Source organism: Capsicum annuum, chromosome 12 (assembly GCF_002878395.1).
Source record: "Capsicum annuum cultivar UCD-10X-F1 chromosome 12, UCD10Xv1.1, whole genome shotgun sequence".
NCBI lineage: Eukaryota > Viridiplantae > Streptophyta > Magnoliopsida > Solanales > Solanaceae > Capsicum > Capsicum annuum.
The window spans coordinates 573,865-634,135 of record NC_061122.1 but is presented as its reverse complement, the minus strand read 5'-3'; the positions used below and the strand labels follow the sequence as shown (position 1 = coordinate 634,135).

At 32.9% G+C, this 60,271-nt stretch overlaps 5 protein-coding genes and 4 long non-coding RNA genes across 11 annotated transcripts in view; 3 read left to right on the top strand and 6 right to left on the bottom strand.

The window, feature by feature from the left end:
- Positions 1-1,221, bottom strand: part of LOC107851590 (pentatricopeptide repeat-containing protein At3g51320) — a 5,758-nt gene extending 4,537 nt beyond the window's left edge. For both annotated transcript variants that reach the window (XM_016696662.2, XM_016696659.2), the window contains exon 1: positions 1-1,221. This exon is cut by the window's left edge and continues 764 nt beyond it. In XM_016696662.2, coding sequence (XP_016552148.1) covers positions 1-773 — 773 coding nt within the window. In that variant the 5' untranslated portion in view covers positions 774-1,221.
- Positions 1,222-2,364: 1,143 nt separating this feature from the next.
- Positions 2,365-5,997, top strand: LOC107851850 (glucan endo-1,3-beta-glucosidase 4). The gene is made up of 3 exons (XM_016696949.2): positions 2,365-2,705; positions 3,924-4,172; positions 5,776-5,997. Exons 1-3 carry the CDS (start codon positions 2,639-2,641, stop codon positions 5,808-5,810), a joined length of 351 nt encoding a protein of 116 aa, XP_016552435.1. The 5' UTR covers positions 2,365-2,638; the 3' UTR covers positions 5,811-5,997.
- A 7,369-nt stretch (positions 5,998-13,366) lies between these two features.
- Positions 13,367-19,268, top strand: LOC107851609. Its single transcript, XM_016696690.2, has 5 exons — positions 13,367-14,076; positions 15,703-15,921; positions 18,190-18,279; positions 18,421-18,525; positions 18,735-19,268. Exons 1-5 carry the CDS (start codon positions 13,540-13,542, stop codon positions 18,951-18,953), a joined length of 1,170 nt encoding a protein of 389 aa, XP_016552176.1. The 5' UTR covers positions 13,367-13,539; the 3' UTR covers positions 18,954-19,268.
- A 567-nt stretch (positions 19,269-19,835) lies between these two features.
- Positions 19,836-21,787, bottom strand: LOC107850068. Its single transcript, XR_001668437.2, has 3 exons — positions 21,668-21,787; positions 20,232-20,376; positions 19,836-20,026 (listed from the first exon to the last, which is right to left on the bottom strand). It is a non-coding gene; the product is annotated as an uncharacterized LOC107850068 (long non-coding RNA).
- Positions 21,788-22,149: 362 nt separating this feature from the next.
- LOC107849740 (CASP-like protein 2B1) lies at positions 22,150-25,504 on the bottom strand. Its single transcript, XM_016694302.2, has 3 exons — positions 25,182-25,504; positions 24,383-24,515; positions 22,150-22,638 (listed from the first exon to the last, which is right to left on the bottom strand). The coding sequence occupies exons 1-3, from the start codon at positions 25,403-25,405 to the stop codon at positions 22,390-22,392; spliced, it is 606 nt and encodes a 201-aa protein (XP_016549788.1). The 5' UTR covers positions 25,406-25,504; the 3' UTR covers positions 22,150-22,389.
- A 5,945-nt stretch (positions 25,505-31,449) lies between these two features.
- Positions 31,450-31,872, top strand: LOC107849548 (mannan endo-1,4-beta-mannosidase 6-like). The gene is made up of 2 exons (XM_016694103.1): positions 31,450-31,645; positions 31,739-31,872. Exons 1-2 carry the CDS (start codon positions 31,450-31,452, stop codon positions 31,870-31,872), a joined length of 330 nt encoding a protein of 109 aa, XP_016549589.1.
- Positions 31,873-38,820: 6,948 nt separating this feature from the next.
- On the bottom strand, positions 38,821-44,216 carry LOC107849867. Its single transcript, XR_001668309.2, has 7 exons — positions 43,648-44,216; positions 43,414-43,570; positions 42,600-42,739; positions 41,766-41,859; positions 41,412-41,651; positions 39,714-39,886; positions 38,821-39,072 (listed from the first exon to the last, which is right to left on the bottom strand). It is a non-coding gene; the product is annotated as an uncharacterized LOC107849867 (long non-coding RNA).
- A 108-nt stretch (positions 44,217-44,324) lies between these two features.
- On the bottom strand, positions 44,325-48,837 carry LOC124889252. Of its 2 annotated transcripts, none has more exons than XR_007048006.1 (4): positions 48,656-48,837; positions 46,351-48,002; positions 45,375-45,883; positions 44,325-44,486 (listed from the first exon to the last, which is right to left on the bottom strand). It is a non-coding gene; the product is annotated as an uncharacterized LOC124889252 (long non-coding RNA). The 2 variants fall into 2 exon arrangements; XR_007048005.1 differs by having other exon boundaries at positions 44,325-44,478.
- A 9,883-nt stretch (positions 48,838-58,720) lies between these two features.
- Positions 58,721-59,414, bottom strand: LOC124889251. The gene is made up of 3 exons (XR_007048004.1): positions 59,355-59,414; positions 59,148-59,270; positions 58,721-59,065 (listed from the first exon to the last, which is right to left on the bottom strand). It is a non-coding gene; the product is annotated as an uncharacterized LOC124889251 (long non-coding RNA).
- Positions 59,415-60,271: the final 857 nt, after the last annotated feature.

The following is a 60,271-nucleotide window of genomic DNA, read 5'->3' as shown; positions in this document are numbered from 1 at the left end:
TTTCCTTCCTTCATCCGCGCTGACCTAGCACAAGCAGTAACCGCAATGACTATAGTCGTATTGTTCCCATTCAATCCCCTCTGTGCCATTTCTCTGAACAACTTTAGGCACTTCCCAGGATTATTCGAATTCAAATACCCCGTCATCATGACATTCCACCCAACCAAATTCCTACACGGCATTGCATCAAACAACTGCCGCGCAACGACTAACTCACCCACGTTTACATATCCATTCACAATGCTGTTCCACGACACAACATCTCTTTCGTCCATTCCCTCAAATACCTTCCTAGCAAGACCAATCAAACCACAACTACTATAAAAATGCACCAACGCATTCTGCACTTCCAAAACACCACCAACCCCATTTTTCACAACTTGTCCATGACACTTCTGACCCAAATACACACGACCCCTTTTAGCACAAGCACTCATGAGCGGCGAAAACGTAAAACTATTAGGCAAGAACCCATCTTTAAGCCTTTCATAATAAAAAACTACAGCATTATCTGGTACATTACTACAAGCATAAGCTTTTATAACAGTATTAACTGAAAAAGTATCAGGAAAATGAATGCACCTAAATACCAATGAAGTATATTGAATATCACAATGCTGACTACATAGCTTCAAAAATCTACAAGAAAATGAGGGATTTTGTACTTGTAAAAGACCAGTGATAACCAAATGTGCCTGTATTTGATAAAGATCCGTCAAGCTTCGACAAGAATCAAGAAATTCCAAAGCTTTAATGGAGATTCTTGATGCCATTCATATACTCCCTCCAGCTCCGTTTCAATTTGTCTAGCCTATTTTGATTCAACACGGAGTTCAAGATATACCAACATACCTTTTAATATTATGGTCTTAAACATGTCACATCGAACACTCTGTAGTTAAACCCCGAGGTCTCAGGTTCAAATAAGAGCCTTAGTGGACAGAGTTACCTGTATCCCGTGAAATTAGTCGAGGTGCAAATTAATGAAACATGATGAATATTAATGGACAAATTAGTTGTTTGTTTCTTTGTTAATAATAACAGTTTATTACTGTGATATTTGGATCAAAATGAATGGATTTTTTTGGATAAAAATGAAATGATTTGAATAATTGGGAAGTTTAAGAAAATACCCTTTACTCCAAAAAGTGAGAAAGTTGAAAGCTTTGGCAAATTTGCAGGAAGAGGGAAGGAGGATTTAGCCAAGAAAGGAGGAAGAAGAAGAAAAACGGCAGGGGGTTTGTTGTTGGGCCGTGAGTTTGGGCTTGCTATACTCAATTTTGATGGGCCTAGTTTAATGGATCCACAATATTATTGGGCCTGCTATACACAATTATTGAAAAAATAACATATATATACACCTTAACTTACCATATTTACAAAATTCTTACCCTTACAAAGTAATTACAAAAATTTCAACTAATTATGTATCTTCGTTGGATGTATCGGAGAGCTAGTTATGTATCTCTGTAGACCCAAATCGGAAAAGATGTATCGGGAGATAATTATGTATCTTTACAGAGGAAACATATATCTTCGTTGGATGAATTATATGTCGGGAGCCAATTATGTATTTCGATAGACCCAAAATTGAGATTTTCAGTAATTATGCAAAATATCGAGATTTTCTGTAATCAAGCTCCAAATTGTCGGAATTTATATTGTTTGCCCTAACTAAAAAAGACAGTCCGGTGCACTAAAACTCCTGCAATACGTAAAGCTGGGTAAGGGCTGGACCACAAAAATAATCTACTGCACGCAGTCTTACCTTCTAAAATCTTAATTTTGAGAGCATGTTTTGTTTACAAACACTTTATTAGTATGAATATACTCAAATAGTAAAGATCACTATTAGTAAAATGTTACTTATTCAAGGCTATAACTACCACAATCTACAAGACTATAACTATTTTTATTGTCAATCAGCAGTCAGTTGTCACAATCACCTATTATCAACTTACAATATATTATCACCAACTATTGTTATTTAAATAATTACTATCAGCCACCTTTATATAGAGTTAATCACTACTATATATCGCTATCATTACTATCTTTCACCATCATTCACTACAATTATGTTTCGTCATCACTAATTACTACTGTCAAACACATCATCAACATTAGTCCCATCAGCAGAGGCGGAGCCAACCTAGTATTACTGCATGGTTGAAATGATATTTATGTATATATTGTAGATGTTGAACTCTCTTCGATGAATTTTTCTCGAGATTTTGAATTTCCTCACCAAAAATCCTTGCTCCGACTCTGGTCCCATGTCACCATCATAGAAACACCATATCTTTTAGTCCCATCTTGATGTCTTCAAGGAGAATCAACTCATTACAATAGACAAGTGGATGACATAGAGTGAGAGGGGAATTTCCACTTTTTTGGCTTTATCTTTTCTTCTCTAGTGGGTGATCTTGATGCTCTAAAGATCATATTCCTTAATAGTCCATTGACAACTATGACCCTATATAAATCATATAACATGTCACACTTGATGTAATATACATGAGGGCAAACTAGACAATTTTCAATATGGATTGCATACATTTCAAGTCACTACAAAGCTTCAAATTTAATAAATTGTAATGAGCATGTCCAGTTCCAGAGATTTACATAACAGATATCAATGTCATTTGGGTTGATAAAAATTCTAGTTGCTCTCATCTTCTTCTCAATTGTTCCCTTCAAATCTGGTAAGAATTTGGTTCTTCTTATATATGGTAGTAATGGCTACACTATGAATTAGTTTGTTGTTTATTGTGTTTCGATTATCACATTATTATGTTTGTTGTTCTTGTTTCTCTCGTGTAGACTCTGCACTGTTTAGTTGTTATACATTCTCCACTATTTTTTTAGCTAAGGGGTCTTTCTGAAACAACCTCCATAAGCTAGTAGTAAAATTTGCGTACATTCTATTTCCCCTTCCCCGGGCCTCAATCGAGATTTCATTGAATATGTTTGTTGTTATTGTTGTAATGCTTAACTATGGAATTTTTCTATCACTTGTTAATTAATGATTAGATCTAGGCACATGTGTCTGTTATGTTGGCCAAGAATATTACGTGTCTCAAGTATCTAAAATCTACTAGTCCAATTTGTCCTTCCAGCTCTACATAGGATCTATTCAAGGAGAGAACACCTTAGCCTCTAACTCGAGACGTCTTTTTTAAGGATCCGTTATGTGTCTCTAGTATCTGAAATCTACTGGTCCAATTTGTTCATCAACTCCACATAGGATTTATTTAAGGTGAGAATAGCTTAGCCTCTAACTCGAGATGTTTAATTAAATATTAAAAGTAGTACTCTTCTTTGTCCATCAGCTCTACAAAGGATCTATTTAAGGTGAGAATAGCTTAGCCTCTAACTAGAGACGTTTGATTAAATGTTAAAAGTAGTACTCTTTTTTGTCCATCAGCTTTGCATAGGATGTTAGAGTTGTGACCCGAATTTTGTTGATCTGGCCTTGAAAGTTTCGCTGTGCGACCCATTTTGTGATTTTTAATGGGGTCTGTGGAGGTAGCGTAGGGATCGGGCCGATAGGCCTGATGACCTGTATATTTTTGGGCCTAAAATTTATCTGTACGCATGTATTATATAAATGCGATGTAGTGGGTTGTTTTGGGTGTTCCGAAAAATACACATCATTGAGACTATTGTCTCCACCTTGCACTCCTCTCCATTATAGTGAATTCCTCCGCCTCTGCCCATGATTTTTCTCGCAAGGGTTTCCACGTAAATCTGTGTGTTCATCTTGTTTTTCTTTTGCTTGTGATTCGCTTATTCTTTCCGATCATAACAAAGGATCTATTTAAGGGGAGAATAGCTTAGCCTCTAACTCGAGACGTCTGATTAAATGTTAAAAGTAGTACTCTTTGCTAATGGAATTTTGGTACATGCATGTATGTATGTAGAGGGACAATATCATGATTGGTGCATAGCTGATGAACAAACACCAGATGATGAGTTGGTGTTAGCCACCAAATGGGCATGTGAAAATGGAGCTGATTGCACAAAAATACAAGAGAACCAACCATGTTACCACCCAAATACTGTGACACAACATGCCTCTTATGCATTCAATAGCTATTACCAAAACATGAAGCTTAAAGGAGCTACTTGTTACTTCAATTCTGCTGCTGTTTTAACTGCACGTGATCCAAGTAAGTTTCTGTCGCTTTTTGCTTCTCGAGATTCAAGTTGATTAGCTGAACTTTGGTCGATGTTTTAAAATATGTTTCCATTGTATTAACATGTGAAGAGTTGCAAGTTTTTCGAAAGATGTAGGATATAAAAATAGTGTATTCCGTCAGTCTTATTTATTTGTCGTTTTTCGATTATGAGATTCAACTTAATTATCTGAACTTTGGTCAAAGTTTTAAAATATGTTTTCCATCCTATTAACATGTGAAGAGTTGCAAGTTTTTTTGAAAGATATAGGATATAAAAATAGTGTATTCCGTCGGTCCTACTTATTTGTCGTTTTTTGATTATGAGATTCAACTTAATTTTTTGAACTTTGGTCAACGTTTTAAAATATGTTTTCCATCGTATTAACATGTGAAGAGTTGCAATTTTTTTAAAGATATAGGACATAAAAGTAGTGTATTTTGTCGGTCCTACTTATCTATCGTTTTTCAATTATGAGATTCAACTTAATTATCTGAAATTTAGTCAACGTTCGTCGTGTTAACATGTGAAGAGTTGCAAGTTTTTCGAAAGATATTGAACATAAAAATAGTGTATTCTGTCGGTCCTACTTATTTGTCGTTTTTCGATTATAAGATTCAAGTTAGTTATCTGAACTTTGGTCAACGTTTTAAAATATGTTTTCGTCGTGTTAACGTGTGAAGAGTTGCAAGTTTTTTGAAAGATACAGGACATAAAAATAGTGTCTTCTGTCGGTCCTACTTATGTGTTATTTTTCGATTATGAGATTCAACTTAATTTTCTGAACTTTGGTCAACGTTTTAAAATATGTTTTCCATCGTATTAACATGTGAAGAGTTGCAAGTTTTTTGAAAGATATAGGAGATAAAATTAGTGTCTTCTGTCGGTCATACTTATCTGTCGTTTTTCGATTATGAGATTCAACTTAATTATCTGAAATTTGGTCAACATTTTAAAATATGTTTCCATCGTATTAACATAAGAAGAGTTGCAAGTGTTTTGAAAGATATAGGACATAAAATTAGTGTATTTCATCGGTCCTACTTATTTGTCATTTTTTGATTATGAGATTCAACTTCTCGAGATTCAACTTAATTATCTGAACTTTGGTCAACGTTTTAAAATTTGTTTTCATCGTGTTAACATGTGAAGAGTTGCAAGTTTTTTGAAAGATAGGATACAAAAACAGTGTAATTTGTCGGTCCTACTTATCTGTAGTTTTTCGATTATGAGATTCAACTTCTCGAGATTCAAATTATTTTCTGAACTTTGATCAACGTTTTAAAATACGATTCTATCGTATTAACATGAGAAGAGTTGCAAGTTTTTTAAAAGCTATAGGACATAAAAATAGCGTATTCCGTCGGTCCGACTTATCTGGCGTTTTTCGATTATGAGATTCAAGCTATATGAAATCTGATCAATATTTTAAAATACTTAATATATTTTTTTCACCATACTGACATGAGAATAATGATAACTTCAGTATTATTATTATTTTTGCATAGTTTTTGAATATTTGAATTTTGATTTTGAAATATTAAGTTGATTTAATCCAATTTGTTAACATAATTTTACTAATTATTATATTGGCAGGCCATGATGCATGCAAGTTTGAGGTTATACCTTGATCAATCTTCTTTCCCATGATTGGAAGAGTTAATTTAAATTGTCTTTTTTTTCCCCTTCTTTTGTCTATTTATATGTTTTAATTATTAATATTTTTTCACTTACATAAATGTAACAAAAATTTACTGCATGGAATGGTGTAAAAGGATTTGGTTTGAGCATCCAATGACAATAATTCCCTTTATCTAACTTTGTTAAGAAAAAAGATTAATGGGGAAATAATAAAATGATTTTTATATTGTGAAAAAACTTATAATCTTCTCTATCTTTTGACCATAGATTGGATCAAATTTTGATAATTTATCTTTATATATATATACTAGTTTAGGTGTACGCGCCTTGCGCGTGTACCTCACTTTAATGAGTTCAAACATTACATTAAATAGGATATTTGTTTAAATAATAAAGATGAATATAGTAATTAAATTTAATATCTTTTGAGTATGTAAGGATGTATAATTTATTTATTAAACTTAATCTTTACCAAAAATATTTTTAAAATTCGATCAACATTCATCTATCATCTTAAGACATCAAAATAATACAAATAAATCAAATTTTTACACACATAAAGTTTCTCAAAGTTGTCTGACACTCATCTACCTCTTGTAAACAATAACAAAATAATACGATAATAGAGATATCAAAATGATACAATTAAACCTAACCTTTTCATAAAAAAAATTCTCAAAGCTGACTAACATTTATCTATCACCTGTAAACTGCAACAAAATCATATGATAAAAGTTATATCAAGAAAAATACAGTTAAACTTAAATTTTACACTCAAAAATTTCTCAAACCCAATCGAGATTCATCAACGAATTATAAACTGACACAAAATAATAAATTAATAGAGATATTACGATAATACGATTAAACCTAACTTTTACCTAAAAAAAAAAATCAAATTCGACACACATTCATCTAGCATCTGTAAATTAAAATAAATTAATAAAATAATAGAGATATCAAAACAATACAATTAAACCTAACCTTTACACAAAAAATCTTCAAAGCCAACTGACATTCATCTACGACCAGTAAACTATAAAAAAAAATTATAATGGTGATCACAAAATTTCGATTTTGATCCAACTAATTCTTGTCTGGGCGAAAATTTTGACAAACAATAAAGATATATATATACACACACACCTATTGAATTCTATTATGCTGACAAAAACAGTGAAGAAGTTGAGGGTTAGAAAATCAAACATCCATCAATCTAGACATTCAATTGAATCAAATTCGATAAGCATCAATGATATTCTTCCAATAGGCAAACCGGCCTGTTCTCTAGTTTAACGTACATCTCAATATTTATAGAAGTATTTTTCTTAATAGAGTCCTATTTTAGGATTATTTTTCTAATTAAATAGTAGAAAGAAAAATATTAATTAATTCTTTTACCATATATTTTAGGAAGTCTAGTTAATATAATAAAAATAATTAAATAATAAATTAAGAAAATAGTGAAAAGACAGTAGAAAAAAGTTAAATTTGAAAAAAAATTAATTGTAGGAAAATATAGGGTGATTGTGGGTTGAAATAAACCATGTAGGAACCAAATAGGATTAACTAAAAAAAAGGTGTTTTAATCAAGTATAGTAGGAAAAAGAATCGTATGTTTTACAATTAGTTAGGGGAAAAAGTATAAAAAATGGGGGAAAAGCTAAATTTGGAAAAAAGCTAATTATAGGGAAATTTAGGGTGTAGGAAAAAAATTGTATGTTTTACAATTAGTTAGGAAAAAAAAACGTATAAAAAATGGAGGAAAAACTAAATTTGGAAAAAAGTTAATTATAGGGAAATTTAGGGCGTTTTTTGGATGAAAGAAATCAGGGACAAACCAAATTAAATTTGGGAAGAATTTAATTGTAGGAAAAATTCAGTATATTTATATTGAAGAATTTAATTGTAGGGAAAAGAGTAAAAGACGGTTTTGTCTAAAGCGAACTCTTTTAATGAAAGATAAAAAGTTCAATTCACTTTTTTAAAGATTTCATACTTTTAATATATATATATATATATATATATATATATATATATATATTTGGTAATAAAATTTGATCAAATTTTAAAAATATGATTTAATCCGTTTTTGAGAAAAATTTCATTTCCACTCACAAACCTTCAATTAGTACTCGTAAATTAGCACCTTTTACTTTATTATGATCGTGCAAGTTGCTCTTTCACAATTTCCATGACCTATTCTTAGAAAACATAATTGCTAATAAAAAATATTACCACATTTAATATTCTCAATCTCATCATTTCAATATTCTATTTTATAATATTGTCTAGAACGGCTAACGCACGTAATGAACAAGATAAATATTTTGAATATTTAACAAGGAAATCAAGTACATCAAAGTTGAAACAAATTGAATGAAATAACAAAGGAGCATACAAGATAAATATTTTGAATATTTAACAAGGAAATCAAGTACGTTAAGAGTCCAACCTAAAAGACTAGTCTAATAGGTGGGAGAACCATTTGCCTTATAATCCCCTTAGCATTTCTCTATTTTTCCGATGTGGGACAATTGGTTCATAACAATCGTCTCCGCTTGAGAACCAACGACCTCGTTGGTCACGGCTGAGGTCAGTTGGTCACGGCTGGCACCTCTCTTGGGTCCAGGCCACCACTCCAAGTCGTGGCTCCACACATGAATCGATCCTCGTTGGTCACGGCTGTGCCTAGTTGGTCACGGCTGGCACCCATCTTGGGTCCAGGCCACCACTACTGGCACACAGGCCATCACTACGAGTCACGGCCCAATGTGCGGCTCCCCACACGTGGATCGATCCTCGCTGGTCACGACTATGCCCAGTTGGTCACGGCTGACACCTCTCTTGGGTCCAGACCACCTCTCCTAGCGCGCAGGCCACCACTCCAAGTCACGGCCCAACTCGTGGGACTCTCAACGAGAGCACCAATGTTATAAACCAAACGGAAAAGTCTAACCCAAAAAACTAGTCTTTTGGGTTAGGTTCTCCTGTTTGATTTATAACATATAAAGTATATGGGATTTGTTTTTGTTCTTATAAAAAAGGTAGGAAAAAATAAAGAAAAGAGGACCAATATTCATATTTACAAGTATTTATTTCATTTTGAATAATGTAAAATATTAGTCACCTGGCAAATTTTGTTGAATTTTCCATTTTATCTGACATAAAAATTGATGTCCAAAAAATATGGAATTTATTGGTGAATATGGGTTTTCATTATTATCATATGGTCTATCAAGTGGACACGCTTCCAATTTCCATTTTCCCATTCATAAAAGATGTCTAATTTACCAAATAATATAATCACTAATATATCTCAATCAACGTTTTTGCTGTCTTTCTTACCTTTGAGCTATCCTCGCTGAAATAGAAGGGCAATTAAATGTAAGGCAAAATAGCTCGGTGGATTGTTGTACTTGATCTGTTTTGTAAAGTGGATACTTCTATTTAGCTATTTGTCATCTGAACCACTCAACTCAATAAAACTAAATATTTTAAACACTTTGACCATTGACCAGATCTATATGGTATTAAAATGGTTGAGTAGGATATGATGCGTGACTACACGCGTGTATGAGAGAGTGAAACAATATATATATATATATATATATATATATATATATATATATATATATTAAATAATATTAATTTTTTTTTAAAAGGCAATCAGTTTTTTTCCTACAGCTTTTTAAATTTAAAAATTAAAAAACAATAAGTTTTTTAAAAATTAAAAAAAAGGCCCCTTCCGCCAACCCCCGTCCAGCTAGGGCTGAGCATATAATACCAAAAATCGAATAAAAATTTTTGATAATTGATTTTCGATAATTCGGTATTTAATATGATATTTGGGAGTAAAATTTTAATATTTTGATATTCGGGATTGAGTTTGGTACAAGATATTAATATTATTTGGTATTCGATATTTACCGAATATCGAATATATATATATAATAATAATAATAAAGGGCAATAAGCAGGCATGTCTTTGACGTGACTACTTGTGCCACTTTGATTTAATTTTATTATATTATCCTTAATTAATTAGTATAAGTCATTTAATTATTAAAAAATAATAATATTTAATAAAAAATATAAAATAAAAATAAAATAATAAATTAATTCTTGATGTTTTGTGTACCTTTTTAAACTGCTTCAATTGTAATTTTACTATATCGCCTAAGTTAATTATTACTATAAGTCATCTACGCATTTAATGATTAATAAAAAAGATAAATTGGACATAAAATGATAAATCAACTCTTGATGTTTTAAATTAATTTATTTGAGACATGTTTAAATTTTTCACAAGTATTTTTTATAATAATTTTGTTATCACTTATAATTAGTTATTATAAGTTTTTTAAGACATGTTTGCTTCGTTGTTTCAATTGTGATTTTATTATATCAACCCTAATTAATTTTTATGATTATTTAAGCATTAAAAAATAAATAACATTTCATAAAAAAAGATAAAATACACAAAATGATATGTCAACATAAAATATCTGGTTGACTATACAAATTATATTAGTGCCGTATAAATTATGATGGAACAGAGGAAAACATAAAGTAATATATATTATATAAAAAAGAGAAGACACGTAAATTGGGACGGAGAGAGTATTAATATCTTATTTAAAAATTATGTTAAAAGCATTATAAATCACATAATTAACAACTTAAAAATATAAAAGATATAAAATATTCGATTGACTCTCGAAATTATATCAGTATCACTTGATTTACAATAGAATGAAAAAAATTTATAAATCACAGTAATTAATAATTTAAATTATTTTAATGATTGATTATCTAAAGTATATTTGTGTCACATAAATTGAGACACAAAAACAACATATATCGGGCTCGTGCTAGCATATATATATATATATATATATATATGTATATGTATATATGTCTAACACAACTCAATAGATAATAGTGCTAGTCATCTCAGAGAATCTCTTGGACCTTAATAATATATTCGTAAAAAGCAACAAAAATAACCGAATATGATATTAAATATACTCTTTGGAATTTAAACATACATTTGCACATCTCCAACTGTAATATGATATTACCAAATACCGTACTGAACCAACGTTTAATTTATCGATTACCAAACTACCGAACTGATATTTATAAGTATGGTATGTGGTATCTATATTCAAATACCGATTGCCAAATTACCAAATCCAAATTTGAAAATATCGAACCGAATACCGAACGTCAACCCCTACGTCCAGTACCCCAAAAAACTCTTTTACAGTTTATAAATAATCGTTCCATAATTTTACATAAATTATTTGGATTTTTTAATGTTTTGCTTTATCTTTGTGAAGTGGGGAATATCCGCATGAGAAGGAGTAATAGTTTTTTTTAAATCGTTTTAACGTCTGCATTAATTAATAAATTTATGAATTTTAATACAAATTAATTATTCTTATTATTATTAATAATAATAATAACAATAATAATAATCTATATCTATACAATATATTACTAAAACTATTAATAATTTACAAATAACATTTAATTTTTTGGAAATATGATATTAAAATGGATATTATTGTATAGATAATTAAATTTCCAAATAATTGTGTAGTTAAAAGTCCATATTCTGGACGAATTTTGCTACAAAGGAATAGTTGTGAAAAAATTATTTAAATATTTAATTTAAATAATTTGATAACTTTGCACAACAAGGTATTCTTTTCTTACTAAAATTTAATTTTTAAGTTTAAATAATGTACTTTATTTTCAAAATAAAGAAGGAGTAGTTGGTGTTTAAAAAAAAAAAAAAGGAGCGGCAGTTGAAATAGTAAGTTTAATTAAAAATTAATTTTACAAATTAAAAAATAAATATTTAATATTTAAAATCTGTAACTTCCCCAAAAAAACAAAAGAGTCATAAATGTGATTTGCAAAGAAAGAGGACTAATCGTGCGGGGAGTTAGTTTTCTAGATTTAATATAAATTTTAGGAGTAATTGTGGAAAGTTAGTTTAAATATTATAAAATATCTCTCACAATAAATTTAACCTTAATAATATTTCAATCGAAATTATAACATTTTTGGTTAAATTTAAAAAAATTACTATTAATTGAAATTGAATATGAATTTAATGAATTTTGTAAATATTTATAGGATCACTAATTAGAAAAAAATGAAAGGTAAAAAATAGTTATCCAATTGCATTTAAACTTTAACCTTTAAATCTAATTGACTTCTCAATTCTCAATTCAAAATTTAAATAATTCTGAATTAGAATTTATACTTTCCTACATTACATGAATTTAAATCAATCAAACTCACATTTCAAGCATTTTGTAAAATATCACAGGATCACTAATTTTTAAAAACACTAAAAAATAATTGTTCCATTGCATTTAAACTTTAATCCTTTAAAACTAATTGGTTCTCAATTCTCAATTCAAAACTTTAATAATATACTTTTCTACATATACATGGATTTAAATCAAATAAATTTAAGTTTCAACCATTTTGGCGACCATGCATTTTGACTTTGATTAATGATAATACCCAAAGATTTAACAAAAACATTTTGGCCAGCCCAAGTGTCTATGAGGTTTGGTATACAAATTACAATTTAATTTTTTTTAATCAACAATTTATTACATAACTTTAAAATCTTTTTATCAAATTATCAATTGATATATAAGTTTAGAGAAATCCTAGGATTTTGATAATAAAGAAAACAAACTTAAAAAAATGTGGGGAGAATAAGTTCTGGATAAATCTTAGAAGTTGTAACGGCTTTGAATTCAAAAGGTAATTTTGAACTTGAAAACTCCTACAACTATGATAAAATGGGGAAGTTGTAACCATCTCCAAAATTATAAGTAATTAATTCAAAATTAAAGCATTTACCATATTTTTTTTTAATAAAGTCATTGTAATATAAAATTTCTGCATTTCAATTGAAATATTATTAAGAATAAATTTAAAAAATATATTCAATAATTTCTTAATTATTTTAACTACAAAATTTCTTAACAAATATGTCACTAATTAATATGAGAGATATTTTATAATAATATTTAAACTAACATCCCACAATTACTCCTAAATTTTATACTAAATCTAGGAAACTAGCTGTTTCTTTGCAAATCACATTTATGACTCTCGTGCAATTTAGTATATATACATAGACAACTCCTTGACCCTCAATTTTAATTTTATCATTGCTCTTTCACAATTTCCATGACCTGCATGTTCTAATAAAAAATAATTGCTAATTAATGAAAATATTACCCCCATTAAATATTCTCAATCTCATGATTTCAATATTGTATTTTATAATATTGTCTAGAACGGTTAACACACTTAATGAAACAAATTGAATGAAATAATAAAGGACCATATGCACTATATTCAGACACATTTACATGCACTTCAGACGTGAATTTTCAACCTTAGTTACGTATAAATAAGTAATTACGTAATCTCCTAATCATATACCAACAATTTTACATTAAAGTCAAGGCTAATTTAATGTAATAATTCGAAGAAAATCTCCTTAGTGTAAACGCTCCCAAAAATTTGAATTCATCCAGCGCCAAAATACTCTTCTTCAACACCCCTCCTTTCTCTCTCTTACACACAGACAGACACAGTAACGTACAACAAACCTCAGAAAATGCTCTGTCTGTCCTAAAATTCAAACATTTATCTCTCCAAACAACAGCAACAACAATGTCTTCAATCAAACCATCATCTCGTTATGCTAAAACATCTTTAGATTCTTCAAGATCTTCCACTAAATCTGATCCTTCTTCATCTACAGACACTTCTTTAATCAAAATCAAGAAAGGTTCAAATGGGGTTGGTCAAACTACTCATCAATCCAATTTCACCTCAATGGTCAAGAAATTTGTTGAACACAAATCTTCTTCTTCTTCTAAGTTCTTGAAGAAGGAGAAAAAGGGTGATTTGAAATTGGTTATTCCTGTGGATTTTATAGCTGAAGATTTGAAGAAAACGGCGGCGAAAAGGGGTGGTGGTTTGAGTGGCTTGCATAAGAAGTTGTTTAAAGGTTCCACCTTTTCTGCTGGTGGTGGTGTGAAGAAGAAAGAGGAAGGAAGCGGAAACAAGGCGTTAACGGAGGTTAAAGGGAATACGAGGACATTAGGGATGGTGCTAAGAAGTGAGAGGGACCTGTTGAGTATGAATAAGGAGCAGGAAGATCAGATTGTTGAGCTTAAGTTGATGCTTGAGGAGAAAAATCGAGAGGTATTCGATTAGTATATTGTATAGTTTTAGTGTTGCTTTTTGAATCTTGATGTTGGAGGCTAACTTTGATTTAAATAGTTTGAAGAATAGATTTGGATTTGTTTAAAAGCTGCGCCTTTTTGAATTTTTGGGCAAGATGCATATTTTTTGGCTTTTTTTTAGTTTTGATATGTGGATTTTTAAGAACATTGGAGGAGTAAATTGGCATTATAACTGCATTTTTAGGAAATGTTTGTTTTTCTTGAAAGTGATAATCGATGTCTTCGGTATTGGAAGTTCACAATCTTAGAAATGCTGCAATTGTCTCGTTCAAGATGGCATTTTTGTTGTTGTAAAATGTGGGATGATATGACTTTTGATAGCGCACATTGGTTGTTTATCAATTAGTTGGGTCTATTCGTGGGTTCTAGTTGAATGTACGCATATGTTACTTGAGTTGATGCTTGACGAAAAAAAGAAAGTGGTGCTGTATTTGTATATGACATAGTTCAATGTTGCATTCTGTCGCAATTCTTTAAATTTTATCTCTTTTTCTTTACTCTAGAGGGAAGCTTTCCGTGCATCTTAATAAATGGAAACTAACTTTGATTGAAATGTTTAACCACAGCGTGTTCTTGAATTTGTTCAAATGTTGTGTCCTTGTGAATTATTTGGTACATTTTATGTCAAGGTGATGTCTATGGTTTCGGTTAGATAGTTCTTAGTACTATCTTGTGGCGGTAGTATTATCTGGTGGCTAGCGGTATTAGTTTATTTTTGCACACCGTACTAGTTTATGTGCACTTATCTTTTGTGTTTGTTATATTGTTATTGGTCCTAAGTTGGGGGTCTATCAGAAACAACCTCTCTACTTCACCTGAGGTAGTGGTATGGTCTGCGTACACTCTACCCTCCCCAGACCCCACTATGTGAGAATATACTGGGTATGTTGTTGTTGTTGTTGTTATGTCAAGGTGCAAAAGTTTTGTCTATTTTCAGTTGAAGAGTTTATCTTTTGATATGTGGACTTTCAAGACTAGTGGAGGTGTAAATTTGCACAAAACTTCCAGTTCAAGTCTTCAAGACGGCATATTCGTTGCCGTAAAATGTTTCTGGTGTAGGTGGTTGATAGTCTAAACGAATGATGTAATTATCTTGGGTCAATATGGCTCGTTTGCGTTATTATTGGTTGTTTATTGATGAGCCGGAATTATGCTTGATTTCTAATCGAATGTGTTTGTATGTTTTGGTTTGGTTGATATGAGTCTTTATTGGAGCTTAACATTTTAATGGTGGTTATTTCTTTTATTATTTAGTAGTGTGTTATCCCTTCTTGTCGTATGCTTTTCTGTTCTTTTGTTTGTTATACTATTATAAGTCCTGAGCCGGGGGTCTATCGGAAACAGCCTATCGACTTCATCTGAGGTAGTGGTATAGACTGCGTACACGTTACCCTTCACACTGGTTATGTTGTTGTTGTTGTTGGAGTTGGCTTTGAAGTTTGAACAGAAAAACAAACAATCCAAAGATGTCATCGTTTCTTCCTCCCTGCGATTTTCAACATGAATCGAGTTAATCTTTTGAGTTTACATGACGGAATTGAAGTTTTGAGGTAACATGTTGCCCTTTTGCTTCGTGTTCCGATAGGTTGAGAAGCTTAAGGATTTATGCTTAAAGCAAAGGGAAGAGATAAAGTCGCTGAAAAATTCCATACTATTCCCTGATGTTATGAATTCTCAAGTTCAGGATCTTTTGGAAAAGCAGGGTTCAGAACTCCGACAGGCAAAGCAGCTTATACCGAATCTTCAAAGGCAGGTCACTTCTCTTACAGGGCAACTACAATGCCTAGCTGAAGATCTCGCTGAGGTAACAACAAGTCATTATTGCCTGCCATCAGTGTCATATGAATCATTTGGACTGTTTGTTGCGATCTGTCTATTGTCTAAACCATTATATTCCGATGTATCGTGTATTTTGAAAAACTGCATGATTACCTATGAGGTAGAGGCACTTTGTGGGATTATGCTGGGTATGTCATTGTTGCACCATTACTTACGATAAACAAAAACTAGTTAAACTCAGTCATGTTTTCTGTCGGTATCACCAACCTATTAATCTTCAAAATGAAATGTAATTGCACCAAACTAGAGTTTGTGGATGTACTTCGAACTTTCAAAATATCGACTACCTAAGAGAAAGAGAGACTCCTTGTTCGAATGCTCCAGCCTCCATGAACTCTTAAATATGTCCGATAAGGATATTACAGAAAAGAACATGATTTTCTAACTCACTGATGAACTACAAAGGCTCCGTGGCATGAAAAATATAGTATCGTTCTTGGTTGCTGCTCGCTCCATCATGATGAAAATATGGAAGAACACTATATGGATCTAGTTTTTTTTGGTAACAATCTGTGAAATTACCATTTCAAAAACAAGTCAATTACAGACAAAGAGCCTCTAGTGTTTGCTCTCCTTCCAACTGAAGTGATCAAACATAGACCTTAGCAAAAAAAAAATAAAAAAAATCACTCTAGTTACAAAGTTTTCCTATCAAAATCTGACATCTACCAGCTCTCTTTGTGTGTTTTAGCATGGACAATCGCTCACACAGCTCTCTCCGTATCTGAACTAATTTTTGATCCACTTGTACATTCTGTTGCCTAAATACTTTGCTGTTTCTGGCTTGCCAAGTATAATATATCAAAGCCCCCCAAGTTGCAGCCACTATTTCCTTCTTAAATTTGCTCCATTTTCTTCTGTTAATCCATTTGAGGGTAGATGCCACATCTCCACAGTGAATATTTATCCCCAACCAATTACTCAGCTTGTTCCTTAATTCAGTAGTCCACTCACATTTAGCAAACAAATGTTGTTGCGTTTCCTCCTGATCATTAGTGCATAAACAACACTTGGGGTCGTCTATAGGAATATTCAGCTTGGTAAGCCTGGCTTTTGTTAGTAGCCTACCTTGGTGTGCTAACCAGATAATCACCCTTTGTTTAGGAATCGTGATTGAGCTCCAAATCAAGTAAGCTTCAGCCAGTTTATTCATCCTGCCCAGTAGAGCATTATAGCTCTTAGTAACTGAGTAGGCACCTGTAGCTGTGAGTACATATTTCCCTCCTTGGTACCAGTTTACCATTTGTTCCTTCAGAGCATGTAGCTTTTTCCAGTACCAGCTGCAATCACCTGATGGGACATGGTTCCAAATATTTTCCTCCTCCTTCATATAAACACCACTCACCCATTTTACCCATAGTATATCTTCTTTCCTAGCAAGTTGCCACAACAACTTACCTACTGAGGCTATATTCATCCTTTGATGTTTAGCCCACCAAACTTCTTTGGTACACACACTTTCTTCCAGGTTACTAGAGCTATTTTTCTCTTTCCTTCAGTAGCTCCCCAGAGAAAATCTTTACATAACCTGTCTACCTCTTTCAAAATGCTTTGTGGCAATATGAATACAGCACCCCAGTAGTTGTATATAGAAAATAGTACTGCCATGATTATTTGCAATCTTCCTGCATAGGATAGGTGCTTTGCATATGCTACATGAATCCTGCTAGTAATTTTTTCCACCAAATGCTGACAATCCATCTTATTCCATTTTCTGGAAGTGAGTGGAAGCCCCAAATATTTGATAGGAAATTCTCCTAGATTAAAACCTGTGGTGTCCAGTATCTGTTGCTTGACCTGATCCTCCACCCCGGCTATAAAAATGCTGGACTTATCCTAGTTTGCTACCAGCCCTGTGACACTGCTGAAATGAGTCAACACTTCCATAACTCTCTTCTGCATTAGCAAAACGAATCTTGCGTCATATATCGCCTATGGGAATAAACTGTTTAAGAGGATTTTTGCTCGACCAGTTAGTAAGGTGAAACAAAGGTAAGGAATCCCATTTGCCTGCTCTTTTGGTTTCTCATGCCATGAAGTGATATGGTTTGTTTTGTACTCGACCTTCTGATAGGTGTAAAACGCTCTTTTGTTTCTTTTGATTATGCTACTCAGTTGCTACCGCGATTTTGAAATGTATGTTGGTTTGTTCCCAATGTGCTTTGGATGTACTAATGTGAATATCATTACATTAGATTGTCGGAGAAAGTGGCTGATACTGCAATTTTCACAGGTCAAAGCAGACAAATATGCTATAAGAGGAAGCTACGACTCTTTTGGTAGCGATCCAGGATATGATCAAGAAGAAGCACCTAATTCACTGGTAAATATATCTAAATAGTGTGCGAAAATTTTCATATGCAACACACCGATATAAGCTTAGATAGTATCCTTTTATGCAATGAAATGTGCACGTTAAGCATTCGCTCCAGGTGGAGTACTTAGGTTTCTTTGTTTCTAATAGGAATTCAGCTCTACGGATCACACCATTCCCGGCAGTCCAGATGACATGTTTCTCAAGGATGTAAATCCCTGCTTAACACCTTATTATGCCAAAACAAAGTCCAAGGTGAGTGTTCATGACCCGTGAAGTACCTGCAAAACTATTTTCTTAAGATACTTGGCGCTCTTTGAAGCGCAGGGATTTGTTTGTGAAATTCGACCATTATCAACGAAAGCCCTTAGCAAGGCATTCTTGACTCTTAGTGATTTTGCATAGTGTTACGCTCTTATAAATAAGGTGACTTGTGTTTCATTGTCTAACATGTTGTCTTTTAGGAATTTGACGACTTCAATTCTCCTGACGCTAAAGATTTGGTCAAAAACAACATTCAAATATATCATGAGGCCAGCTACAATTCTTGTTCTAGAAAGTTGTCGAAAAGTTCAGATTCTCGCCAATGTTCCAACGCAGGCAGCAAACCAACTCGTGCAGCTCGTAGGTCTGATGAAAGCAAATGCACATACGGAAAGCAGGTTCACAAGAAGTTCTACTGAGTTGTCGTCAATCTTGACAGTGCTTAGTCTTGAGGTCCACAGAGCCTTAAATCCAATAGCTTGGCCGTCGACTACATTCTTGGTGAACACATAGTGTCAATCCTCGTTCCCTTCTCTCCTTTTCGATGTATTTCCGAAGATCAATATATGATGTAGTCAGCATACATTTTCTTGGTATCTTATAAGATCTGCTGGTCTATTTCCAATAGTCCATCGAATTCGAGTAGTCATGGTTATGTTTTTTAACCTCTTGTATGAACTACATGATTTGATAATAAGATGATGAGATCATGTAATGCACTTTTCAAGTATGTATTTCTGTGACACCCTAGCTTAGGATAAGTGTCCACATCGATAAAACACGTGTTAGTGTTTTAAAGTTGTACAGGTCTAGGCGCAGAGCGGAAGGTTTAACAAATGATAAATTCATTAAATTTGTGGAGCCTCACAGTCAAAGGGATCATAAGTGCACATATCGGTTAATTCAGCTCCATCCATGCATCGTGCATCAGTTTCAGATTAAGATATTTAGTCATGATTCAGCTCGTAAGTGTTCAGTACATCATCTCAGGCTTTCCTTGGTATTTCAGCCAAGTCAGTATCATTCGAGGACGAATGATCCCAAGGGGGAGGAATTGGAATACCCTGTGTTTCAAGATCGTTGTGCAACGTATGACTCCTTTACTTAAGTCGTATACACAACATATGAGTCGTATCCAGGACAGTATGAAACATTTGACGTTCTATTTTAGGTACGACTCGACCCTTAGAGTCGTAAGATTACTAGACGAGTCATATGTTTAATGCGCTTTATCAAAAATCACAAGGATTAAAATCAGAATGCGCGATATAGGAAACATAAAGAAAGAGATTAAGATAAGGAAAAGAAATTAACATAACAAGTTAGTACAACAAAGCAAGAGAGAATGTTGTAACAAAATTATTTATAGTTTGTTTGAAAATATAGATTTTTATAAGATTTCTTAATGTAGCATTCTTGAGAAGAAGAAACTAAAAGCTTCAATCTTCATTGTTCCCACCATTAATAGCCATCTTCACCACCTGGAAAATAACTACAAATCCAAAAAGAGAAAAAAAATAATATTATCAATCGAGAGTCTTCTATACATTTTGAAACATTCTATTTATTCCCGAACGCACAAGAAAAGGTAGAACCTTTGGGAGGTATGTTCGTTCTACTTAACTATAGCAGTTTTAGATCTGTCGCTCGCTCTATTGTTAGTAGAAAATTAACTAGAAAATTAGAGGATAACTTACATGATCCAATGACCAAAACAGCAAAGAGTGCAAGAACAATGTGTGCTGGTTCCATTTTGTTCTTCCCTGTTATGTTCAATCCTCTTCTTGTTATGTTCTTCTCAAACTTAGCCACTTTCCTCTCTGCAACTCTTTTTGATGTTGTCTGGCAAATTTTGAAAGAAAAAGAAAAACAAATCATCATCGTTTTTTCATAATCGACTGTAGTGCCTGAGTCAGCTTGCTTGGACACAACTCGACTTAATGAACAAATCACCATCATTTTTCCATAATCGATTGTAGTGTCTGAGCCAGCTTGCTTGACACAACTCGACTTAATGAAGCTAGCTAGCTTGGACACAACTCGACTTATCAATCATAGAACAAATCACTGTTGTTTTTCTATAATCAATTGTAGTGTCTGAGCTAGCTAGCTTGGACACAACTCGACTTATCAAGTGTCTGAGCCAGCTAGCTTGGACACAACTTGACTTATCAAACATAGAACAAATCACTGTTGTTTTTCCATAATCGATTGTAGTGTCTAAGCCAGCTAACTTGGACACAACTCAACATATCAATCATTGAACCAATCACCATCATATTTTCATAACTGATCGTAGTGTCTGAGCCAGCTAGCTTGGACACAACTCGACTTATCAATCATCGAACAAATCACCATCATATTTTCATAGTCGATTGTAGTGTCTGAGCCAGCTAGCTTGGACACAACTCGACTTATCAACCATAGAACAAATCACTATCATTTTGTAATAATCGATTGTGGTGTTTGAGCCAGCTAACTTGGACACAACTTGACTTATCAATCCTAGAACAAATCACTATCATTTTTTAATAATAGTGAATGCTAGGCCCCATTGTGTGCGCCTCAAATAACCTCCTTAATTATTTTGTCGGGTAACGCCTCAATTATTTTGTCGGATATCTAATAATTTTTCATCGTATAATTACCGGATATTCCTACCTTTTTGTAAATTTTACAACTTACTGGTATGACAATCTTCTCTTATAACCCGCCCGAAAATCGAGAAAAGCCCCTTTATGATTCATTCATTAGAAAAAAAAAATTACTATACTTTTATCTAAAACTCCCCTACACACAAATTTTAGTACTTCCAAAATCCAAATTAACAAGAATGATCGTGCTACATTGACAACCAATGGTCGAATCATGATGAATTCGAATGATATAAAAGATTCATATAACTGAACTCAACTAACATCAAATCATGATAAATCTGAATGATATATAAGATTCATATAACTAAACTGAACTAAAGATCAAATCATGACAAATCCGAATGATATATACATTCATATAACTGAACTCAACTAAATCGGAATTGACAAGTAAAAAGAAAAGAAAAATCACAAACAAATGGGAGAATAAAATCCAACATAAATCCCAAGAAAAAGAGAAGAATTTTTTTTTTTACCATTTTCTTTTGTTCTTGCTTTGCTCTAATGTCTTGTCAAAGGTTGTAAGAAAGTGAGAAAACCTATGACTTTTTCGATGTGCGTTATATTTGGTAAAATCCAAAATAGGGAAAACATTCAATGTTTTTTTATCTCTAATTTAATTTGGTTAAGCATTAATTGCTTCCATACTTACTAGCCATTAGCCAAATTTAGCATATATCATGCTTTAGTACAAAATACAAAGTATAGATTAAGTTGTTTTCACGTAAATACTACCCAATTGTCTATTTGAATAAACATTTCGATAAAATTGAAACGATATGAATATTCACGGACGGATCTAGGGGACTGTGCGACAGGCTCGACTCATAAGTCATTGAGGGGGATCGATCCCAGATCATCCATGTGGAAAACCATTCTCCAAACCAACTGTCCCACCCAAAGGACACAAGCAAAGTAAATTAACATACATCATTTAAACAAATGATAAAGCTAAATATGAATCAAGCAAACATGAAATGATTATAATCTCAACAACTTTGGTCTTTGATTTATTTTACAACATCCCATATAAAAACAAAGATCTAAATAGACAAAAAGACCAAAAGGGAAATCCACCAAAGTTACAATCTATGTTGCTCGAACTTTTCAAAAACATCAGTGGGCGCGTACTTTTGGAGAATCCGATACGGATGCGGCATCGAAATGAAGAGTCGCACTTAGGTTACATTACATTATATTACATTGCATTGCCCTTTCCTTTACTATTTCCATACAAACGAAAGAGACTGAAAGCTGAAATGGCAGAGAGAACTATCATGCTAAGACTCACTATTAAAGAACTTGCAATTCCTTCTCCAACTTGGTTACAAAACTTCCCATACATATTGCATATCTTCATCCATTGCAACTCTGGTTGCCCTAACTTGGCAAACACCGCCGATTGCGCGGCTGCCGCCACGGCGGTCAGTGTCAAGTAGGCCATCAACTGCAAATTTAAGGGGAAAAAAAAGAGGATACATTAGTTGTCAATGACGGAATCAGGATTTAAATGTAAATAGACTAAAAGAGAAAATGAAGCGATAGGAAGGGCACACGCGGTGGGTGCATCTCTACTACTGACGAACCATTTCAACAATATGGGCGATGTCGCGTGCCGTAAGTCATGTAGTTGTATCATTTGTACTATCCGTTAAAAGTTACATCGTTGGACCATATGTTCTATTCGTTCGAGTTTTGGTTCTCTTTTGATGAGATTTTAGTAATTTCTCTCATATAAATCTATGTTTGAATTTGAACCAGAAGATTACTATATGAAATATTGACAAGTTGAATTTGGACCAGAACAATTTTTTATTTTTTCTTTATTTAAATGATATTTTGCTAGGATTTCATCTTCATTTATTTGAGTTGACTTACTTCTGAATTTTTATGATTTACGAACTGTCTATGAATTTAATGTTTCCACTACAAACAAAATATTGATTTTGCAGCCTTGTTCTACAAGAAGACATTATTGCTACCAACTACTCTCATTCTCAAGAACTATTAACTACTAGACTTCAAAATTCATCTTAATTAAATGAGAGCTACCAAACCAACAAGGGTTGTGGTGAGCTAAGTTGCTCGGACTCTTCAAAAAGCATCTTAATTACATAAGAGCTACCAACAAGGTGTTGTGGTGAGCTAAGTTGCTCGGACTCTTCAAGAATATTACCTCACGTGTGTCGGATCCTCCAAAAATGCACTACTTTTGAAGGATCCTACAAGCACCCGATGACATTTTTGGAGAGTACGAACAAGCATCTTAATTACATAAGAGCTACCAACAAGGGTTGTGGCGAGCTAAAGTTGCTCGGACTTTCCAAGTATATTGCCTCACCCGTATCAGATCCTCCAAAAATGCACTATTTGAAGGATCCTACAAACATCCGATGACATTTTTGAAGGGTATGAGAAAGCATCTTAATTAAATAAGAGCTACCAACAAGGGGTTGTGGTGAGCTAAGTTGCTCGGACTCTTCAAGAATGTTGCCTCACGTGTGTCGGATACTTCAAAAATGCACTATTTGAAGGATCCTACAAGCACCCGATGACATTTTTGAAGATTACGAACAAGCATCTTAATTACATAAGAGCTACCAACAAGGGGTTGTGGCGAGCTAAGTTGCTCGGACTCTCCAAGAATGTTGCCTCATCCGTATCGGATCCTCTAAAAATGCACTATTGGAAGGATCCTACAAATACCCGATGACATTTTTGAAGGGTATGAACAAGCATCTTAATTAAATAAGAGCTACCAACAAGGTGTTGTGGTGAGCTAAGTTGCTCGGACTCTTCAAGAATGTTACCTCACGTGTGTCGGATCCTTCAAAAATGCACTACTTTTGGAGGATCCTACAAGCACCCGATGACATTTTTGGAGAGTACAAACAAGCATCTTAATTAAATAAGAGCTACCAACAAGGGTTGTGGTGAGCTAAAGTTGCTCGGACTCTCCAAAAATATGGCCTCACCCGTATCAGATCCTCCAAAAATGGGTACGAGCAAGTCTCAGGTTCAAAACCTGGGCATGAAGTCATCTTTATTAGAGAGCGTGCCACCCCTAACATAGGACATCTAGGCACAAATCTGATTTAATTTGATCAGACCACAATACGAGTATCGAGGACTAGGTGAAAAACTAAAAAAAGAACATAATAGGTGAGCTAGCATTTGATTTAATTGTTTACCTGATCACCAGAAAATAGAGCCCAAGCCAATGGTTTATTGAAGAGAACACTTCCTTTAATCATACTCAAAATGCATCTTACAACTTGTACCAGTGAGTAGGCAGCAGCTAACCCATTGGCTATCACTAAAAACCTGCAAAAATATACACATAATTCACTTTTTTTAAAACCTTTAAAGACTTGAAATTTTGGTCATAAACACCACCAAAGGTCTCGAGTTCAAGACTTGAATAAAATCACATTAACTAAAGATCTCGAGTTTAAGACTTGAATATTAAAGTCCCTTTTATAAGTGGAGAACACTTTATTTTGAGTGGAACTTCACATCAGACCTAAATCCAAACTTAAATAGAATTGCCTTTAGCAGAGAATGCTTTATTTCATGTAGAACTTTTAGACCAACTGAAGGTGTCGAGTTCAAGAATATAGAGCCACCTTTAATAGAAAACTCTTTATTCCAGACACACCAAAGGTTACGGGCTCCTATGTCCTTAACCAGAAGGTCTCGAGTTTAAGATTTGAATAATAAAGTCCAAACTTAGAATCACCTTTAATAGCAACGTTTTATTTCACGTAGAACTTTTAGACCAACTGAAGATCTCGAGTTCAAGAATATAGAGCCACCTTTAATAGAAAACTTTATTCCAGACACACCAAAGGCCTTGGATTCGAGACTTGAGAGTACCCTCTTCTAAAGAGGACGCGCTTTATTTTAAGTGAAACTTTTCGACATGAATTCAAATTAATCAGAACAAAATAAACACACCATGCAAACAAGAGGAGAAATTATATTACTTACACAAGAGCTTTCATATCAGTGAATTTAGCAATTTTCTCCATAGAGAAAATAACTTTAACTTGTTTATCAGTACCAATTAAAATAGCACCAAGAATTGCTAAACCACAAATAACACATCTTAATACAAGCTCTATAACTCTTACTCTTCTATCAATAACTTTCAAATTATTCCCATGATAAACTGGAACATTTCCAGGACTAACTCCAATTCCCAAATAACTCATTTTTTTTTTAGTAAAAAAAAAACAAAAAAAAAACTAAAGCAATTGCAACACAAACTCAAAAGCTTTAGCTTAGAGAAAACACAAGAAAAAGGCAATTGCAGTTTCCCAAGAAAAGTTGAACCACTTATATAGAAGAGATTCTCAGTATAGTCTGTTTCATATATTTAATGCAACATTTCATTTTTTATTATTAAAATAATATATTGTGACATTGTTTTTCATTATTTTAATTATGAGATATGTAGTGATGGAGCTTAGCTGCATTTTTATTGGACTGTGAGAATGCCAAGTGAATTACTACCTTCAGTTAGTGGTTTTGATGATTTGATCATTACTTTCACCTAAAGAGCCATAGAAATAAATTTAACTCTTTATATTAGTAAATCTTTTGTTAAACAATATTTTTACACCATCTAAAATATGTTATTTAATTAATTGAAGATAAAATGTCCTTAAACAAATATCACTAAAATTAAGATCAACTGAGGGACCAAAACATCCAATCTTTACACCATCACTATATATATATATATATATATATATAACTTAAATCGAAATTCAGTACTCCTCAGTTTTAAAACACTTCATAATTTTTTTAATTCAAACAATATAAATTTTGATCACTATTTTAAGGTGTATTTTATTTATCATATTAATATGAGAAAAATTGCAATTTATGGTATTTTACGTATAATTTTTTAATATTTAAATTTTAATTTTACAATATTAAATTAATCTAATTTAATTTAGCTACAAAAATTAGTCCATCCGTCCATCTTCGTTGGCTATATTACTAAAATTACTGTACAACAATACTTATTCAATTTGAAAAATTAATGAATAATTTACCTATTTATGTCTATTTTACTCTTGTATTAAATCTATTCATTGTCTAATGTATTTCCAAAAGCATTAATAAATTTATTATATTCAAAAGGTGATATAGTGAAATCATACTCCCTCCGTTTCATTTTATGTGTGTCATTTCCTTTTTTCTCCGTCCCGAAGAGTATATCATCTTTTCTTATTTGGTAACTATTTAAAGACACAATTCCACTTATACTTTCACCCACTTAATTAAAGATAGTAATAGTACATTTTTAATAAGGACAGTATGATAAACATCATTAAATCTTTTTTTATTTTTTAAATTATGTATCCGATCAAACCATAACACATGTAAATGGGATGAAAGAAGTATTATATTTATTGTTTTTTAAAGATATCTATCAAGTAGGGGTGTACATGATACGGTACGGTATTTTAAACTTCGGTATGGTAACTTCAATTTTCAGTATCTAAAAGAACAATATCATTACCATACTAAATTAGTTCGGTGTGGTTCGGTATTTTTAAATTCAATTTCGGTATTTTACGATATGGTAATTCGGTAACCATACTTTAGTTAATTTTTAATTACATATATTCATATAAAAAAACTATAACTTTAAATTTTAAAAACGTTTCAATCATGTTAGGCTAACAACTATCTTTGTTAATAAATTACGCAAAAATAACATTTCAATCACAATTGAATAGTTCAAGATGCAAACTCCGAAAAACACTACCTAAACTTAAGCATAGTACTCTTAAATAATAAGTTTCTCAAAAAATTTATTTCTGAATAAAAGTTGCTTTTGTGTTCAATTGACTAATGAATGATATATAAATATATTTAATAATTTTAAATATAATATATATATATATATATATATATATATATGAGTTTTATATATTATTAAAAAACTTCGATACGGTATACGGTATTTCGGTATTTATTGCATAAATATCAAATACCAAAATAATTTAAAATTCCTACTAAATACCATAATATCTATACCATGATATAAAAAATTTTAATTTCGATCTGATATTCGATATATACCATACCATGTGCACCCCTACTATTAAGTCAATGTAGCGAATAAGTATCGTTGGATTTAAATTGGCTCACAAAAATGTATTAATTTGATTATTTGAATGAGTTATCTCACTCACACAGACACAAAGCTTCCGTTTCACCATGTGTACAAATAGGGAGAAAACACCTCAATTTTCATGCAATAATAATTGGAGATATATAAGAAGAACAGCAATAAATGGAGAAGCCTAGCTAATCTTCATCTTCAAATAAAACCAATACTACCAACATGGGTTGTGGTGCAGTGAATGTGCCTGCTCCACCCTTAACCAGAGGTCGAGGGTTCAATTCTGGGTATGGAAAAAACTATGTTGGGAGCGCTATCACCTTAATGAATCCTGTAATGCGCAATCCGAATTAGTCGGGACTCCAATACGAACATCAAACACCGAATAAAAAAAAAAAAAAGCGCAATACTGTACTTTTATTTTTATTTTATTTTTCTGGGAAGAGGCAATAGTTACTTGTCCCAAGGTGCAAAGAGTCATGATAAGGATGAGAAATTGCAATAAATTTTCTGATGAATTATAGTGTGGTGAATCACATTTATGATAGACCCATTATTTCATGCATAACAAAAGGGACACAACAAGGTGTGTTTTTTCTAAATTTAATTTGTGCTGAACAAGTACTTTCTCCGTTTCAAATTATCCGTCCAAATTGAGATAACATATTAATTAAGAAAAATAATTAATAACATGACTAGTTTACTACAGTACCCATATTAAATGATATTTATATTTTAATTTAAAGAAAAAATAATTAATGCAAAGGATAAAACATGAAAAAAAAATTGTATCTTCTTGATTAATGGAAAAAGATAAGTAAAGTGAGAAATCAAATTAAGAAATTTGAGACGGAGGAAGTAATATACGTAGTGCTTTTGTTTTTCATTAGGTTCTCCATACTCATTTTGGAACACAGTTAATTCAGATTCATGAAAGACTCCTAAAAAAAAAGATCTCAAGGCTTGAATCTAAAATATACATAATTAAGGGGGGAAAGATCTAAGACTTTGTATAAATAGTAAAAACTCTACTATATATCTATTAATATTCGACTGTAAACTCAACTATTATTATATGTTTAACGTGATATCATCACATAAACTCATAATATAAACTTTGAATTCTGAATATGCTTTTTATCTATTCAATAACAATTTTTGACCTTGATTCACACAGCATTATTATTTTATATCAATTAATATCGTGGGGCTTTTTGTTGCCAAAGTTGAAAAAATACCAAATATTTCTTTGATGTTTTATGCGACGATACTCACTTCTTGGTCTGACTAATTTGAATTTGCTTTCGAAAAAATTCATTACGTAAATGAAACATTCCTCGCCCAAGATTATTCTGTTTTCAAAACTTGAACCTAAACTTTTTAATTAAAGGTGCATGTGAATTAAATTGTACTTACTAGAAAAAAAGTTTCTCAATTAGTTGAATTTTGCACTTATATTACAACGTTGGTAATTTCTTTTATGGTTCTATTTGTTTAACTATTCAAGTAGTAAAATGTATTGTATTTCAATTAATCGAATAGTACGATTCATGTTCATTTGAGTATGAAGTCATGACAATTTTACTAACAACTCCAATCTTAAAACTGAATTATTGAACTCCTTACCAAGTTGAATAAAATAATTATTATTCGAATATTATTTTTATTTTTTGTGAAAATAATTGAAATTAAAACTCCATTAAATTTGCAGAAGGCAACAAACGACAGGCTAAGATCTTGCATTCAAGCTATGATTTGATTGATAGTCACCATCATTATTTAAGGGCAAATAAAATGCATATATATAATATAGGACAAGATCGATAAAGCGGACAATGAAGTAGGTGAAAATCTCGAGATCATACAAAAAATATTAAGTACTGATCTCTTTCTATCCGTTCAAACCTCGATGAAGAAAGTTATTCGATACTTGCATGAAGATATAGATATTCAGTAAAATAGTCTAAGTATGCATAAGTTAGTTTGAATACGATGTTATAAGAATATATATATATATATATATATATTAGATCGAGTAACATGTGGAGGAGAAAGTATATGGTGTGATGGAGGAATTTGACTTATAATCTATATTATTCGGACTTTTAAGAATAATGTTGTTAGTCGCGGAGTTAGGATTATCACTCAAATGATTCAGAAATAAACATATGAACAAATCGAAGGGGGGACAATATCGACTATATACATATAATTTTTTTTTAAACTATGTATAAATAATATAATTTTCCACCGAAGAAAGTTTGAATGAACTCCTCCATCAAAAAGTAGCTCTGTCCCTGAATGTCGCATTCGTATTGGATTTTCATGAAAAGTTGAGTGATTGAATACACATTCGTTGACATTTTTGAAAAGTTGAGCAATTACGTGCAGCTTGTAGTTAGGGGGTTCATAACCCCCTTTGATGGAAAATTATGCTATTTATATGTGGTTAAAATTATTTTTTATGTATATATAGTTGATGTCGAACCCCCTTCGGCTAGTTCCTATGCTTACTTTTTTCGATTTTGAATCTTCTTAGTAAAAATCCTGACTCCGCCACTGATTACGAGATAGCCATTATATATATATATATATAGCCAAATATTATTCATTTTTCTAAGTAAAAAAATGTGATTGAGATATATTAGTGATTATATTATTTGGTAAATTAGACATCTTTTATGAATGTATGTATAGTTGAAAGTTGGGAAAATGGAAATTGGAAGCGTGTCCACTTGATAGACCATATGATAATAATGAAAACCCATATTCACCAATAAATTCCATATTATTTGGACATCAATTTTTATGTCAGATAAAATGGAAAATTCAACAAAATTTGCCATGTGACTAATTTTTACATTATTCAAAATGAAATAAATACTTGTAAATATGAATATTGGTCCTCTTTTCTTTATTTTTTCCTTTTTTGTTTCATCTACTACCTTTTTTATAAGAACAAAAACAAATCCCATATACTTTATATGTTATAAATCAAACAGTAGAGCCCAACCCAAAAGACTAGTTTTTTGGGTTGGACTTTTCCGTTTGGTTTATAACATTGGTGCTCTCGTTGAGAGTCCCACGAGTTGGGCCGTGACTTGGAGTGGTGGTCTGCGCGCTAGGAGAGATGGTCTGGACCCAAGAGGGGTGCCAGCCGTGACCAACTGGGCGTAGTCGTGATCAACGAGGATCGATCCACGTGTGGGGAGCCGTTGGGTCGTGACTCGTAGTGATGGCCTGTGTGCCAGTAGTGGTGGCCTGGACCCAAGATGGGTGCCAGCCGTGACCAACTAGGCACAGCCGTGACCAACGAGGATCGATTCATGTGTGGAGCCACGACTTGGAGTGGTGGCCTGGACCCAAGAGGGGTGCCAGCCGTGACCAACTCACCTCAGCCGTGACCAACGAGGTCATTGGTTCTCAAGCGGAGGCGATTGTTATGAACCAATTGTCCCACATTGATAAAATAGAGAAATGCTAAGGTGATTATAAGGCAAATGAGTTCTCCCACTTATTAGACTAATCCTTTGTTATTTCATTCAATTTGTTTCAACTTTGATGTACTTGATTTCCTTGTAAAATATGCAAAATATTCATTTTGTTAAATATTCAAAATATTCATCTTTCCATTACGTGCGTTAGCCGTTCTAGACAACAATGAAGTGGGGTGGAAATCATGGGACGGAGACCATGTAATTTTCCAAAAAAAAAAAAAAGAGGTGATTTCTTCGCGTAGACGGAATAACTCGCTACCAGTTTGTAGATACCCATAGAATCATCGAGGTGTACAAACTGCCCGGAACACCACTGTTAAAAAGATAACAACCAACTTATATGTACCTTGTTCTCACTAGGATATCAGCATTCATCGGTACTGAGTACTTACTGCTGTACTGCAGTATCAAGCAATTGGTTCAAAGTTCATTATATTCCGTTTTTTATTATATGATCGATTCAATGCTATAATAACACCGCAGAAAGTAGCAAAGCGTACCACAGACCTATAGGCCACCAGTAGAAAAAAAACCGGATATTGTTGTAGAGGATGATTGTCGTAGAGAGTTATGATTTTAGTACATCTGGTAATTTCGTGAACAGGCGTGGATAGCGGAGATGTTTGAATCTGTCAAAAGTTTGGATCACAAGCATCTTGTGACTGTTGGACTCGAGGGGTTTTACGGTGTGGAGAAAACCGGAAGCGTTGGATTGAACCCGGGGAAATGGGCTGCATCACTTGGAGTGGACTTCATTGCGAACTCTGCGATTGACAACATCGACTTTACTTCCGTTCATGCTTACCCCACAGTTGGTTAGTTAGTCAAGCTGCGTAAATTTATTCAAAATCAGACAAATCGTAAAGTAGTATATCTAGAACCTTATGTTCGTTATGTCCTCTTGCAAGATCAAAGGTATAAATCAAAGATCCTTAAGAAGCCGGTTCTTTTCACTGAAGTCGGTTTCCCTTCGAGTGTACAGAAGAACAACGGCTTATACGACAGAAATATTTTTCTGAAAATACTCTATGACAAGATTTAATTAGGAGTCAGCAAAGAAGAGGAAAGCCGGTGCAGGAGCCTTAGTTTGGCAACTATTGCTGGAAGGAATGGAACGATATGGTGACAAGTTCTCGTTTATAGCCTGGAAACATCCCTCGACCTATAAACTGATCGTACAACAATCTTGCAGACTACTCAATACATCTACTCAAGGTCTCACACACAAAAAGCTCAATAAAAATCATCCTTGTTTGGCTAATGCATCTTAAACATGAATGTCTTTTTATTCATTCATCTTCCTCAAGTAGTCGGACATTACAGGAGAAACAATGAAATGTGCTTTGACTGACCATCTTTCAGAAGTTAGCAACGAGCCAAACACGAGTTTGAAGTTCTGGATGAGTGTAAGAACAGGTTTTTTTTTTTCAAGTATACATGTGAAATCAAAACTGTGTTGGTGTATATTATGATCTCAGTTGTACATATATATACTACAAATATAATAGCAATGTGAGTGATCAGTTCATTTTCAATGAAATATTCAGATATTTTCTAGAATCTTGTGATTATTTTCCTGGTTTAGCAATCTTGTTAGTATTACTTTGTGATCGGCTATATGAATCCTCACTATTCCATTTATGCTTAACTCATGTCAATTGCAAATGAACTAAGTATGACAGAAATACACAACTTTTACGCGAAGGCAAGTTGATAATAGAACCATGATTCACTACCACATAAACTAGAACACATTAAACATGCAGATCAATATTTCTGCGCGATCAAAGGTACATTCATCGTCTATATATATGAAACGACAAGACAGAAATTGCACTGTCATCGTCATGGAGATTTGATGACAGTGCACAATTGAAGTTAACAATACTGATGCAACATATATATGGCCTTATAGGGAAAAATGATTCTGCAGAAAGCAACTTTTGTGCAAATAAGGTTACGAAATTTCACTTGGATAGAAGGTTCTATCAACTTCTTGTCGATCACTTTCTGATATCCAAAGAGCTCAGACCTTTTTCAGTTTTAAACTTCAAAATAGCCTTGTCAAACGTGTCTCTAACGTTCTCACAGATAAGCATTTTCAACAGATTCTACGACATTTCTCAGAAAGAATAGTGTATAGACAAATGGAAGCGTAAAAAGACTATTGCAAATTGTTGTTTCCAATAGTCTATCTATGTGCAGGGGCGGAGCTAAAATATAGTTTGAGCATTCTGACGATCCCAGTAGCTCATAAACTTTAATCCTGGCTTCGCCTCTAGTTATAACAGACATAGGTTTTGCATGTTGTCGCAATATCTAACTGTCTAACATGAACTCCAAATCAACAAACCGCAGAATTATTAACCGGAAAGGCATCATGACATTACTCCGACATAATCAACTGGCCGGAAAGTGACCCCGACATAGTTATCGACTGACAAGAATGTCCGTAATTAAAGTGTTAGCAAATATCAAGCATGCTACATTAGTAGTATGGATGCAGGAACAGAAAATCTGGTCTGTGAATACACGATGAAAGGCGACACACGCCTTCCAAAAGACTACTCCTGCATTGCTATTGGTAGAGAAATATTTAAGTGTTTCTTCTAGCTTGTGGGTACACTAAAGCTCCTGCTATGCGCAGGGTTCGGGGAAGACCCCCACCACAAGGGTGTATTCTACGCAGCCTTACCTTGCATTTCTGCCAGAGGCTGTTTTCAAGGCTTGAACGCGTGACCTCCTGATCACATGAAAGCAACAACTTTACCAGTCACTCCAAAGATAAGTTGGTGAAAGTTTTTAGATTTTCACCGGTAGTCTGAACTCTTATGTTCACTCAAGCGTCGGAGGGATGTGGAATGCTGTATCCACAAAATGTTACTCTTGGACTGCAAGAAAGTTGATATTAGTCAAATCGTTATCCTGAACTTGTTGCACGAACTGCTGTTACTGAACATTCAATGACGAGATTAACATGAGATCGATCAGCAGAATAACGTTATGACATAAGATACCGAGTTCCTCTATTTTACACATTATCAAACTTGTAGCAACATTACAGCAACAACAGCAACAACAAACCCAGTATATTCCCACCTAATAAGGTCTGGGGAGGAGAGGGTACAATGTACGCAGTTCATACCACTACCTCTAAAGAAGTAGAGAGGCTGTTTCCGATAGACCCCCAGCTCAAGACAACTTGTAGCAACATTATGTTAATATAATTACTAACTCTTGATTTAGACTGAATCTGAGAGCATTTGCCAGTGTATGATCCTCATCTGTCAACGAGAACGTTGCTTTAGATTGATCTTCAAACGAACTGTACTGTTCCATTGACTGTTTACTGAAATAATGTCGTTTGAAAATAACTCACCAAATCATTGAAACTCCGAAAAGAAAAAGAGGAACCAATGTAACAAGTACGAGAATAGCTGTCAAACTATCTTGCTCGGACTCTTCAAAAATGTCATTTGCGTGCATGTCCGATCCTTCAAAAATAGTTCATTCTTCGAGGATCTGACACGGGTGCAACAACATTTTGAAAGAGTCCGAGCAACTTAAAACATACCGTACTGCAGTCAAATCAGTGTGAACCTTAATTATAGGCTATGTTGCTCGAACTCTTCAAAAACATTGACGTGTGCGTGTCGAATACTTAAAAAATAGTGTATTTTTGGAGAATTTGACACTAGTACGCAGTGGCAGATCCAACTCATATATAGTGAGGGGGTTTCGGTGGAAAATTGTACTACGTATACAAGCTTAAAATTATTTTTCATGTATATATATTTAACGCTGAACCCCCTTTGACTAATTATTTCGTTCACATTTTTCGATTTTGAGCCCCCTCAATTAAGATGTTGGCTCCGCCACTGCTAGTACGACAATATTTTTGAAGAGTCCGAGCAACAAAAATTATAAGGTCCAATGTTTTAAATGTCCAAAGGATAAAAAACTATGAATGTTCAACTAATCAAAGTCTATATTGCTCAAACTTTCCAAAAATGCTGACGCACTCATGTCGGATCCTTAAAAATACATTAATTTTTAAGTTTAAAGTAATTAAGCACTTTTATTCTTGCCAAAATACCTTCAAAAATAAGAAAGTGCTTAAAAGTCAAAACTACTTAAACATAAGTTAATCCAAACACTCTATTGATCAATCTTCGAAGCTAAATTAAATAAAATTAGCTTAGTATTTAAGTTTAAAATTTATATATTTAAAAATTATACGAAAAATATTACTCCTATAAGTTACGATAATTCTGGTGAAAGTAAACATACATTAGATAAGTGACTCGGCGGTTGAGGAGCAGAGCAGCAATTGGGAAAGCAATGAGAATTTGTTTTGGGCTTTTAAAGAAGTGAATTAACAATTGGGCTCTTCATGTAGGCTAGGCTTTAGGGAATTTTGTTTTTGGCCGGATGTGAAAGATGAACTTTAAGGCTAAAGGGCTAATAACACTTGAAACTAACAAGAGAACTCAAGGTCGTTTAGTGTGAGGTATAAATGATAAATAGTCTTGAGATAAAATGAAAGACTAGTTTATTTCTTGTTTGGTATGAGATATTAGTTAGTATCGAAATTATTTATCCCACCATTTATACCATAGTGATGGATGAGTTGTCGCATATACATGGTGGGATAACTAATCCCGGGATAACTAATCTCGAGACAACTCTTTTCCAACCAAACTACTCCTAACAATTTAATTTTAGAGCTAACAATTTAATTATCGTTCGATGAGATGATCCTTAATTTTTTTTGTTCTTTTAATGCTCAAACTTATGTCTAGCGAAGCATAACCTGTGGGATATTATGATGTAAAAATTTAAATTTATGCCCTGCGATTTTTTTAAGCATGAAATTTTCAGATAAACACTGCTACTAAAATAAGGATTGTATGTATCTATTAATTTGATGTAAATATTAGGTACGATTATAATATATATATCTATTAATTTGATGTAAAGATTAAGTAGGAGTAGATATTTACCTTCTTTATACTATAAAAAAACTACTTAACCCAACTCATCACAAAACTCTAGATTGGTTGACCATGTGGAAAATATAAAAGTTCAAACTCTTTCCAAAAATTAAAAAACAAATCTCCTTGATCTTGTGCAAATTAAATATCTTTCTTGATTACTAAACATATATTAGATGACAACTGCTTAATTATTTTATATTAAATATTCTATTTCTCCCCAACCCTACTTCCTCAAGTTACCCAACTCAGCAATTATAAAATATATTATTTTTTTCTATTAGAAATAATAAAGACATCCTTAAATTCCATCCATCTTTCAAGAAGAATAAGAAGAAACACAAAAAAAAATGGAAGGGGAAATTTACAATTTCATTGTTGTATGGGCTATTGTCTTAACAAGTTTATGTTATTCAAATTCTTTCCAATAGGAAAATCAAAATTTGTGGCTATAATTCCAATAGTTTGTCTATTTTTTATACTTCCATGTTATCTCACCTCCTTTAATCTTGGTGCTATTACTTATTTCTTCATTGCAGGGCTAGCCACTTTTAAGCTCGTTCTTTTTGCTTTTGGTAAAGGTCCTTTATCTTCTACTCCACCTCTACCACTTTCAACATTCATTACCTTGGCTTGCTTGCCTATAGAGTTTCAAAAATATTCAATTAGTGATAATGTTGTAACAAAAAATTCTCCATCTCAAATTCTCAATCACAAAACTACAACATTTTCTCCTAAATCAAGTTATCAAGATACATAGATAATTCTAAATTTGTGTTTCTAGGCTCAAGAAAGAGAAACAAAATAATTTTTCAATATAACTTACGGAGAGCAAACAAAGAGAGAGAGCAAGCAGCAGGAGGAAACCTCAAGAACAAGAGTCTCAGTCGATGTTTTGATTTGGAATTTGAAAATAGTTTTTTTTTTTTTTCTATTTGGAAATAGGAATTTGGCTTTGCTTGGTATCAAGTACGCGTTGCAATTATTAACAAAGCCAGCTGGTGCCTTACTTTTTTGCCAGCAGGTTTCGAACATAAGACCTTGGGGCTACAAAATCAGCTCTTTGCCACCCGCACTAGCCAGTATCTTGTTATTGTGGGTGACAGACTTAATTTTTAACTATATCTATATATCTATATATATACAGCTATATATATATAGAATTTTCGTTAAAATTTGCGGGTGGCGTGCCATCCACGATAATATCCTCCCCTTGGTAATACAGAGCTTAAAGTATGTACCGAATATATTGCTTTTTTAAAATTTATTAGGTATGGTAAATTAATTAGTCCAACCAATACTACATGTCCTGGTGGACTAAAGTTTGTATGAGTTATGATAGAATTAATTTCAATGCCATGTGAATTTTACTTGTTTTGGTACTTTTGAAGAAATTAAATAGGTAACTTAGCTAGTTATTGTTATTACTTTTTTCGATTTTGAATCTTCTTAATAAAATTTTTGACTCCGCCACTGATTACGAGATAGCCATTATATATATATATATATATATATATATATATATATATTATAGCCAAAGAAGAAACTCAAATGTTTATATAAATAAAGTGTTTATAACAACATCCACGGTAATATATTAGCATAAATATAGCTAACATCTTACTAATAATTCTTAGTTTTATGAATAATAATATTAATATATAAAATTAATATAAGACTTATATCATTTAATAACACTACACTAAAAATGTCAATGAAGAACAAAAATTCACCCCAAATAATTAATTTTTACATGAATCTAAGAATTCTAATTAAAGTTTTGTTTTAAGAAGTTGTCCATGTATCTATGTATATATACTAAATTGCATGAAAATTGTTGCAAGAGTCATAAATGTGATTTGCAAAAAACAGCTAGTTTCCTAGATTTAGTAGAAAATTTAGGAGTAATTGTGGGATGTTAGTTTAAATATTATTACATTATAAAATATCTCTCATATTAAGTGACATATTTGTTAAGAAATTTTGTATTTAAAATAATTAAGAAATTATTGAATATATTTTTTAAATTTATCCTTAATAATATTTCAATTGAAATTATAATATTTAAATTATTCAAAAATATTATATTTAAAAAATATTTCAAAATATTTAATTTGAAATGCAGAAATTTTATATTACAATGAATTTATTAAAAAAAGTAAATGCTTTAATTTTGAATTAGTTACTTATAATTTTGGAGATGGTTACAACTTCCCCATTTTATCATAATTGTAGGAGTTTTCAAGTTCAAAATTACCTTTTGAATTCAAAGCCGTTACAACTTCTAGGATTTATCTAGAACTCACTCTCCTCACATTTTTTTAAGTTTGTTTTCCTTATTATCAAAATCCTAGGATTTCTCTAAACTTATATATCAATTGATACTTTGATATAAAGATTTTTAAGTTATGTAATAAATTATTGATTAAAAAAAATTAAATTGTAATTTGTATACCAAACCTCGTAGATACGTGGGCTGGCCAAAATGTTTTTGTTAAATCTTTGTGTATTATCATTTATCGAAGTCAAAATGCATGGTCACCAAAATGCTTGAAACCTGAATTTATTTGATTTAAATTCATTTATATGTAGAAAAGTAGTTTTGAATTGAGAATTGAGAACCAATAAGTTTTAAAGGATTAAGGTTTAAATGCAATGGAACAATTATTTTTCAGTTTTTTTAAAAATTAGTGATCCTGTGATATTTTACAAAATGCTAGAAATGTGAGTTTAATTGATTCAAATTCATGTAATGTAGGAAAGTATAAATTCTAATTCAGAATTATTTAAATTTTGAATTGAGAAGTCAATTAGATTTAAAGGTTAAAGTTTAAATGCAATTGGACAAGTATTTTTTACCTTTTATTTTTTTCTAATTAGTGATCCTGTAAATATTTACAAAATTCATTTGAAAGATTACAAAAATAAAAGAGAGATTGTTGCTGAAATTTTTATCTGTTTATTCATCTGGTACAATACATGTATATATAGAAGAAACCAGTAAAAAGAAACTAGCTAGTAATGCCCTAACAATTAGCTACCATTATCTAAAGTGAGTAAATAGTGGAAAACTTAACAACATTTACAAAGCAGTAAAAAAAAAAAAAAAAAAAAAAAAAAGAAAAAACTGAACCCGTGTCCTAATTGTTAGTATCACTAATATTTAAAGTTCCACCAAGTCTCAGTCGTAGCTTCCTCTTATAGCATATTTGTCTGCTTTGACCTGTGAAAATTACAGTATCCTTGGCCTGTCAAAAAAGAAACCTATGAGAAGGTCAAGTACAAAACAAACGATATCACTTCATGGCATGAGAAAGCGAAAGAGCAGGCAAATGGGAACTGACTGGTCAAGCAAAAATGTTTATTCCGATAGGCTATATAATGCAGAAGCGATTGCATGACTATAGATTTTCAAAAGGAAAATGTGAACAAAAAAGCATATATCAACTAGATCCGTATAGTGTTCCTCCATATTTTCATCATGATGGAGCGAGCAGCAACTAAGAACGATACTATATTTTTCACGTCACGGAGCCTTTGTAGTTCATCAGTGAGGTAGAAAATCATATTCTTTAATGTAATATCTTTATCGGACGTATTTAAGAGTTCAACAAGGAGAGAGTAGATATGTTGAAACTTCAAAGTACATCCACAAACTCTGAAGGTTAACAGCTTGGTGATATCGACAGAAAACATGACTGAGTTTAACTAGTTTTTGTTTATCATAACTAATGGTGCAACAACAGCATACCCAGCATAATCCCACAAAGTTAATGATGCAGCTTTTCAAAATACACTATACATCGGAATATTATGGTTTAGACAACAAACAGTCCAAATTAAATGATTCATATGACGCTGATGGCAGGCAATAATGACTTGTTGTTACCTCAGCAAGATCTTCGGCTAGGCATTGTAGTTGCCCTGTAAGAGAAGTAACCTGCCTTTGAAGATTCGGTATAAGCTGCTTTTCCAAAAGATCCTGAACTTGAGAATTCATAACATCCTCAGTGACTTTATCTCTTCCCTTTGCTTTAAGCACAAATCCTTAAGCTTCTCAACCTATCAGAAAACGAAGCAAAAGGGGAACATATCAGCTCAAAGCTTCAATTCCGTCATGTGAACTGAAAGATAAACTCGATTCACGTTGAAACTTCAAGGGATGAAAAGAAAAAAAGACATCTTTGGATTGTTTGTTTTTCTATTCAAACTTCAAAGCCAACTCCAACAACAACATGCCCAGTGTATTCCCACAAAGTGGGGTCTCGGAAGGATAAAATGTACGCAGTCCATAGCACTACCTCAGGTGAAGTCGAGAGGATGTTTCCGATAGACCCACGGCTCAGGACTTATAACAGTATAACAAACAAAAAAACAGAAAAGCACACAACAAGAAGGGATAACACACTGCTAGATAATAAAGGAAAGAACCACCATTAATATGTTGAGCTCCAATAAAGACTTGTATCAACCAAACCACAACATACAAACACATTCAATTAGAAATCAAGCATAGTTCCGGCTCATCAATAAACAACCAATAATAACACCAGAAACATTTTACGGCAACGAATATGCCGTCTTGAAGACTTGAACTGGAAGTTTTGTGCAAATTTACACCTCCACTAGTCTTGAAAGTCCACATATCAAAAGATAAACTCTTCAACTGAAAATAGACAAAACTCTTGCACCTTGAACTACAGTAAAGAAAAAGAGATAAAATTTAAAGAATTGCGACAGAATGCAACATTGAACTATGTCATATACAAATACAGTACCACTTTCTTTTTTTCGTCAAGCATCAACTCAAGTAACATATACGTACATTCAACTAGAACCCACGAATAGACCCAACTAATTGATAAACAACCAATGTGCGCTATCAAAAGTCATATCATCCCACATTTTACAACAACAAAAATGCCATCTTGAACGAGACAATTGCAGCATTTCTAAGATTGTGAACTTCCAATACCGAAGACATCGATTACAACTTTCGTGAAAAACCCACGAATAGACCCAACTAATTGATAAACGACCAACATGCTTTCAAAAATCATATCATCCCACATTTAGCAACAATAAAAATGCCATCTTGAACAAGACAAGTGCAACATTTCTAAGATTATGAACTTCCAATACCAAAGACATCGATTACCACTTTCACGAAAAACCCACGAATAGACCCAACTAATTGATAAACAACCAATTTGCTATCAAAAGTCATATCATCCCACATTTTGCAACAATAAAAATGCCATCTTGAACAAGACAATTGCAACATTTCTAAGATTATGAAATTCCAATACCGAAGACATCAATTACCACTTTCACGAAAAACAAACATTTCTTAAAAATGCAGTTATAATGCCAATATACTCCTTCAATGTACTTGAAAATCCACATACCAAAACTAAAAAAGGCCAAAAAGTATGCATCTTGCCCAAAAATTCACCCAAACAATTCAAAAAGGCACAGCTTTTAAACAAATCCAAAGCTATTCATCAAACTATTTAAATCAAAGTTAGCCTCCAACATCAAGATTCAAAAAGCAACACTAAAACTACACTATATACTAATCGAATACCTCTCGATTTTTCTCCTCAAGCATCAACTTAAGCTCAACAATCTGATCTTCCTGCTCCTTATTCATACTCAAACAGCTCCCTCTCACTTCTTAGCACCATCCCTAATGTCCAAGTATTCCCTTTAACCTCCATTAAAGCTTTCTTTCCACGTCCTTCCTCTTTCTTCACACCACCACCAGCAGAAAAGGTCTAACCTTTAAACAACTTCTTACGCAAACCACTTACGGCTGCGGGTTTTCCTGAAATTTAAAAAAAAAAAAGAGATTATTTTACAGGTTTAAGCAAAAGAACAAAAATTTAAACCTAAAGAAAGGAGAAACATATTAACTGCCCATATGATAGAGAACACTTACGTTCCATGACCATCATCATTCATCATCATCAAAAGGAGAAGCATAGTCCTTAGTTGCATTACATATCCCCCAGCCCCAGGTGGTTAAGCTGATGCTGCAAAATGAAAGGCACGTTGCAAGATCCAGATGGAAAATGCCAGAGAAGTGCTCAGGAACAGGATATGTTTGCTCAGGTGAATGAAACAAGTTACAACCTTCCCCGACAGTTTAATACCCACCTTCTTGAGCCTATGTCGCTTCTAAGACGATATTCATTTGAAAGAGAACATGCACATGGGAACTCATATATTGAACAAAATATCTAGTACATTGTAACTTAGCTTATGCTCCAAAAGTGAAGAAAGCATACTCTTTATTTTCAATGGAAGTTTATCGGCAAGCACACACATAACTCAAGCTGTTTTCACAGAACCAGCATACATAGACACATTGTTGTTTTCATGAAAAGCAGAACGAACTCACGCACTTTCTAGGTTTTCCAAAGAGATAATTATTATAACCTTATTTCAATTGGTGCTTCAAAAATCTTTATCTAGGTAACAGACAATAAGTCTAGAAATCATGGACTGCTTTCCAAGGCATCAGATTCTGGTGTATAACCACGCTCACGCAATCGAGCCAACATAAATAAGGTTGGTTTCAGGATGTAACTTATTAACAATAATAAAAACGTGTACACCATTATGAAGTTCAATCTAGCCTATGTATATGAAGAAACACAAAATTCATAGAGACCAGTCTTTTTTTTTAGGATGATTCATAGAGACCAGTCTATCCATAAACATTTGATGATATGACATAACTTCCACAATGATCTGGTTCAAAATCAAGTACCTGTTTGACAGACACCTCAGCAAGATCTGCATTACCGTGGAGACGGGAGGCAGCCAAGAATGCTCTCCATACTACAGAATTGGCCTTAATAGGTATCGTTAATAACAACTCATAAGCAGCTTCAAGCTACCCAGCACGACCTAGTATGTCAATCGCAGAGGTATACTGTTATCTGCTTTGAGCTCCTTCTTTGCTTAATATCATTTTTTTACTTTTCAGATGTAATGACATCCCATCCTCTTTGTATTACCAAAGAAAAAGTGGGAAAATGGGAGTGGGTACATACACATGGGGATATAACTACAGGTATATACGTGGAGAAGCATTCAAAAATCAAGAAGTAGAGAGTTTTCTCAATTTTTTTATTTCAAAAACAGCAGGTTGTAGCTAAGACATGGAAATAATTGGAGAGTACACTTGGGTGTTGATGTTTCTTGATTTAGGCGTCGGCTGATAACTTTTATTCTGAAATTCGCTTTTTCTATTGAAGAAGAGGATGATCGAAAATTGGATTGACTTTGTATGACAAAATCAAGAAAACAGACACACCAATCCAATTTTCGTTCTTCTCAGTTTTTATCATCCTTGAGTTGCCAAAGTTGAAAGTGAGAAATATCTCATTGATGTTGGTGGATGTCGAATGTATATATTTATCCGTAAAAGATAAGGGAAAAAGTCTATGAGTAAGCTGAGTTCATATATTTCCTCTTGTTTTATCGAAGTAAACTCTGTGCGTGTAATCAATCATCAAACTAATCATTACCAGTGTCGATACAATTTTGGGTTGTAGCATCAAGACATGAACATCTCATACCTTGGTTTGAGAATCATGCTGCCACAATGCTTTCATCTGATGCAACTGGCATTGTGCTAATCTTATCACTATCATTTCTGCAATCACGTGCAGTCTCCAATGATTTGATCTGTATATTAGAAGCTTCATCCAACATAGTGCGGTCAATCCCTGGAAGCTGCAATTCAAAATTTTTTAAAATGATCATATAACATGAGTTCCTACCAAAATCAAATACAGAGAAACAGTATTTACCAGAGCCATGTGTAAGTCACCATAATAATAATGCGATGAACTATGAGCAGGCAAGTAGGGAACAATCTCTGTACATAAATCGGTAGGTGGAAGATCAGGATCAGTATTGGTACTGCAAACCACAATATCTTTCTGATTGTATGGGGAGTTTCCCTTATTATCCTTTTCAGCTTGCTCTACAACAACACGGGCTGCATCTTCTGGAATCTCGACTTGTCTTGCATCTTTACTTGCAATGTTAGCGTCAAATTCCTTTGAATCTCCAGCACTATTAGGAGATTGAGGAATACTATCAGCTACTTTTAGGCTGGTATTAGTTGAGTTTGAAAGATAACCAGATTCTGAGTTTGAAACATCAACTAAGAATTCATCAACACATCTTATGGGACTCCCACTCTATTCACGCACAGAGATATTATTATCAGATATTTTCTGAACAAAAGGGTTTAGTCCACTTCTTGGCGGAGAAACAGATACTCTCTGAATTTGTGATAACATTGTTATAATCCTCATTCTTCCCACAAAACGCTTCATCGGATAGTTGAGGAAACTGGCTCCTGAGACATGTTTAAGGTTCTGAAATAGTTAATTAGTTTTTGCTGGATGGGAATGAATAGCGTATTTTTATCAACGTAATAAATACGAAAACTCTTGAAGACTATTGTATAATACCTTTTCAACAAGCTTGATTGACTCTGTGCATTAATCTGATCGAGGTGAGGTAAATAGAAGAGGAGGAGAATTCAGCCCTTGGAAATCTTGCACAACTGGAGCACTCTTGACAAGTTGTATAGGAGAGAGGTTGCTAATATAATTGAATACAGGTGAATCCTGAAGACCTAAATAAAGAAGTAAGAGAAATACATTGAAGGAGGAAAAACAATCATTCCTTGTGCACCTAGCATACAACCTTAATCAAGAAACTGGTTCAATAAATAGCTTCAAAGAAATTGCAAATTAAATAAACGCAAATTCAAATGGTTGTGACTTGTGAAAAGGGCATGAAAAGTAACAAATAATATACTACTCCCTCTGTTTCAATTTGTTTGGGTTGATTCAGAGTATGAAGGCCGAACTAAACCTAATGTTTTGTATGAATTCGGACATAGAATCTTCAACTTTTTCGAACAAAATTTACATATTTCGAAACTACATAAAAAACACTAGAAGTCACAATTATTAACAACTCAATATAGTTTAAAAATTATTTGACAAATTATGGTCAAAGAAAATATTCTTTGACACTTTGACTATCCAAATAGTAATTAAGACAACCAAATTTAAACGGAGAGAGCAATATCAAACCATTGTGTGAAGTAGAAACAGGAAAATATGAATAGCCAACAACATCAAAACTGAATAGAAATATCTTTCATTTTCAATGACAGAACACAGGGACCAAGCATAACATCAAACTACAAATTCCAGCTAAATTTCTTAAAACAGAAACACATGCAAAAAAAAAAAAGAAAAAAAATGTGCTCCTTCGTCAATTTTATCTATCTACAGATCACATGCTCCTTCCTCAATTTTACCCATCTAGAAACTATGCCTAAAACAATATTAGAGGGCAACATAACGCTTCATCATATTGTTATCCCACACAAATTCTCAATACACCATCTATCCGATCGAATACACCACCCCACCCGCCAGCAGAGCTTGATGGCTTTTAGAACAATGTTACACTGGCTGAAATGCAAAAAGATTACAGATGATTAACATACCGTGCAACGCTTGTTGCTGATGAGCACCATTCTGATGAGAAACCGACCCAACACTCGCACCTAAACCTGCACCTGCACCCGCACCACTTACCAGCCGATAGATGAACATCATATGCAAAATTGGAACGGTAACCTCACATCTGTACCATAATCACAGGGATGGAAAAAGAATACAATTTCATTCCTAACATAACATGGCCAGTGTTCAATTGCCAAAAAAAATGACCTGCCATTTCTCAACAAAATGCAGGACGAATTCCTTTACCCCCTATATTCATCTCGGCATGATGGTTAGCTGCAACTACAATACCAGTTCTGAACAGCGGAGTATGTTGCCATAGCCGGCTAACTTTCTAAGTTAGTCTTCTTTCCACTTGTTAACGTACTTCAAGAAGGCAACAGCAGGATTATCTCTTGGTGGAGCACGGACACGTGTTGATCTCCGAACATCAGCATCGTCTGTTGCTGCCTTCTGAGCTACCTCCTTCGATCTCTTTTCAAGTTCCAAGCTATAAAAGTTAAAACAAAGATATTCAGAGATGGAGAGGAAATCTTTGAAGATTCGAAGCTCTTGGAAATGTTCGCAAAGATAAATGACCTCTAGAGTCGTGAAACAGATCGATTTGGAAGACTACTCCCATATGCAACTTCGTTAAGTAAATATATTCACATACACAAAGTACTATCCTTGAGTGGTGTCGCGGTTTTGGCACACCTCGACTAATTAAACAAGATACATGTCAATTCCAACCAACGACGAGTACTAGACCTGATGTTTTTTAATCTCTACTGCAATTTATTGAACCTGAGACCTCATGGTTCTAATCACTTCGTTGACCACTAGGCCACACCTTGGGTGCACTATATCCTTGATCAGACTTGACAATGTAGGTACCAATAAGAGAAGAAACAACTCTCCATAATAGATATAGTAATAGAAAATAAATGACAAGAAGCCAACATTCATCAACACTACCTCTTCCTATCTCGGACAGATCATGGAAGCCATTCTCCTCCTGATTAAACAAGACTATTAGTACATGAAAGCGATAAAATTAATAGGATAGTATGAAATGCAAAGGTCGGGTCTTAATGAAATGCAGAATGATGTCATGAAAGAACTCGAGATGCAAGATACGGTTATTCAAGTAAGATAAACCGTTGTTTCTCTTGTTCACCTTTAATTCTAGTTTCTCATTTTTAACATCTATTATTGTGGACTTTATATAACTCTTCGGGATTGCTGGTATAATATTCTATTCTGTATCACAGGTGACTTTACAGTGGTTTTCATCTTTGATCAAAATGGTCATAAAACAGTTTTTCTGTTAGAATATGCTGGAACCTATAACCTCTATATTGAAGATGTAGGACGGGTTTGTAACATATTGATTGTGTTAAAAATAATGTTGTGGTGGAATTGTTGAGAACGTTAAGAAACAACTGGATATTACGAATATTACAAACTTAGCATACATTCCTGACCAAATAAACAAATGTTGGGGAACAACAGTAAAAATACCAATAACAATAATATTTAAACTGTTAAGAAAATGTTAATAATAATAACAATACAATAAAATAACAGTGTATAATATTATTGCTACCTTAGTGATAATACTGTAATCAATATGGCAACTATAATAGAAATCTATCTGCTTCTTAACCGGTTAATATATTAATTATACTTGAGTCGTGCTAGGCACTGTCCAAAGAAAAATTTCAGCAGTGTGAAATGTTTCTCCAGGATTAAACAAGCACTTCCCTAATTAATTAGAGGATACAAGAATCAACAAAGTTATTAATACAAATATCAACAAGTTAAAATATTAAAGCAAAATAAAAACAACAACAATAGGTGATAGCCCTTTCTTTTTCCAAATACACAATAAATTATTTTCCTACAACAAACACCTATTAGAACATGGATTCGGAAAAGCAAAACTTTAAGCCGATTATAAGCGATATTGGATATCCTCTACGCGTCCACTCGTGAGGACAAAGCTGAGTGTTCCAGACAGTTGTTTGATCGATCCTGTGACTGTAAAAACAAGGTAACCCAACAGTCTTATTCCTGAATGTAAAAACAAGGTTACTGGTGCATCAGGAATAGGACTGTTGGGTTACCGATTCTGGAACACTCAGCTTTGTCCTCACCGAGTGGATGCGTAGAGGATATCCAATATCACTTATAATCGGCTTTAAGTTTCGCTTTCCGAATCTATGTTGTAATAGGTGTTTGTTTACTTCAGTACTTCCATAGCACGTAACATTGTCTCGATTTACAGTCCTTAAAAAGTAATTTCCAACAGACACAATTAACTTATTTTATTGGATGTCCACCATAGCTTTTCTAGAGATAGCTTTTCCACGTAGTTTTTCTTCATTGAATCTCAAACTCGATTTAGGGTGCGGCATCGAAGAGAAATAATTTTTGACTCTAGGGCTGAGAAACACTTGCTCAAGTGTTGTTGCACATCTCAGAATATAAACAACAAATTCCATCTCGACCTCTGATCCTTCAAAAAATCGACAGTATATAACTTGTTTTAGTTGAGTGTGATATTTAAGAGATGAAAGAGGCCTTCTGCTTCCTCTTATCTCCTTTGTTCTCGTAATTTAAACCACCTGAGATTGATCACAGTGAGAATAAGATCAACATACTGCTAAATAATTACAACGAGGAATTGATAGTTTGACAAAACTAAACTGAACTAACAGTGGACTGTAAGGAATATTACTCATTACTTGGTAGTTCATTGTGCAGGGAATCACACCAAATTAACAAACGTAAATGTATTTAAGCGTTTGAATTAGCCAGCGACCAGTAAAGTTGGACATTTCTGTAGCTTATAAAGCAATGTTTAAACATACAGTTTGCAAATCTTCGCAATCTATCTTGAAGACTTTTCACTGTTACAAATAGATGAAACTGCACTATACAACAACACACCCAGACCGTACACCATCGATACAAGGTAGAGAGGCTGCTTGTGAGAGAGATCGAGGAGCTGCACTGTGCATCTACAGATTATTATAAAATCAATGCTCTTTCACATCATCTTATGAAGCCAAGTGGATTTTATTTGTGAATAAGATGCAAGTATGACTCCTTTGTACTTAAAAATATATGATAAGACTTGTAGGATTTCAAAAATCATTAAAACAAATGGATATGGTTGTTAATTACCTCTAAACACAAAATGATAGTTAACGAACAAGAATATCAAAAAAATATAAGAATTATGAAAAGAAGAAGATCATGAAGATGGATAACTCACCACGAAACTCAAAGATTGGAGAAGAGGATGATTCCATTGTTTAATGCCATGGTTTGATAAAATTAAAATTGAACATGTATTTATGTATATATACTAAATTGCACGAGAGTCATAAATGTGATTTGCAAAGAAACAGCTAGTTTCCTAGATTTAGGAGTAATTGTGGGATGTTAGTTTAAATATTATTATAAAACATCTCTCATATTAATTAGTGACATATTTGTTAAGAAATTTTGTAGTTAAAATAATTAAGAAATTATTGAATATATTTTTTAAATTTATCCTTAATAATCTTTCAATTGAAGTTATACTATTTAAATTATTCAAAAATATTATATTTAAAAAATGTTTCAAAATATTTAATTTGAAATGCAGAAATTTTATATTACAATGACTTTATTAAAAAAAAAGGTAAATGCTTTAATTTTGAATTAATTACTTATAATTTTGGAGATGGTTACAACTTCCCCATTTTATCATAATAATAGGAGTTTTCAAATTCAAAATTACCTTTTGAATTCAAAGCCGTTACAACTTCTAGGCTTTATCCAAAACTCATTCTCCTCACATTTTTTAAGTTTGTTTTCCTTATTATCAAAATCCTAGGATTTTTTTATACTTATATATCAATTGATACTTTGATATAACGATTTTTAAGTTATATAATAAATTGTTGATTAAAAAAAAATTAAATTGTAATTTGTATACCGAACCTCGTAGACACTTGGGCTGGCCAAAATATTTTTGTTAAATCTTTGTGTATTATCATTTATCGAAGTCAAAATGCATGGTCACCAAAATGCTTGAAACCTGAATTTATTTGATTTAAATTCATATTCATGTATATGTAGAAAAGTATATTATTAAAGTTTTGAATTGAGAATTGAGACCAATTAGTTTTAAAGGATTAAAGTTTAAATGCAATGGAACAATTATTTTTCAGTTTTTTTAAAAATTAGTGATCCTGTGATATTTTACAAAATGCTTGACATGTGAGTTTAATTGATTTAAATTCATGTAATGTAGGAAAGTATAAATTCTAATTCAGAATTATTTAAATTTTGAATTGAGAATTGAGAAGTCAATTAGATTTAAAGGTCAAAGTTTAAATGCAATTGGACAACTATTTTTTACCTTTTATTTTTTTCTAATTAGTAATCCTGTAAATATTTACAAAATTCATTAAATTCAAATTCAAATTCAATTTCAATTAAAAGTAATTTTTTTAAAATTTAACCAGAAATGTTATAATTTCGATTGAAATATTATTAAGTATAAATTTAATTTGAGAGATATTTTATTATATTTAAACTAACTTTCCACAATTACTCCTAAAATTTATATTAAATCTGGGAAACTAACTCCCCGCACGTTTAGTCCTCTTTCTTTGCAAATCACATTTATGTCTCTTTTGTTTTTTTGGGGAAGTTACAGATTTTAAATATTAAATATTTATTTTTTAATTTGTAAACTTAATTTTTAATTAAACTTACTATTTCAACTGCCGATCCTTTTTTTTTTTTTTAAATACCAACTACTTCTTTATTTTGAAAATAATGTACATTATTTAAACTTAAAAAGTAAATTTTAATAAGAAAAGAATACCTTGTTGTGCAAAGTTATCAAATTATTTAAATTAAATATTTAAATAATTTTTTCACAACTATTCCTTTGTAGCAAAATTCGTCCAGAATATGGACTTTTAACTACACAATTATTTGGAAATTTAATGATCTATACAATAATATCCATTTTAATATCATATATCCAAAAAATCAAATGTTATTTGTAAATTATTAATAGTTTTAGTAATATATTGTATAGATATAGATTATTATTATTATTATTATTATTAATAATAATAATAATAATTAATAATAATAGAAACCATCAAGTTGTTTGTATTAAAAATCATAAATTTATTAATTAATGTAGACGTTAAAACGATTTTAAAAAAACTATTACTCCTTCTCATGCAGATATTCTCAGTCCGCCACACCCATATTCCCCACTTCACAAAGATAAAGAAAAACATTAAAAAATCTAAATAATTTATGTAAAATTATGGAACGATTATTTATAAACTGTAAAAGAGTTTTTTGCGGTGCTCGACGTAGGGGTGGGCGTTCGGTATTCGATTCGATATTTTCAAAATTTGGATTTGGTAATCGGTATTTGAATATAGATACCACATACCATACTTATAAACATTGGTTCGGTAGTTTGGTAATCAGTAAATTAAACTTCGGTTCGGTACGGTATTCGGTAATATCGTATTAAGGTTGGAGATGTGCAAATGTATGTTTACACTCCAAAGTATATTTAATATCATATTCGGTTCTTTTTGTTGCTTTTTACGAATATATTATCAAGGTCCAAGAGATTTTCTGAGATGACTAGCACTATTTTCTATTGGGTTGTGTTAGACACACACACATATATATGTGTGTGTGCGCGCGCTAGCACGAGCCCAATATATGTTGTTTTTGTGTCTCACTTTATGTGACACAAATATAATTTAGATAATCAATCATTAAAATAATTTAAATTTTTAATTATTGTGATGTATAATATTTTTTCATTCTATTTTAAATCAAGTGATACTGATATAATTTCGAGAGTCAATCAAATATTTTATATCTTTTATATTTTTTATGTTGTTAATTATGTGATTTATAATTCTTTTAGCATAATTTTTAAATAAGATCTTAATACTCTCTCCGTCCCAGTTTACATGTCTTCTCTTTTTTATATAATATATATTACTTTATGTCTTCCTCTGGCCCATCATAATTTATGCGGCACTAATACAATTTGGATAGTCAACCAGATATTTTATGTTGACATATCATTTTGTGTATTTTATCCTTTTTATGAAATGTTATTTATTTTTTAATGCTTAAATAACCATAAAAATTAATTAGGGTTGATTTAATAAAATCACAATTGAAACAACGAAGCAAACATGCCGTAAATGACTTATAACAACTAATTATAAGTGATAACAAAATTATTATAAAAAATACTTGTGAAAAAAATTTAAACAGGTCTCATATAAATTAATTTAAAACATCAAGAGTTGATTTATCATTTTATGTCCAATTTATCCTTTTTATTAATCATTATTAATTTTTTAATGCGTAGATGACTTATAGTAATAATTAACTTGGGTGATATAGTAAAATTACAATTGAATCAGTTCAAAAAGGTACACAAAACATCAAGAATTAATTTATTTTTTATTTTTATTTTATATTTTTTATTAAATATTATTATTTTTAATAATTAAATGACTTATACTAATTAATTAAGAATAATATAATAAAATTAAATTAAAATGGCACAAGTAGTCACGTCGAAGACATGCCTTCTTATTGCCCTTTATTATTAGTAGTAATATATATATATACACACACATATATTCGATATTCGGTAAATATGGAATACCAAATAGTATTAATATCTTGTACCAAACTCAATCCCGAATACTAAAATGTTGAAATTTTACTCCCAAATACCATATCAAATACCGAATTATCAAATATCAATTACCAAATTTTTTTATTCGATTTTTGGTATTATATGCCCAGCCCTATCTGGACGGGGGTTGGGGGTTGGGGGAGGGGGGCCTTTTTTTTTTTTTTTTTAATTTTTTTTTTTTTAAATTTAAAAGCTGTAGGAAAAAAATTTTTTTTTTTTTTTTTTTTTAAAAAAATTAATATTATTTTAATATATATATATATATATATATATATATATATATTGTTTCACTCTCTCATACACGCGTGTAGTCACGCATCATATCCTAGTCAGCCATTTTAAAGTCATATAGATCTGGTCAAACTGTTTAAAATATTTAGTTTTATTGAGTTGAGGAATTCAGATGACAAATGACTAAATAGAAATATCCACTTTACAAAATAGACCAAGTACAAGGATCCACCGAGCTATTTTGCCTTACATTTAATTGCCTTTCTATTTGAGCGAGGATAGGCTCAAGGGTAAGAAAGACAGCAAAAACGTTTGTGTGTGTAATTGTAAATTTTCATCATGGTAATCTAGATAATATTTTTTTTTAAAAAAAATACATAAACTATCTATTTTTCACTTAAAATATTTTAAAACTTTGAATTAAGAAACTCAAATGTTTATATAAATAAATAAAGTGTTTACAACAACATCCACAGTAATATATTAGCACAAATATAGCTAACATCTTACTAATAATTCGTAGTTTTATGAATAATAATATTAATATATAAAATTAATATAAGACTTATATCATTTAATAACACTACACTAAAAATGCCAATGAAGAACAAAAATTCACTCTAAATAATTAATTTTTGCATGAATCTAACACTTCTAATTAAAGTTTTGTTTTAAGCATACATCTAATTTCAAGTTTTGCTAATACAAGCATTAGTATTATTTTCATACATCTATAATTAAACCCATGTTTGTGTTTTGATGAAAAACTAAAAAAATCTATTGACCCTTTCTTTGTGTAACGTACTTACGGTCAGAAGTTGTTTTTCTTTTATTAATGTGATCTTTTGTTTCATATTCTATATAGAGAAAGATCATATTATTAAAAGATTCTGCCAACTTGAAACTAGAGAAAGGCTGAGTGACCTGTCCAATGCAGTGACCATTGCTCCACCAATTAAGTGTGATCCTCGTCAACTCGTTGATGTTTCATCGTATACAATGCCTTTATTTTACGTTCTAGTAAGGGTTGTTTCATACGCGGACTTGTGACTGATACTGGATTTATTGTCATGTTTGAACAACTGCAACAAACTTGGAAAGATGTACGGTATATTATATATTGTATTATACATTGTCTCTCCCAAATCACTGTTCTTAATTTTTTTTCTTTTTGTATAGTGAAACTGGTGATCTTAAGGAAAAACTTGAAGCTAAAGAAGTGGCTTAGTGAAACTGGTGATCTTAAGGGAAAACTTGAAGCTAAAGAAGTGGCTAGAAAAGATCAGCCTGCTACTTTGGATTCCGACTCTGATTGGCTTAAAAATGTATTAGTCGACAATGATAACGCTGATGTTTAATGTGTGATGATTGCTGTTTTGAAAAGTACTTTGCTCAGATGCTAACACTGCCAAGTGCCTAGTATTTTTATTTTTCAATTTTATTAGTGTAGTTGTGTTTGTAAATGTATTCATGACCTTGTTGTTTATGAATCTCCCAGAGAATAATTTCTTGAATCACCAACTTCAAAAGACAGCTTATATTGAGTCTCACCAAGCTGAATTCCAGCCGATCCTCTGCAAGTTGGTGGCTTGGCTTTTGCTATCTGGTTACGACGAATTGACTTTCTGATACCAGAATGACCACTCTCACCAACACACCAAGTTGAATTCCAGCCGATCCTCTGCAAGTTGGTAGCTTGGCTTTTGCTATCTGGTTATGAGGAATTGACTTTCTAATACCAGAATGACCACTCTCACCAACACTTCTACCCTCGCTAGATCCTTGACTTGAAGGATCTTTTCGGGTTATATCTCTTACTTCATGTAGCATATGACCCTTTGACTTAAGTTGGGCTTAACGACTGCGTAATATGTTAAACATCGTCTGATTATAGTAGCCATCCAATTCCCATAGAGAGAACTGAATTCCCTAGAGCACATATAGACACTAGAGGACAACAGAAATATATTTCTCATAATCCACGGGAGTCAAAACCGTAGCAGAAGCATAAATACACTCGGCATACGTCACCTGCGCATGAGGCGTGCTAAGTACTTCTCTAGGGTGTCGCCAAACCTGAGGAATTACATTCTGGACTAGCTGAAAATGTTGAAACAACTGCACCCTAACTTTTTTCTCTCCTTTTCTGTTCTCGTAAATATCTGAGAAGCAGTAGTGATATTCATTCATACAACATACAACAAAATATATAATACCAGTGGTTTGAAATATCCCTCAAAACCTGGGAACATGTCCCCTTAAGTTGTGCTGAACTAAAGCACGACAACACACTACAAATCAGCTAAAAATCTAATAACTTACAGCAACAAAAAAATCTACAGAGACAACACAATACCAAGACTAAAAAAACAAACTGACAGCAGTTAGCATCACTGGAAATAGCATCCTTCATCACTCCTCCTTGATGCAAGTGCTGCTGGTTACTCCAAGCTCAGATCTAAGAACCTCGAATAGCTGTTTTTGTAGTGCTTTTGTAAAGATATCAGCTAATTGGTCTTCACCACAACAATGCAGAATCTGAACTTCATTCTCTCTTTCAGCTTCTTAAATGGAATGATATTTGATTTTAATGTGTTTAGTCTTTCAATGAAAGATTGGATTCTTTTCCATAGCCACTGCAGACTTGTTATCACAAAGGACTTCTGTTGCTTTGCTTGGCTGAAATGCCAAGTCACTCAAGATTTTTCTCAACCACAAAGCTTGATTAACAGCCCCTGAGGCAGCAATGTAATTGAGCCATAGGCCCCTGTTTCTTTGTGCACCAACAAATGACACCTGATCCTAGAGTGAAACAATATCCGAAAGTGCTTTTTATGTCATCTTGTGACCCAGCCCAGTCACTATCAGTGAACCCCAACAATTTCATAGATGTGGTTCTTTTATAGAACAGACCATAATCAATGGTGCCCCGAATGTACCTCAAAATTCTTTTTGCTGCTTTGAGGTGAATGCCAGTTGGTGAATGCATAAACCTTGACAACACACTTGTTATGTACATAATATCAGGTCTCGTGGCAGATAGATACAATAGAGAACCAAGCAAACTTCTAAAAAACGAAGCATCAACCAAACCGGTTTCATCCTTTTTCGTTAGTTTCTCTCCTTGAACTGCAGGCGTACTTACTGGTTTGCATTTGTCAAGACAAAACTTTTTTAATATTTTGGCAGCATATCTCTTCTGAACAATAAATATTCCTTGAGAAGATTGACTAACCTCCATTCCCAAGAAATAAGTCATCTTTCCCAGATCATTCATTTCAAAAACCTTCTTCATTTGCTCTTTGAAGTCTATGATAGACTTTGTGCTGCAGCCAGTCACCAGCAGATCATCAACATAGAGAGAAACTACGATGAAGTCGTCAGTTTGAAGTCTGATATACAAAGTTGCTTCATTGCTGCTTCTATTGAACCCCAAATTCAGTAAGTAGCTATCTATTCGTGCATACCATGCCCTAAGTGCCTGCTTCAAGCCATAAAGTATTTTTCTCAACAAGTATACCTGATCGTCAGATCCTCTAAAACCTTTAGACTGCTCTACATAAATTTTCTTTAAGAAACCCATTAAGAAAAGCGGACTTTACATCGAGTTGAAATACTTTCAACCCTTGGTGTGCTGCAACTGCAAGAAGCAATCTGATGGTGTCAAACCTTGCAACTGGTGCAAAGGTTTCAAGAAAATCAATCCCATGTTGTTGGACGTAACCTTTTACGACCAGCCTCGCTTTGTACTTGTTGAGTGTGCCATCCGGGTTCAACTTAGTCTTGAACACCCACCTAGTTCCAAGAACCTTCCTATCGTGAGGTCTAGGTACAAGTACCCACGTATCATTCTTGTTAATCACATTGAGCTTCTCCTCCATGGCAGCCCTCTATTATGGAATTTGCAATGCATTGTCCACACTTGTTGGCTCCACTATAGCAACATTGCATATGCTATATATATCTTCAATTGATTTGATACCTCTTACTACAAAATCATCAGAATCTTCTTCACCTGGAATTGATTCTTCTTCTTGGACATTTTGTTCTTGATTAGTGATCTGTAAAGGAGAAACAACCATATTCTTTCAGTCCCACGTAGCATTCTCATCAAACTTAACGCTTCTACTCACATATATTAGCTGTGAAATAGGATTTAAAATCCTATAGCCTTTTGAAGTGCTGCTGTAGCCCACAAATATTCCAACATCAGCTCTTTGATCAAGTTTATCCCTTTTAACTTTGGGAATGTAAGCGTAACATATGCAGCCGAACACTTTAAGATGTGATACTGATGGCTTAGATCCAATTCATGCTTCATATGGCGTCTTTCCTTCAATGGCTCTCATCGGCAATCTATTCTGAAGATAGACAGTGGTATTGACAGCTTCGGCCCACAACACCTTAGGCAACCCTTTCTCAAATAGAAGACACCTAGTCATATTCATAATGGACCTATTTTTCCTTTCACTTACACCATTTTGTTGTGGTGTGTAAGTAACAGTAAGTTGATGATGAATTCCTGCTTTCGGAAGGAAATCCTTACATCGATTGGAAGTGAACTCAGTCCCATTATCAGACCTTAAGATTTTTATCAAAGAGCCACATTGATTTTCAACAGTTGCTTTAAACGTTTGAAACGCGGCAAACACTTTAGATTTTTGCTTCAAAAAATAAACCCAACAAAACCTTGTAAGGTCATCAATGAATAAAAGAAAGTATTTGCTGTCATTATAAGAAGGGGTGCTCATAGGTCCACACACATTAGTGTATATTAGTTGGAGGTTTTTAGTAGCTCGCCAGGCTTGATTCCTAGGAAATGGTGATTGACTTAGCTTCCCAATTTGACAAACTCCACATACATTAGAGTTTTCATTTATGAAAGGCAAATCTATCACAAGTTCCTTATTTTGCATCATTTTTAAAGACTTAAAATTAATGTCGCCAAGCCTTTTATGCCAGACATAACTGCCATCTTGTATGCTGACATAAGCTCCAATCTTAGTATGTTTCCAATCAAGAGGAAAATTTCTATTGAGCATTTTGACCGTGAGCAATTTTATACCAGTTGGATCCATGATTTCACATGCTTTATCTTTAAATAACAGGGCATAATTGTTCTCAAGCAACTGACCAACACTTAGAAGACTTTGGCTAATTTTTAGAAACAAATAATACATCAGAGATAAGCTTTATAGCTGATGGAGTTTGAACAGAAACTGCTCCTTTGCCCTTTGCATCTAAGAGTCTGCCATTTCCAACTCTGACTTTGGAAAAATAATTTTTGTCCAAACGTTCAAAGTTATTCAAGTTAGCTGTCATATGATGTGTACATCCACTATCAACAACTCACACATCATGATCTTGAGATGCTATATTGCATTCTCCAATAATAGAAGCTACAAACTACTTCTCTTCATGATCTTCAACATTTTCAGCAGCTTGAGTTGGCTGCACTTGAGCTGGTCGGTCTTGATTTGTTTTGCAGACCTTATCCACATGACCAAACTGTTTGTAGACCTTGCATTGAAATCCAGCTCTGTACCAACAAAACTTCTCCATATGATTGGTCTTTTTATAATAGGGACAAGGTGGATACTTCGATCTCCTATATCTCCATTTGTTGTTATATTGCTCCTTCTTCTCCTTGCCTTGTCTTCTATTTAATTGCCCTTTTAATTCACCATCAGACTGAGCTTTAGAATTTTGAGCAGCCACAAGAGCAACTTCATTTGAGCTCTCTTCTTCTCTAAAAGCTTTTCTTTGCTCCACAACTTGAAGAGCGTTGGATAGTTCATTCAACGTGACATGAGACATATCCCAAGTATCTTCTATTGAGGAGATTTTTGCTTCGAACTTCTCTGGGAGTGTCACCATCACCTTTCTTAACAATCCTCTGCTCTTCTACTTTTTCTCCCAACAATCTAATCGGATTAACAATTCTCATGATCCTATCAATATAATCTTTCACTTTTTCAGTCTCTTTCATCCTTAACATCTCAACTTCTTTTCTTAGATTCAATATTTGCATTTGTCTTGTCCTATCACTCCCCTGAAATTCTTGCTTCAGCATATCCCAAGCTTCTTTGGCAGACTTTTGGACCTTTTGCAATCTCTTCTTCATGATTTCTGATCTGCTGAAAAGATGGGTTTGCTCTCAAAGGTTTTGGAGCATTGTCTTCCTCAACATACTTCGATAAACCAAGACCTTTCAAGTATGTCTTCATCTTTACAGCCCGAACTTGGTAATTCTCGCCATTAAAGATAGGAGGTGAAAGAGAAGAGCTGATAGATGTCATGTCAAAAAGAGAACAAGACAGAAAGAGACTTGAACAAGTTACGCTTGTTGGGTGATATTTGCTGTGTTTTTTCTCAGAAAATGGTCCCTTAAAGATCAATCTTGCTCTGATACCAATTGAAGGAGAGAAAGAGAAAAAAACAAACATGAAAAAGAAGAGAAAAATCTGAGAAGCACTAGTGATATTCATTCATACAACATACAACAAAATATATAATACAAGTGGTCTGAAATATTCCTCAAAACCTGGGAACAAAATCTACAGAGACAACACAATACCAAGACTAAAAAACCAAACTGACAGCAGTTAGCATCACTGGAAATAGCATCCTTCATCATATCTTTTAAGTAACCTAGGTAGTACTTTCTTCTTTGGTCTTGATTATAGCAAAGGAATTAACCTGCAGAAAACTAAGAGATTACAGGAGGCAGGAAAAAAAAATCTGAGGTCTAGGAACTGATTTAATGCTACAAAGTGCTTACAGTTATTGTAATTCCTTTTGTGCTAAAAGAAGGATAATGTGTAAGTTGCTTGGCGCAGGTCCAAGCGGTAACTGACCACAAAATATATGATTTTTTCGGTTTTGATTTGCTGGGAAGCTGCCCCTGGAATAGATACTTTCAACTTCAGTAACTGTAGTTGAAAAAGTAATAATATAAAAAATCACTGTAGATCAACATATTTGAGACCTCATCAGATATGTGACCAGCCATTAAACCGCTCCTTCTCCTTTCACTCTCGGGGTATCTACAATATTAAGGAAGTCAAATTTACTATAACATTAAGTAGATTAAAGTTGAGATAAAAATAACTCAAGCTACGAGGCTTAGTATTCTTTCTACAGAGATCCAATTGTATACACCATCAACAACTCAAAAACGTAAGCAACTTTGCATATTATACAGCAATTTATTGGGTATTCAGCTAAAGAAGGACATTAAGGGCTATAATACCATAGGCGACTAGGGTGCAGATCATGTATCACGTGTACCGCCAGGCAGTTGATAACTATCGTTACATTCGACATGGTGAATAATACGGATCTTATAGTTGCCATTAGTTGAGTCATAAGCCAATCCCAAAGTTGAAAATTCCTCCAGTCGAAATTGTGGATCCGGAAGTACTAATGCTTCTCTTGTGGAGGGGTTAGATAGATAGCAAAAGTATGGGTGTCTTTCATGAACAACATTATCTCAAACCGTGATAATAGCCAAGCCATTCCAAAAACAATTTGATTGCACAATACCTTGGTTTACCGTTTGAATGGCAATCAAGTTTCTCAATACATCCTTAACCAGTTGAACCGATGACAAAGGACAAGAATAAAGAGTGATCAGATACTCTTTTTTGTTGACAACCGATGAGCAAAGTACTTTTAAGCATTCCCAACAACTTAGTGAATGCATAAATTGGTGCGAAATAAAAGGGTGTACAAAATTTGTCTTTCTATTACAATCAAACACCATAGCAGTGTACTTCAGTTAAATTTTCCCACTAACACATTTAAGTTGATAACTGGTTGTGTCGGTCGCTTCTTGAGATTAAGTACATTTCAGAAAAAAAAAAAGTGGCGAGCAATAGATAAACTAATAAAAGTAAGAGGTTG

Bases quoted from the DNA above. Each gene is read 5' to 3' on its own strand.
- LOC107851850 (XM_016696949.2), top strand. From the start codon at position 2,639: ATGTCATTTGGGTTGATAAAAATTCTAGTTGCTCTCATCTTCTTCTCA. The intron at 2,706-3,923 runs GTAAGAATTTGG...GTATGTATGTAG, and splicing joins AATTGTTCCCTTCAAATCTG to AGGGACAATATCATGATTGG. The intron at 4,173-5,775 runs GTAAGTTTCTGT...TTATATTGGCAG, and splicing joins TTTAACTGCACGTGATCCAA to GCCATGATGCATGCAAGTTT.
- LOC107849740 (XM_016694302.2), bottom strand. From the start codon at position 25,405: ATGAGTTATTTGGGAATTGGAGTTAGTCCTGGAAATGTTCCAGTTTAT. The intron at 24,516-25,181 runs GTAAGTAATATA...ATATTTTTGCAG, and splicing joins ACTGATATGAAAGCTCTTGT to GTTTTTAGTGATAGCCAATG. The intron at 22,639-24,382 runs GTAAACAATTAA...TTAAATTTGCAG, and splicing joins CTCTATTTTCTGGTGATCAG to TTGATGGCCTACTTGACACT.
- LOC107849548 (XM_016694103.1), top strand. From the start codon at position 31,450: ATGTTTGAATCTGTCAAAAGTTTGGATCACAAGCATCTTGTGACTGTT. The intron at 31,646-31,738 runs GTTAGTTAGTCA...TCCTCTTGCAAG, and splicing joins TCATGCTTACCCCACAGTTG to ATCAAAGGTATAAATCAAAG.
- LOC107851609 (XM_016696690.2), top strand. From the start codon at position 13,540: ATGTCTTCAATCAAACCATCATCTCGTTATGCTAAAACATCTTTAGAT. The intron at 15,922-18,189 runs GTAACAACAAGT...CAATTTTCACAG, and splicing joins TAGCTGAAGATCTCGCTGAG to GTCAAAGCAGACAAATATGC. The intron at 18,280-18,420 runs GTAAATATATCT...TGTTTCTAATAG, and splicing joins AAGAAGCACCTAATTCACTG to GAATTCAGCTCTACGGATCA.